The sequence below is a fragment of the Lolium rigidum genome, chromosome 7, assembly GCF_022539505.1.
Source record: "Lolium rigidum isolate FL_2022 chromosome 7, APGP_CSIRO_Lrig_0.1, whole genome shotgun sequence".
NCBI classification, from domain to species: domain Eukaryota; kingdom Viridiplantae; phylum Streptophyta; class Magnoliopsida; order Poales; family Poaceae; genus Lolium; species Lolium rigidum.
The window spans coordinates 307,075,773-307,128,633 of record NC_061514.1 but is presented as its reverse complement, the minus strand read 5'-3'; the positions used below and the strand labels follow the sequence as shown (position 1 = coordinate 307,128,633).

General features: G+C 45.6%; 2 protein-coding genes and 1 pseudogene across 2 annotated transcripts; all 3 read left to right on the top strand.

Annotated features, from left to right (window-relative positions):
• The first annotated feature begins 16,393 nt into the window (after positions 1–16,393).
• LOC124670381 (RING-H2 finger protein ATL66-like) lies at positions 16,394–16,972 on the top strand. The gene has a single exon (XM_047206893.1). The coding sequence runs from the start codon at positions 16,394–16,396 to the stop codon at positions 16,739–16,741; it is 348 nt and encodes a 115-aa protein (XP_047062849.1). The 3' UTR covers positions 16,742–16,972.
• Positions 16,973–19,755: 2,783 nt separating this feature from the next.
• Positions 19,756–21,582, top strand: LOC124670164 (2-oxoglutarate-dependent dioxygenase 11-like). Its single transcript, XM_047206674.1, has 4 exons — positions 19,756–20,046; positions 20,171–20,418; positions 20,585–20,906; positions 21,337–21,582. The coding sequence occupies exons 1-4, from the start codon at positions 19,756–19,758 to the stop codon at positions 21,580–21,582; spliced, it is 1,107 nt and encodes a 368-aa protein (XP_047062630.1).
• Positions 21,583–22,823: 1,241 nt separating this feature from the next.
• LOC124673129 lies at positions 22,824–46,985 on the top strand (annotated as a pseudogene).
• The last annotated feature ends 5,876 nt before the right edge of the window (positions 46,986–52,861 follow it).

Genomic DNA, 52,861 nt, shown 5'->3' with positions numbered 1-52,861 from the left:
AAGGGAGGTTCAAGTCTCCGCGCTGTTGAGGGGCTTGCTTGTTGTCCGGGCTTCACAGCAGCGGTATGAAACTGGGGGCGACAATACATGTGAAGCGCAGAGTCCTACCTTTCAGGGTGAAAACCCAAGGTCTGGCCTTAACTGGTTGTGCCCGGCGATGACCTTAGTGGAGGCATTGTTTTGAGAGTGGGGACTATCTTCAGGGTGAAAACCTAAGATCTTTGATCGGGCGACGACGGTGTTGGAGCACTGTTCCCTTCTTGGAGGCGTCGTTTTTTGGAGAGTCTGCAATTCAGGTGTTGTCATGGTGGTGGTTGTATTGCTGTTGTTAGGTCGGTGATACTGTAGCGGGACTTTTGTTTCTTAGTTTTCTTTTTCTTTTTTTGGCTGTGTGCATCCGTAGTGCCATTAGGGTGGTGCGTTGTTGCAGAGGCTGGGTGTAATTGGTATCTCTCGATATTAATATATTCCCTTTATCGAAAAAAAAGCAAAAAGATACTACTAGCGAACTACAGGTCTACATTTTCACGAAAGTTATGAAAATAATTCACACTACAACTGGCGATTTCAAGGGTCTGTGCCCCCACTTCATGTGTCCTACCATCCATTGCTTAATTTAAAAAATATGTTGCTTGATTTTTGTCTTTTGGTCCTAGCCTTCTTTGTGTTTCATGAGTTTTTCTTTCACCACTTTGGGTGGTCTCCCTCTTGGACGCTTCATAGTCTTAGAGGAGCTTGATTGTCCCCTTTTGGTCTCCATGATTTTTTTCTTGATGTTTTGGTGTTCATTCGGTGAATCTGAGCTTGCAGAGGTGTCGCTGTCGGTGTCCTCATCTATACCTACAAAAAATATCATTTATTATGACGGTCATGCATACATGCATGTTCTAACATCCTCTACACCTATCACAGTCTTGTGCACTTCATAATTGTCCAAATTAATCTCGTTTATCCATATTTCTTTCTCTCTTTGCGAAAAAAGGGCAAGCTATGTGCACTAGTATTAGGTAGTTCGATAGAAGGGTAAATTAGATTTATGTTAATGCGGTCTTGAAAGATTTAAAGATTCAACTAATAGTCTTTTCAAGAGAAGACATCCCACAGCTTTCTACTGCTCAAAACTAGACACATGGATGCTTGCAAATGGATTCATATGGATGAAAATATCAACATTTTTTCAGAACTTGATTGTATGTACAAGTTGTCCACTTGACATGAACATAGTATCTTTGCCTCAAATATTTGTTTTTTTTGCATTGGTTAATTCAAATACCACGTATTTGATTACATATTCAAGTGGGAAATGGATGTATAGTAGACTAATATACTAATGAATACCACGAGACAGATTAAGAAACAAAAAACTGAATTTTTTAGCCAACACAATAACACATAAAGCAGATGATTCAATATAATAAGTATAGTAGTGCGCTTGAGGTACTTATTTGTTGATGGCAATATTTATGTAGCAACATATGTTCTGATGTCATGGGGTTAATTTATGTATATCCTCAGTAATACGAGAACGTATTAATAGAGCTAGCCCAGATGGAAGAACCCAAAGAAGAGAATATTCGCAACATATGTACAGATAGAAAATGTTACCATAGCTCCGATAATCGAGAAACTTACTGCTATATGATGTTCTCCCATTGCAGTTTATTTTCTCCCTTGGTGCTGATCCTCTAGGTTTTTTTAAAAATGTAGGTGTTTTAGCATCCTTCCAATTGTTTGTTAGTCTCTTGTGCAAATACTCATGCTGCAAAATAATTAGGTGAATATATGCAATATATATAGTATCAAATATCTGTACGCAAAATAATTTCATTGAGAAAAAATGGAAACCTTATTAATGTTAAAGAAATCCGTTTGTTTGTAATTGTGTAAGAAACATAGGCAGTAAAACTGTGTTGTTGTTATAAACCAACACAAGTTTAATATGTATGGTTGAAAATAAGCAATACACGCTTAGTATCCTCTGGGCTTGTTTCAAGTTCAGCAAGCTCTTCAAAGTTATTGTGAAAGAATAGGCACACTAGCAATGCAAACAAACAATGTTCCATGCCCAGTTAGTCTAATACATATACATGTCAGTCCTTATAAGGAAAACGTAACTATAGGAAGAAGCACCATGGTAAGCAAAATTACTAGTATAATATAGAATGGAATGTCAATTACCAGATCAGCAGATTTTTCAAAAGAGTACAAGTCATGAACACTTGTATTTTGAATAAACTGGCGTTTTGTGACTTTTCCGGTTTCAAGATAGCGAAGTGCCGACCTCCGAGTACGAAAGACATATTGGCTAACAGGATCCGTGTAGTACTGCGCACAATTTTTAGTAATGATTAGAATGTCAAACAAAATTCAACCAAAACACAATGATTTTTGTTTTCACTTTGTGTTTACCATATCTGTCCTTATTCCGTACTTTGTTTTTCTGTATGCTATTTCTTTGACCCATCCTTGGGGCAACAGAGATGGGTTGAATTCCAGCAAGGCTAGAAGCTACAATATAAGGATACAAATTAGTCTCAGAATGTCAAATCATTAGCAGAGATAATGAAAAGTAAGAAATACATTATCTTGAGAGTTCATGTCGCATTGTCCATCTGTATTGCACTCAGTGATCTTCATTTCCTTAACATAGAGTAGTACATCTTCTTTAGAGAATAAACGTACTCCCATTGCAGGGTGAACATAAAACTGCGAAAAATATGCACACAATATTATATACTGATCAAAATTGATGTATGGTGCCAGTAAATTTTATTGTTGACTTTTGGCCTTAGCCTTTTCCATGGCATGCATGTATATATGTTGTCTTTCTCATATAGCCCATGATTGTTAGCCTAATAAACATGTAACGCTTACTTAATTTCACATAAATTCATCTACACTTATAATGTTATCTCACATGGAGAAAGCTCCAAGAACCAGGGAAAAGTCCGGTTTGAACATGGGTGCATGTGAACCCTAGTTGGAAATGTATTTTCTAAATGTTAAAAAAATTTGAAATAAAAATATCCGGGTACGTACGCATGTTTCATGTATGCGTAGAAAGTTTTCGCGGAGAAACCACTTTTTTATTTCAGAATCTAAAAAAGACAAAATACGTCACATATATACTGCTATATAGCCCTGCAAAATTTCACTTTTTTGCCGAGACAAAATAAAAAGTTTTTTCGTCACGAAACTCATGTCCAGGGCACATATTTGAGATCATCTGGGAAATCATTTTGTGTTTCGATTTTTAAAACATGTTTTGATATCACAAACGGAACTTTTTAAAATATGGGTTCACATGCCCCCATGTTCTATATATGCACACTCAGTGAACGGATGAACCAGTGGCAATCATCCATCGCCTTAGTAGGCAATTATAGATAATAAGTATGACTTGAGTTAGGAGTCTACCAGAGAGATGATTCGGTTTGATTGCAAACTTTTCCCGGAGTTTCACTCTGTACACTAATTAAACCATGCTTACCATCAAAGATGAGTTTAATATTTTTTGCTATGAGATGATAAAAATCCAATAAATGGATTAGATACTCACGCAAACAAATAAGTAGTTATGAAGATATGTATATTACAAAAAAATACTTATGATGAATACTCTAATGATACTATACATTGGCACCTTATGAAACAAACTTTTTGGACCCTAAGAGCATCACTAGCAGTACCCTTAAAAACGCCGAACACTTATAATAACCCTTTTTACGGTTTTGAGCCTATAAATGGCGCAGACCAGTACCCTCAAATCTTCAAACCTGTAAACTTTTCTTAGGGTTTGGCTCAGATCTGAGGCTCAACCTGTACTAGTGGGGGTTGGGAGGCCAAACTATAGGCCACCCGTACTTTCCCTTTGCTTTGTGCGCGTCTGAAATTTCACCTCCTCCTTCTTCGACACACAGCCGCTGCTCCGCCGACTGCCACAGCTCCGCCGATGCGCTCCATGGAGCATCCCCCGCCTCCGCCGACCCGCGTAGCCGCCGCTGCTCCGCCGATCGCCGCGGACCCTACCATGGGAGCTACCCCGACCAACGCCGATGTCGTGGCGATGGTCTCCACGACCCAAGTTAGGCAGAAGAGGCGGAGGGCGGGCACCCACCCGGTAGCCACGACGGCGACTGCTGCGCCGGCGGTGCCCCCTGTCCCTGTGCTGAAGCCGTCCCGTCACCGCCCCAAACCATCGTTGGTGCCAAAATGGAGTCTGCGCCTCCGGATCCCAATGTTGCGGGCGCGAATGACGTGTTTGACGATATGTCAGTCCCCACGTCTTCGTACTTGGGCTTGCTCATCGAGCGGAGGTGAACATTGGGGCTCCTCCCCTTGATTCATTCGGCTTCCACGGTGACGAGGAGGAGGCGGACGATGATGAGGAGGCACACAATGAAGATGTTACCAAGATCGAGGAGGGAGTGTTCGAAGTGATTCAAGAGGATACGGGTTCTCAAAGGCCCACAGTCCACTCGTTGAACTACACCGAGCTAGAAGATGTCCTTTTGGTTCGTGCTTAGTCGCAAGTGGGGTTGGATGCGGTAACCGACATGAATCAAACCGGGAAACTCTATTGGCAAAGCATTGAGGACAAGTATTGCAAGTTGAAACCCAAGACTGACATATTGATCGCTTCCATTCCGGTGGGCGTTGATGAAACCTGCTTGTGCTCGTTGGTGTGCGGATATGGACAAAGTGAGGTCGCAACCACCTAGTGGCTGCGTTGAGAGTGATTATGTGAGTACATTTAACATCTCATTTTTAGATCATGCTTAGTTGTTGATTGTGCTATGGTTTTGATTATGATATGCTTCCGATTATGCTATGTTAAGAAACATTTGCCGACATGCGGTACAAGGACATGGCCGGTTCCGAGGGTAAATCCTTCCCATTTAAGCATTGTTGGGCATTGCTTCGAAATCTTAACATGTGGAAACTGAGGGATCAAGAAACCGCACCGAAGAAATCAGATATGTTAAAATGGATGATAGTGACGAAGAAGGAAGGAACCATGCCAAGCCGGAGGGAAATAAGAAGGCAAATGAAAGGATGAAGATGGAAGCGGAGGCAACAAGCTTGAGGGATAAGATTAAACAAATGACCAAGGCAAACGAGACATTGACAATAAAAACATTGGAGACAAAGCTCATTATCACTGAGAAGAAAGAGGTGAAACTTGCACAGTTGGAACCTCGGCGAGAAGATGCTGAGCGCAAGGCTGACTTGGAGGAGAGGATGATCATGATCAAAGATGCCAAAGCATGGAAGGAGCTCATATCCGAGGAGAAGGAGCACATGATGATGTCAAGTAAGGACATGGATGAAGACCAAGTGACGTGGGGGGAATGAGACCAAGGCGGACATCATGGAGAGAAAGTGGCTACTGCATGTTGGTGGTGCGTCATCTACTCTCCAAGGTGAGTATCCTATGAGTGGTGGTGGCGATGGAGGTGTGGACAACTCCACCGATGCTTGATGTTTGCATGCGTTCTTGGTGGTGGTCGTGGTGCCGAGGTTCAACATTTTGGTGGTGGTGCCGAGGAGAAGGAGCATGTTATGATTATGCGATGTAAAACTATAAATCATGCACCATTTATACTCATTGCAAGTTTGTTTCACGGTTTATGGTGTTTTGCTAGTGATGCTCATTGTGTGTTGCTGTCATTTTGAGGGATGAAAACAGCGGGGCAGATCAGTGCCCTCAAACCCAACCCGTATAACAGAATATTTGTGCTTGATATGTGCCTGCTGTTTTCGGCCCTCGATATGCATTTTTCTCAACCTGTAAACAGGTTTTAAGGGTTCATGTTTTATGGGTACTGCTAGTGATGCTCTAATTACACGCCACATTCCAGGGCATGCATGTCCCACTGGAAATCACATGCTTGTCTTAAAAATTGCAAAGTTTTTAGTATGTGCATGTATATTAGGGCATGTCCAACCAATCGCGACGCTTTTCCAGACACTTACAAGAAAAATATCACAAAATGAAAAAAAGCATAGAAGTGCACATCCTCCCATCACTTGACGGTACACCACATGAGAAACTTCCCGGTTGGTGGCACCTTTTGGCTTCATCGATTCACGTCGCATGGAGAAAATAGACCAATGGCATGTCCAACTTGGTTACAATAAGCTGGGACCACTCTTAATGCCATGGTGACCTTAAACTGACACAATGCATAAGATTATTTGGTCCTCAAGGTGGAGCCCACTAGCTAGAGTGCTCTTTTTCCCAACCGCCCTCACGTACGACCGTGCTCTAGAAAATCACAATTCATCTGATTTCTCTTCTTCTTAGAAAAAAAATCCCAATTCATTCAACTCCTCTTCTTCTTCCCTGCACCGTCTCCCTCTCGTCGTCTTTCTTGCAATTCCTCTTCTTATCTCCCCCTCTAGAAGAACTAGCTATGAAGATCGTGTCGCCATCAGCTGCAGTAGAGCTAAGTTCAGATCTGTGCGTGCCTGGTCATGGTCAGCTCGGTGCTAGGCGTGTGGCCATGTAAGGTGACCCCCCCCCCCCGGTCGTGGTTTGGGTATTCTATTCCTAATGACTACAATGACTAGGGTGCCACCAAATCAGGCATGCAGCCATGCATGGACCTCTCTCCATTGAGCATTTCTTTCTCATCACGCATACTTGCTTAGCGTCGGGTGTGGTGCTTTCTCGACATCAACCTTGGGGTCATGGAAGACCCTTGATCCGGGATCCCTCTGTTTTGTTTCGTGTCTTCATCCCTTGAAATCAGTCTACGGCACTTCCATGAGGTTGCTATAGAGAAATGACTCCTGTCACAAATCCGCATGCCAAGGAGAAAGGATAGAGAAATTGCCAATTTCTATTGCTTGTGTCCGGGTCGGGACCTTAAGAGTTTTTTTCCTTTGAACTCGCTCAATGTTTATGGATGACCTTGCGGCTACTTTTCACCCCATGTCCGACCGTTAGTTCCATATTGGACCGCCCAAAGTGCCAAACTTAATGGTCCATTGACTTGGATTAGACATTGGCGTCCAAGCTAAGTCTCCCACTCCCTCCTGATGCGCACATGATGTACATGGCCTTACTAGTTAACTTTATAAGGTTAGTTCGGGACATGATACGGTGAAGGTAAAAAATAATTACCTTGAACATCTTGTCCATATTCTCTCCCCCTGCTCTAATCTCAACAAACCATCCCTTTGGAAGCCATTCATGCGCCTTCTGCATATTATCACAGTAGCACAACCCATATATTGGTTATAGATATTGGTATAATACCAAAATACTTAATGACTTAACCCCACACTAAGAAAAACGTACAGGAAGCATGCTGCTACATGCAGCTTTCTCCTTAGATTGTATCCAGTGTTCATCCATCTCGGAGAAAAGGTAGTTCAGAACCTCCACCTTCATCCTGAATTCGGACCTTGATATGGGAGAAACGAAATACTACAGAGAAAAATTAATCACATATCTCAAAATAAAATATAAAAACATAAAAGAAATCAATAGAGATGTTCAAGTGCTAAATCTTGTACTAGTATGCATCTAAGCATCTTCTTGTACATGATTGGTGTAGAACATACCTGGTAGAGGGCGCCGTCCTCACCATGTTTGACTTTCATGACCCAGCCATCGGGGAGCCAATCTGGTGTCTGCTCCATGTCTTCTTTCACGTTCTACTTGACATCCTCCGGTACTTTTTCTTCCATTCCTTCGTCTCTGATCGACAAGTTCCTCATTTGTACATAAATATCTGAAACTCTCGCCTTTCTTCTCTATATGAAAACCCGTCCTTCTATACTTTCAGATCTAAAATAGGCACGGGAAAAAGAAGTTTGTCAATGGTAGGTGGGTAGCTAGTGACAGCTAGTACAACAGATAATCTCATTTAATGTGGTTATTTCTATTTGGGAGTGTCTCAAAATTGGAAGGGTGTGAACGATATATGGTTGTGGGATGCGGAAAATACTAGTTGTAGCATGTTAAAAGATTTTATTTGTGCTTCTTTCCAAAAATAAATATAGGAGTCTATGATTTGTATTCATCGGTTTAATAATGTGATCAAATAGAATTGTGCTAACTATTTATTCCCAACGTCATCATCACTAGACCGCACAAGGAAATGAATCGAACAAGGGAAAAAACTGAAATCGGCACCTATAGTGGTCTGTTAGGTGGTCAAACCGCCGGTTTTCACCCAAACCAAATGAAACTAGAGGCTGGTCCAACCGGTCAGAAGATTTCTATGCCCGCGAGGGGAAATGGAATGAGCGGGCGCTTTGACTTCCATGACCCAGCCATCGTGGAACCAATTTGGTGTCTGCTCCACATGCTCTTTCACGTTCTCCTTGAAACCCTTCGGTACTTTTGCTTCCATTACTTCGTCTGTGATTGACGATTCCTTCATTCCTACATAAATCTTTGCAAACTCTCGCCTTTCTTCTCTCTGTGAAAACCCATCCTTCTATATTTTCAGATCTGAAATGGATACAGGAAATTAAAGGAAGTTTGTGAATGGTAGGTGGGTAGCTATTGACAACTAGTACAACAGATAATCTCATTTAATGTATTTATTTCTGTTTGGGATTGTCCAAAAATTGGAATGGTGTGAACGATATATGGTTGTGGGATGTGGAAAATACGAATTGTAGCACGTCAACAGATTTTATGTGTTTCTTTCCCAAAAATATATATAGGAGTCTATGATGTGTATTCATCGGTTTAATAATGTGATAAAATAGAATTGTGCTCATTATTTATTCTCTATGTGTACACATCATTATTAGACCGGACAAGGAAATGAACCGAACAAAGAAAGAACTGGAATCGGCAGCCCCACCGATCTGTTAGGCGGTCGAACCGGCTACTTGAAGCGGGTCCAACCGGTTAGAAGATATTTATATGCTCGCGAGCGGCAAAAAAATGAGCTGGCGCGAGGAGCCTAGGAATCGAACCTAGGTATGGAGGTTGAGTGCATGTGCTTCTCTTCTATGTGGCAACCACCTATTCCATTCTAAATTTGTGATTATTAAATGAAAGTTTACCTATTTTACATGATATTTATTTATTATATAAAAATAATAATTAAATTTTAATTACCAGCCAACTATTGAAATGAGTGAACCATCGGTTAGTGAACCATGAATCGAGAGCCTCGCCAGTTCGGTCATCGATCCGATTTTTTAAACTATGGTTGTACCTGCAGAATTATGATAGTAGCAGATGTATGCCTAACTTACATCATTCATGCAAATACAATACTATATCTCAATTATATTGCACATATGAATATATGATACATCGTATGTATACATACATTTGCGACAAATACACAAATGAAGTTAAACATACACAAAAGAAGAAAATTTATAGTATCTCTTGGTTACATCTTTGTCTCCATGAGGAAAGGAAGGCAAACATTTATTTCTAGTTGACGAGGGAATACCGGGGTGCAATCTAGTCGCTACCTCGAGGAGCCTCCTAGCCAAGGCCCAACACAACGCAGAAGACCTGTCGATCCAGCAAGATCATCGTGGAGAACAAGCAAAGGAATCAATGGCGTGGTGGTCGATTAGGCTTTCAATGACCCGCTCGAATAATTTAAAACCCTAGACCAAGTCATCTGTATAAGGTTTGGTCAGGATCACGCAGACCAGACATTCATTAATCCTTTTAGCCTCCATAGCTTCCATCTACACCTCCAACAATACTGTAATTATATAAGCAACAATAGAATCAAGTAAGAGTAGGTCTTTACTCCACCGAGAGGGGCGAAACCTGGGTAGCCGAGCAATATATATCAGGCTATTTTTAAGAGAAATGAACACGTCACCTAGTGTTTGTTCATTCTACATATACGAAAATGCTATTCTGATCACGAGCACAAATGGTCTCGTTTTCTAGACCACTCGTTCCTCTCAGATAGGTGGTACTTGAGTTGTATTCATCATTGCATATTGATTTTAAAAGATGGGGTCTGCAGCACCGGGGCCCACCTCTACTCCTATATTTATTGTTCTGCTATAGTCGGTACAGAAGGGAGAAAACACGGTGCTGCTGGCCTTTTTCTTTCAACGGCGTACACCTCCGATAGGTAGTGCAGCTGTAGCTGCTGCGAATGTGCTCCTCGGTCAGTCCGTGAGCGTCGGCAGCCCACGCCTTGAAGCAGCAGGGCCTCCCTCCACCGTCACAAGGCCCGGGCCACCACTGCATCAATCACCGTGTTGAGGATCTCCGGCTCCATCAACAGCCGCTCCACGCTGCTGGCGGCACCATGTCCTACAAGGCATCGAACGCCGCTGAATAGAAGTCGAAGTCCAAGGCCGCCGAAGCCAGCAGGTCGTCAAACGAACCCACCTCAAGGTCAAGGACCCGAGATCTCGCCGTGTTGTAAGAGCTCGTGGAGGAACAGCACACTGTTGACAGCCAGCATCTCGACCAAGCCCAACTCAAGGCTAGTGGCTGGGTCGGCTGCGAGCTGGGCATGCAAAGAAGTAGCAGCTGGAGGTTGAGGGAGCTGGCTAGGCGCAGAGATGGTCGCTGGTGCGGAGGAGCATGTCATGGTTAGGGCCGGCGTCGATGATTCTGGCGTCGGTCGGGCCAAGGTTGCTCTTGGCGCTGTCGCGCGCAGATGTCTCGGAGTGGAAGCTTGGAAATTCTTCGTCCGGGCTAGTACAAGGCGAGACTGAAAGTGAGCTTGCTTGAGTAGCTCGTGCCCCAGGCAAAGTTAGCTTATAGAATGAGCTAGCGTAGCTAGCAACTGCATGGGCATCGCATCCATCAAGAGCGATTCTATAGACAAAAGCTTGGCGAGGCGGCCATCGGTGCGTACGGTGGCAGGGCAGGGACATCGTCGGGCTCGGGGTGGGTCGGTCATGGCATGAGCAACAACAGTAGGTCGTGGGCGCAACACATGGCCATCTGTACCATAGGTCCAGCTGCACTTACACCGTCACAAAGGTCCCTCGCACTAACCGTCAAATCTGCCCACCGTACTCCCACTAGTGGAAAACAGGCCTTTTGATCCGGGTGGTTAGGGCCTTTTGTCGCGGGCGGCCAGCCGCGACAAGCAAGGCGCGATAAAAGGGTGGCCTTTTATCCCGGGTCACTTACGACCCGCGACATAAGGTCCACCACGTGGCAGCCGCGGGGCGCGCAGGGCACAGGCCCTTTTGTCGCGGGCGGTATTACCACCCGCGACAAAAGGCCTTCTACGTGGCGCGCGCACAACGCTTCTGCTTTAGGGTTTGAGGGGTGCAGCACCCCTCCCCCCCGCCACCGACCGCCTCGTTATTTCATTTTTTTCGTTCGAAAATAAAAGTTGCATATATTTGTACGCTACTAGAAGTTGTACACATTCATTCATTATATATATATATAGATCGATCAAACAAATATTGGAAGCAGAAGTCGATTCCCCTTACACATATTCGTAGGTTCCCTACATATATACATGGAGCTCACGATCGACAAACGGTACTAACGACCGTCTATTTGGAGGTAGAACAACTATCTGGACTAAACAAGCCTTTGTTGTTTATTACTTCTCTAACCAAAAGTCCCGCCACTTCCTCCGCGATTCCTAGTGCGTGTTCCTTTGGTTGGAGTCTGTCCCGCATGAAGTCGACCTATATACGAAAATGAGATGAGTATGACTATATCAGTCTTGATAACGAAATATTGATGATAATAAATAAAGTTGTGAATGTTATTGCTTACGTCGAATTTATTTCTGTTCTGCTTCTCAGTGGTTAACATGCGAATGGACTCGCAAACGTAGTATCCACATAGATTCGTCCCTTGTGGCTGCTGGGGGCACGCTACGGGAGTAAATGTTAGCTTCTTTGCAAAGGTAATGTCCTTATGAACATTCTTCAAAGCTTGCCAAGCCCTGCCAGGCAAAAGAATGATTGAATGAGTGGATAATTAATTGATATCTCACGAAAGATAAAGCGCGGCGATGAAGGAAATTACACTTGGAGCAACTTCTGCAAGTCCTGGAACCCGTCCAGGCCTCTACTCGATGGGTCTCTTACTTCAACTATTCCCTTATCAGGTTGAATGTCTAGTAGAATCCAGAGTGGAAGCTGCACATGTTATGCATATATACGTCAGGAATTACACTTAACATCGAGTAAGAAAAATTGAATGTGCATAAAAGATCATTAAGACTCTCACTCGTAGTTGTAAGGAAACAATATTGAATCACAGAAATATTGCTGCCCCAAAAACCTTAGTAGGTTTCCCCCCGTTTCTTCGCGTTTATGCTTCACCGTTTCAACATGTATTTTATCTGGGTCAACAAACCCAAGCGACCGGCCGGAAACCCAAGCGACCACGGAACACTAGGGCCGAAGCCTCTTGTTCGTCCTCCCTTCTCAGGATTACCGAGGACAAGCGTCAGCAAGTCTTTCTCTCTATCGGGAGCAAACTTTAGTTTTCCCGCCTTTATATCCGTCGTCACTTCAATCCATTTTTGCCTCGGGTACCCTAACCCTGGTGTCACTTTCAACAATGTTCCCTGTCTTCATGTCATACTCACAGCCATGCGCGAGGAACCAATTTCGAGCCCTTATGTCCCATCCTTCTCGCGTGGGTTCTGGAGTGATCCCGTTCAGCTCCATCTCAGCCTCTTGTGCATCCCACTTAGGCATGGCTCTTCCGTAGCCCCCTCGCCCCGTATGATGGTGATATTTCTTCTCGCTTGCATTCTTCTTGTTTTTCGCTGACAGGTTCACAGCCTCCTCTGATTCTTTGTACCTCACAAATTCTTCCCAGTTATGCTCCTGCTTCGCTAGGTAGTTCTCGAATACTGGAGGCTTCTTGTCTTTCTTATAATTTTTCCATAACCGGTTCTTATACGCCCGGAAAAGTTCGCCCATCTTCTTAAGAGCCCATTTCTTCACTAGCTCTCGCTGCTTAGCATTCTCAGACTCCGATCCCAAATCTGGCAAAGTGAAATGTGCCATGAGGTCTCTGAAAAGTGTGTCCTTGTACCTATCGGCAACCTGATTTTCGGACACATTCTTCGTCTTGTTCCATTCTCTGACAGTGATCGGGACACGATCTCTAACCACAACTCCGCACTGATTTTTGAACTTCACTCCGACATTCTCGGGTGCCACCGGTTGGCCTTCCGGTGATATAACTTCAATTGTGAAGTGGTCTTTCTTGGTCAACTTCTTTGCCGGGCCTCGTTTCTCTATCTTATCTTCGGAGGCCTAAGAGAATACATATAGAATTGCATTAATGCCTCTATACTAATGCCTCAATACATATGTACATATAGAATTCCATTAATACCTCGTCACGGAGCCGTCGTCGGCTTCTCCGTCACCGGAGCCGTCGGCTTCTCCGTCACCGGAGCCGTCGGCTTCTCCATGACCGGAGCCGTCGGGTTCTCCATGACCGGAGCCGTCGGCTTCTCCATCACCGGAGCCGGCTCGGTCGGCTTCGTACCATCGCGGATCATGTCCTCGAATATGTCTTCCTGTTCCAAGTCCCGTTCGAATTGATCCATTGTTTCGCAAAAGAATTAAATCGATAAGTAAATGTTCAAACACAAACCAAACCCTAACCCTAATCAAACACAAACCAAACCCTAACCCTAATCGGCGACACGTGTTTGCGAGAGGGAGAGGGGTGTCGGCGACGCGTGTTTGCGAGAGGGAGAGGGTCTCGGCGGCGCGTGTTTGCGAGAGGGAGAGGGGTGTCGGCGCGTGTTTGCGAGATGGAGAGTGCGCGTGTTTGCGAGAGGGAGAGGGGTGTCGGCGCGTGTTTGCGAGCGGGAGAGGGCGCGTGTTTGCGAGAGGGGAGGGTGTCGGCGACGGGTTTTGCGAGGGGGAGGGAGTCGACGTCAGTTGTTTGCGAGAGGGGTCTCGGCGGGTGTTTGCGAGAGGGGTGTGTTTGCGAGAGGGGTGTGTCGGCGGGTGTTTGCGAGAGGGGTGTGTCGGCGGCCGATCCGAATTTGAACTAACTAATCAAATTTAAACTACAAATTTGAACTAACTAATTACATTTAACAAAAATAAACTAACTAATTACAACAAAATACTTACAAAATTTAAACTACAAATTTGAACTAACTAATTACAACAAAAATAAACTAACTAATTACAACAAAATACTTACAAAAATGAACTAACTAATTACATACTAAAATGTCTATATACAAAAATGAACTAACTAATTACATACTAATTATCTAACTAATAACTAATTACTAAAATGTCTATATACAAAAATGAACTAACTAATTACATACTAATTATCTAACTAATAACTAATTACTAAAATGTCTATATACAAAAATAAACTAACTAATAACTAATTACAAAAATGAACTAACTAATTATACAAATTATCTAACTAAGAAAAAAAAATTAAAAAAAAGAGGGCCGGCCGGGGGCGCCGCGCCGGCGCCTGCGCACATGGCCGGCGGCTTGTACCTGCGGAGGGCGCGGCGGCGCGGCGGCGGGGCCGGCACGGGCACAGGGCGGCGGCGGCGGGCGCGCGGCACGGCGGCAATCGACGGCGCGGGCGGCACGCGCGGCGGCAATCGACGGCGGCGAGAGGCGCGGGCGGCGAGGGCACGCGCGGCGAGGGAGCTCGAGGAGGCCTACGGCGGCGACGGCGCGGCGGAGGAGATCGACGGCGGCGACGGCGCGGCGGATCGACGGCGGCACGGCAAAATCCGGCAGCTCGGCGGCGTGAATTTCGCTAAGTGTTGGCCTCCGTGTGTCGCGGGTGGGGCTCCGCCCGCGGGGTTAGGTATTTATACCTAACCCCTTTTGTCGCGGGTGGTGGCACGACCCGTGATAAAGGCCCCCTTTTATCACGGGTCGTGCCACCACCCGCGACTAAGGGGGTCCTTTATCGCGGGCCGTGGCTCGACCCGCGACAAAAGGGGGTGGGAGGGGAGGCGGCCGATCCGCGTGAAGCGCATCCAACGGCTCCAGGCCGTTGGATTCAAACGGCCCTGGAGCCGTTGGATGCGCTTCACGCGGATCAGGCCTGCAACAGTTTTTGTTTTTCGTTTTTTTCTCGTTTTTTGTTTTTCTGTTTTTTTTTAATAAAAACTATTATTTCAATAACTTTTAAATGGTAACTCAAAAAGAAAAGTTTTATATATGAAAATTGATCAGAAAAATCCAATGAACATGAATATGATATCCATATAACTATTTGCATCTCGCATCATATCCACTCGTGTCGCGTCCCCGTGCCACGTGTCGCCACCTCTTCCACGTGCCTCGCCCCGCCGACGCCGGCGTGCGACGTGTAGCCACCGCTGCCACGTGCCTCACCCCGCCGACGCCGGCGTGCGACGTGTAGCCACCGCTAACACGTGCCATGCCCCGCGTGCGCTATATAGAGCGACGAGTGCGGGCGCAACCACACGTCGCCACCGCCTCCGCTCATTCATCTCCGGGATGCCTCCATGTCGTCGAGGGGCGTCCGGTTTCCGTGGCGTTCGAGTGCATCCGAGCGGTAGGTTCACCGCCGAGATACGCGCCGGTGGCTTCCGCCTCACCCTCGGCACGTACAACACGCCGGAGGAGGCGGCGCGCGCTACGACGCGGCGGCGTGGCGCTTTCGGCGGCCGGGCACGACATCAACTTTCCGGATGTTGAATCGCTAGAGGAGGCGGAGTTCCTCGCGCCACCGCCGTGCCTCGTCACCGACGAGGACCGTCGCCGGCATCGCCGGGTGCAGCGCAGGATCGCCATCGCCGAGCGCGACGAGCAGTTGATGCGCCAGTGGAGGGCGCGGTCCCCCGACGCGTTCTTTGCTAACCTTAGGGCACAACGCAGGTCCAACAGGCGCAACCGTCGGGCCGTCGCCGCCTTCGAGCTCGAGAACTCGAATACAACTTGGACCGAAAACGACCCTCGGTGGGATGACCTTTGGACAAAAGGCTCCCACGGAAGCCCTGTTTTCCACTAGTGTCCGCTGGCAGAGACTACTCCCATACGGTTTTGCAATCCATATTTCAAATAAAGAATTGCATGGGTCCACAGCTCTAGACAAAATGAATGGTCCACAAAACGAGCTCATGTGTGCCCGTGAGCAGAAATGCCTCCCCCCTACATATACTGTTTTCTTCGGTGAGAACGACATGTTCCCCGCCGTGCGTACGTTCATGTTTTGTGCGCAGAAATCAGCTGCTTCGTCCAGGGTTTGGTGTGCTAAATAAAGCTGAAATGTAGGTGTACCTTCCAACGGAGATCTCCCAACACACTCCGATTATATAGTGGCAACCACCCTCACCAACAAAGCCAAAGCGCTTGCACCTCCTGACGCCTGACCACCTAAGACTGCAACGGCGGCACATTACATATCCTCATCATCTACCCAACACCAACTCTTACTCGATCCTGGAAGCTGCCGTTCACGAACCACACCATGAGTTATCTCCTCTCATACATCTCCAAGATGATGTGCATCAAGATACCATCGTCCTCGTCGGAGGCGAAGCGGCTCGAGGACAGCGGCGGCGGCGAGTGCTGCGTGTGCCTGTCGAGGATCCGGGCCGGCGAGGCCACGCGGCGGCTGCAGCCCTGCCGGCACGCGTTCCACCGCGACTGCGTGGACCGGTGGCTCGCGCTGTGCAAGCGCACCTGCCCGCTCTGCCGGGTGCAAGTACTCCCCGATGCTAACAGGCCAGCTGCGGCGGCAAAGCACGCCGGCGGCGACCAGCTCGCCGACGACCTCGTCATCTGGTTCTCCACCATGCTCGTCCCAGGATTCTGATACGTGAAATTAAACTGTCTCTTCTGCCTTCCTCGCGCGCGTTTTCTTCTTTCGTCACGATCGATCGATGACATAGAGGTCTTACTGTGTCTTAATTAGATAGCGAATGCTTGTACGTACGTACTTCCGCCTCCTTTTGCCAATGGATTATTGCGGGTAGTTTTGTACTCAAAATTTAAGAAATGTGGGTGTAAATAACAAGCTTGATCTTCTATTATTATTTTCAATACATGTGCAGTGCATGCTATATTCAACACTGTAAAGTTGGACATCCCGCGGTACGCGCGTTATATATATCTTGTACAGGGAAAAAAAATTCCACGTTCTTCAATTTTCGGTGTTATTATTATATGTCTGTAAAGTTGGACACCACTCCTAAATTTTAGGTGGTGCGCCAACAATCTGGAGCATGAAAAAGAGTAGTTAGCACTGCACCGACCTTGCGGCTGGACAAGTCAATCAATTTTGAAATTTCTTACTACTTAATTTGTTTGAAATACCTCAGAAACCTGAATACTCATATTTTTATTTTTTTCATGAAGAATATATATCGTATATATTGAATTTTCCACTAACACTTAGAGAAATAACCTAGCATTTTGGAAATACATTACTGTGTTTGAAAGAAAGATAAAAATTCTTTTGGCTGATAACATATACATTTTTGTTGATGTTTTTTGATTAAAAATAACACTGTTTTTTAGGGATCCATATCATTTTTTTATAAAATACATAAATAAGTCAATAGGGTTCTTGATTGCTCTTTTCGTACAATTATTATTATATCAAGTTTTGTGATTTTCTAATAAATAGATGAAAACATACGATGACCAAAATTCTCCATACAAAAGGTTTATGTGCTCAGTATTGTCTAAAATTGGCGTGAGCAATTTATTGTTGAAAATCTTAAAGTTTAGTGATGTTTTTGCTTGAAATGCATGGCATTTCATTTGTACGTATTCATAAGATGAATCATCAAAGGCTTTTCTCGTACTTGTCATTTTTGTGTTTAAGCAATTTATTAAAATGGCTGAACATTTCATGTGGTAAACTCAAATATCTGTGTAGACATAATTTTGTTGACACGTTAGATGAATATGATTTAAAAATAATGTAATATATGAAGTGAGCCTACCTCACTTCCATGCAGAAGTGGACGCACAACTAGCTACCGAGGTTCAAGTTTTCACAAAAGCAGGTTAGCATTCCTTAAAAACATGCTCTCCCTTTGATCCATAATGCCTGTCACTGTTTCGAATTTATCTAGACACATTTTAGTTTTTCAGTTCACTCGTTTCAGTGGTAAGTAATATTGTCGGAGGGTGTAATATTTTTTTTTCAGGAACCATATTATTTGTTTTGGTACCATTTTTTTTTTGAAAAGGAAGTACTGAACTCATAGAAACATCTTTAGTGAGATATTTGAATATTTTTAATAAAGACATGAGCACATCGCAATTGCAAAAATTCTTCACACAAAGAAATTTAGAATTCTTCATTTTGTTGAACATTAGCGATGACATATTTCTATATGTTGAAATTTGATAAAATTCAGTGCATACTTCAATACATGGACCCTTTTTTACAAACATAAATACTTATTAATAAGGTGAAACAAAATAAAAGGCTTTGCTTACACTTAATCTTTTTTAAATTGAAGCAATTTCGTAAAACCCTGAACATTTTATTTGACACACAAAATTTTTGCGGAGAAACATGAATATTTTATTATAGGCTGAAATCTTACTTGTTTTGCTAGAAATTCTATCATATTAGTTTAATATGGCTTAATTTTTCTCTTTATAATTATGAATACATCTCCTCTTGTATTTCTGATCTCTCGTTCTGATCTCTCCTCTTGTTCGGACTTTGGTTGGTTTGGCGAGTGCATGAATTTTGAAAAGGGTAGTACTAAGCCGGCCGTTAGCCACTACTCTCTCTGCTTCATACTACTTTGCATATAAGGATTGGTCAAAGTCAAACTTTTCAGAGTTTGACCAATTAGATGTAAAAATGTATTATTATTCAGAAAATCAAAATAATATCATTATTACCGTAATGAATGTACTATCATATCATTTACACTTGATTTTATATATCTTGATACTTGATCATGATTAGTTGGTCAGAGATTAAAAAGGTTGACTTTGACCAAAGCTTATATGCAGACTTATATGGAACTGAGGGAGTATTCCGAAGTTCAAATTCTGTCTTTGAAACATCTTTGTAGTCTAAACCCATCAGCCTAGACAATTTTTGCTACTGCTCACTCAAAAAGATGTCTACTGCCAAATCAGCTATCTTCATGTTCCGTAAATACAATAGGGAGGAAGCAGAATAGATTCCATTAGCTGTGTACTGCCAAATCAAGCAATCTTCAGGCTGTATAAACACAAGGCTATTGTTCTAGCCATAACTTCTAATTCATGCCACGGATCCATCATGAGAGGGAAAAGGTCCTTTTAAAAGGTGATTTTCAGTTGCTCCCCATTCCATATACACTCTATTGGGCCGAGTTAGGTTACACACTAGAAATGAAGAGCCCAAATCAAGCTACATTAGAAATGAAGTATTGAAGTGCGGTTGGCGCGAGAAACTGAAACAACCTGCAGGTGGACTGCACGTCTGTATCTACAGCTAGATGGGGAAATGCAGCTGGTGTCGTATTTGCAGTACTAATTCAAAGTGTGCCAGTTCCAATGTATCCTATCGCTTTACAATTCGGCCGTTAGCCGCCGGCCATTTTTAGGATCTGTCCAAAACAAATGGATGAGAGAACCTTCCGGACGGGCCGATCGAGGAGCAATTGGCATCTTTTCTTGCAACAAGGCAGTTTAGTTTAACACTTGTGTTCGGTTGGATCCAATCCAACAAACAATAAGATTAGCAAGTTCCAGCACTAGCAGCCTTATATAATACCCCCACCACTGGCAAGCTCGATCAACATACGAGCAAGGAAGGCAAGGCAATGCAAGCAAGTTTAGAAGCAGAGCAGAAGTAGCTAGTGACTACATATGGAGGTGGAGGCGCCGTGCAGTGGCGGCGCAGGTGAGAGCAGGTGGTCGCAGCTTGGATCGTCGCTCGCAGTCCGCAACGTGCAGGCCTTAGCGGCGTCCGGCCCCGACGAGCTCAGCGCCGAGGCGATTCAACGGTACATCCAGCCGGACATCGATGCGCACGCCGTTCTCGCCGAGCATTCCGGCCAGGTTCCGGTGATCGATCTACGCAAGCTCCTGGACGCCGAGACCCTGGAAGCGGAGGCCGCCAAGCTTAAGTTTGCGTGCGAGGAGTGGGGCTTCTTTCAGGTAACTTCAGTGACCGCCGACAGATTTGATGACACAAAACAACAGCATTTTCCTGACAAAAAGAAGCAACAACAGCATTTCCTGAACACTACCGTTTCGTCCAATTTTTGCGATCGATTTGCAGGTCGTGAATCATGGAGTGCCAGACGAGGTCATCGCCAATATAAAGAACAACATTCACAGGTTCTTCGAGCTTCCCCTGGACGTGAAGAACGCCTACGCGCAGCGCCCAGGAGATATCCAAGGCTATGGCCAAGCCTTTATCCTCTCCCACGATCAGAAGCTTGACTGGGCTGACATGTTTGGGATCTTCACCCAGCCATCTCAGGCCCGTGATATGAGTTACTGGCCGAGTCAGCCTGGCACATTCAGGTTTGCTAGCTAGAGTGCCTGTGTGTATTCTTTGCACTACGAAAGCTTACTCGTCTTATACTTTATACCAACACATAGGTTTGGGAATTGGAAGGGTACCTAGCTAGTATTTCATCGTGCACCTACATCTGACATTGACCAAATTTTTTTATTTCTATGATGCCAGGAATTCCATCGAAGAATACTCTTCCCAATTAATGAAACTATCTCATTCTATTGTCACATTCATTGCCAAAACACTAGATTTTGGTCCTGAATTGATGGCGGACAAAAATGTTGGCCAATTTCTAAGGATGAACTACTACCCTCCATGCACGTCAACACCAGAAAAGGTTTTAGGTTTCTCACCACATTCAGATGGATCTTTTATAACTATACTACTAGAAGTTAATTCGGTTCAAGGGCTACAAATTAGAAGACAGGGAGCATGGGTCCCAGTGAAACCACATCGTGATGCGTTATTGGTGAATGTCGGTGACTTTCTTGAGGTAGGTCTCTATTTTGTTTGTAGAGCCAAGTTAAGTTTCTAGTGCAAATATATATTCATAAATTATATTTGTTTCGAGCATTATCTTGCGTGGTTACAGAAATAAGCTGAATTGGGGTGAGATAATATTGAATAGGGGACACTACTTTTGTAAATTACTTTATGTACTGCTTTTATCAGAGATATGACACAGCAACAAACATCCCACTCAGATGCCTTATGGGGATGCCTATACATATTATGATAGTCTTGGGTTCAACAGATCCAAATATTTCAGCAGGCTCCACCCCGAGCAATAGTTGAGGGGTGTTGAAGGAGGTGTTTCCTAAACAATACGATTAGAAAACAATACTGCTCAAAACATTTTGATCTTTAGATCAATGCTGAATTTGATATTTTGTTTTCTAATTTTTACTACTTGTTGTTCATAGATTATGTCGAATGGGAGGTACAAGAGCATTGAGCATAGGGTCACTATAAATGCCAATAAGGAGAGGCTATCCATATCAGCATTTCACGTCCCAAAGTATGATGGGATAGTTTCACCGGTTCCGGGAAGTATACAAGAGGAGGTGTTATACAAGACAATGACAGTAGAAGAGTATGCAAGACTTTATATGTCAAATAAACCTGATGGAAAGAGCAACCTGGATTATGCAAAGTTGTCTTTAATATAAGGATTCTTTACTATAGATTGTTCGTTCAAGATAAACATTCGTAAAGTAAAATTTTATGTTTGAGTGCAATTTATCTGTATCTATCATTGAGAATTTTCAAGGATAATTGTACTGGAAGTTTAATTTTTTACTTCAAGTGTTTGAGGCCCTGCAAATATAATGTTCCATTTGGTTTATTTGGTCTGTAGAAAAATAATTGCATCTTGTACTATATGAGGCCAAGATTCTCCTGTTCTAGGAAGGTTTCCTCGCTGTAACTTCTCATGATTTCTGCGTAGGGCCAACAGAAAATTACGCTAGGTTTCCATCATGGATTGAAAACTTCTTGTGTCATGTATATATTCTCTGTGTATGCTCTAATTTTCCTATAAATGTGATGTAGAAACTGTCGGTTCGTAGCATAGAAAATAAAATAATTCTACCGTAAGAACGAATAAAACCAAGATCCGATCTATGGAAAAGCCAATATCTAATCTATGAGATCGGAGCAACGAGATAGATAAGAAACTAACCCTCGAAGATCCAAAGTGTTAATGAGATCAGATCTCGTGGTTGATGAAGAAGTTCCTTCTGGTGCTACGATCGGGCAGGACTTCCGTACTTGGTCACACGTAGATGTAGACGATCATCTTCCCGTTCTAGCGAGCAGCGGATGTAGTAGATCCCCTCGGAATCCCAGCGGGCATTTTTGCCACACGATCTCTTCCAATATGGCATCCAAAACTTCCAAAGTTTGGTAAAGGACAATAATTTTTTAAAAACATAAAGGAACCAAAAAAACATAAAATCCATAGCCTTAAGATCCATAGGAAAAACAAAGGAACCAACTACACCTCACAAAAATGCCTAGAAGCACCCGGAAATAAATAACACTCCCCACTATGAAGGGAACTTTCATTTCATTGATAGGGACATACATTAAGTCGCCAAACATGTTTGGAATTGATTCAAGGTTTATAGTTAAAGATTATGTCATGATTACACTGCCAAAAACCCAATAATGCTTTGACGGCGTCCTCTTCCTCACCAGTGCCGGATCTGTCGTCTTCTACGCCTTCTACGCCTACGACCCCGACGACTCCCTGTGTGTCGCTTTCGCAGCGACATAGGGGGCGTTTGATCAGCCGCCGCCCACTCCTGTACCGTCGAGTGACTGCCATGGTGGGTACATCACTCCGGTTAGGCGGAGTGGGAGGTTTGGTGTGGATGCGGACGGTGGAACGGTGACGGACGAGGATACCATGCAGAAGGCGATGCACCGAAAGGCGGCGAAAAATCTCGACTTTGATGGTATGATTTCTTCTCATAAATCTAAATCATTTTTATCGTTTTCATCACCTGTTATTTCTTCTAAACTTAATGGTTTAGGAGTTAGTCTTGGTAGTTCTGAAAAAAAGATTTCTGTTTCAACTAGAGTCTTGAAGCATATGGAATTTGATCGTTTTACGGTTACTCCAAAAGTTTCGACTAGGTTGGACTCCACTTATTTAGATGAGGAGGAAGCGATTGCCACATCAGATGATCAGCTTCTTTCTCATCTAGTTGGTGAGGTGTCAGAGGTGGGATTGGATGAGGATGACATGTACTCTTTATATGAATTAAAGGCATCTCATCAAAAATCCAAATCTCCCTCTCATAAAAAACCTCGGAAACGGTCAAAAATTCCAAGATATCCAATTGTTTCCCAATGAATGGCATGTTTGCGAATAGCAGAGGTCTTGGTGACTTGGCTAAACACTTACATTTTTCCGATTGTATTAGGGATCATAGTTAGGATTTTTTGGCTATTTCTGAGACGGGGCGACGGGATTTCTTGCAAAGTCTTCTGAACCGTATTTCCGGTGGTATAGACTTTACTTGGTTATCCTGTCCTCCCCGTGGGCGTTCGGGTGGTATCTTACTCGGTGTCAAAACAGACTCTATGGAAGTGTTAGCACATTCGGTTGGGGAATATCATATCAAATTCTATATTCGTAATAGAGCTGACAATTTCATATGGAGTCTTGTAGCCGTGTATGGTGCTGCTCAGGAAGCTCATAAGGCCACCTTTCTTCGTGAGTTGGTGAATCTAGCAAAGGAAAATCCTCATCCAATTCTTATTGGGGGATTTTAATTTGCTGAGATTTCCATGCGAGAAGAGTAGTGGCAGTTTCGACAATCGTTGGCCTTTCCTGTTCAACGTGGTCATTGACAGCTTGGACTTGAGGGAGGTGTCAATGATTGGCAGACAATTTACTTGGGCTAGCAGTCTTCCAGAGCCAACATATGAAAAACTAGATCGCGTACTAATGGATACCGACTGGGAATTGAAATTTCCAATGGTGACAGTACGCACACTAGAACGTATTGTTGGGTTCTCGGATCATGCTCCCATCTTATTATCCACAGGTTTACCTAGGCCTCCGATTAAACGCCGTTTCAAATTTGAACTCAGTTGGTTGAATCGAGAAGGTTTTCAAACCATGGTTAAAAAGATATGGGAAAGGCCGGTTGTGGGTTTGTCTTCGATACAGAGGTGGAATAACAAAATGTGTGCGGTACGCAAACACCTTTGTGGATGGGCACGACATACAACTGGTATTCTTAAAAAAAAAGCAGCGACTATCATCTATTATAGATGACCTCGAAGCCAAAGCAGAAGTTAGACCGTTATCCGCACAAGAGATTGAACAAAAAAGCCAATCAAATGCGGAAATCACAAAACTTCTGCGGGAGGAGGAGCTGAAATGGTACCAACGGTCTAAGGCCCAATTTATTCTGGAAGGAGATTCGAATACAAGGTACTTTCATTGTGTTGCCAATGGCAGACACAAGAAGAAACTTATTCGTACTCTTGTTCAGGATGAGGGCACGATTGAGGGTCATGAGCAACTAAAGTCGTTTATTACAAGTTATTAAAAAGGGCTTTTTGGTGCTCCTGAGGAAAGCAAGTTTTCGCTAGATGAGACAAAACGGAGGATATACCCCAAGTCTCGCAAGCGGAGAATAACTTTCTCACTTCGCCTTACTCTGAGGAGGAAGTAAGAAAAGCGGTCTTCCTAATGGAGCATAATAAAGCCCCTGGTCCTGATGGTTTCCCAGCTGAATTTTATCAATCTTTCTGGGATGTCATCAAGGTTGACCTGCTAGCTCTTTTTACGGATTTGCATGCTGGCCAATTGGAGCTTTTTAGGCTCAACTTTGGTGAGATTATTTTATTGCCCAAGGTTAATGAAGAAGAAAGGATTCAACAATTTCGTCCTATTTGTCTTCTTAACGTGAGCTTTAAAATATTCACTAAGGTTACCATGATCCGATTAAATTTGGTGGCGGATCATGTGATTAGACCATCTCAAACTGCTTTCATGCAAGGACGGAATATTTTGGATGGGGTTGTAGTCCTCCATGAAACTGTTCATGAATTGCATAGAAAGAAGTTGAATGGTGTCATTTTAAAGATTGACTTTGAGAAGGCTTATGATAAGGTTAAGTGGTCTTTTTTGCAACAAACTCTCAGAATGAAAGGCTTCTCTGATGAGTGGCGTGCGTTAATCAATAGTTTTATCTCGGGTGGAAGTGTTGCCATTAAAGTCAATGATGATGTGGGCAAATACTTCCAGACTAAGAAAGGACTAAGACAGGGAGATCCATTATCGCCAGTACTATTTAATATAGTGGCTGATATGCTTGCTGTCTTGATTGAACGTGCTAAGTCTGAGGGCCAAATTGAATGGGTTATTCCTCATCTGGTTGATGGAGGGTTATCTATTCTTCAATATGCCGACGATACAATACTTTTTATGGATCATGACATAGACAAGGCTCGGAACCTAAAGTTAATTCTTTCTGCGTTTGAGCTTTTGTCGGGTCTGAAAATATATTTCCATAAAAGTGAATTGTTTTGTTTTGGCAAGGCACAAGATCATGTTGCAGAATATGCTGAACTTTTCGGCTGTGACCAAGGCCAATTTCCAATTAGGTACTTGGGAATTCCGATTCATTATCGGAGACTTACCAATGCTGAGTGGAAATTGGTTGAGGAACGGCTTCAGATTAGATTGAGTAGTTGGAAAGGTAAATTGCTATCCTTGGGAGGAAGATTAGTTCTCATAAATGCGGTACTGTGTAATATGGTACTCTATATGATATCTTTCTTCCAACTTCCTAGAGGAGTCTTAAAACGGTTGGATTATTTCCGATCAAGATTCTTCTGGCAAGGGGATTGCGAGAAGCGTAAATATCGGCTGGCTAAATGGAATGTGTTGTGTCGGCCCAAAAATCATGGAGGACTTGGCATTCAAGACCTCCAGGTCAAGAATAGGGCACTTCTCGGTAAATGGTTGTATAAGCTACTTACCGAAGAGGGCATGTGGCAAACACTCCTTAAGAGGAAGTATATTGGTTCAAAAGCTTTATCTCCGATTATTTGGAGACCAGGAGATTCACATTTTTGGGCTGGTCTTATGGAAACAAAGAAATTTTTTTTCCATGTGGTTCTTTCTCTATAAAGGATGGATCGGAAATTCGTTTCTGGGAGGAAAAGTGGTTGGGTAATACCACACTCCGGGAACAATATCCGGCATTGTACAATATTGTGCGCCAGAAAGGCGATACTATCGCTAAGGTGTTGGAAAATTTCCCACCAAATGTGAAGTTTAGAAGAAGTCTCATCGGTCCCAGACAAGCCTCTTGGCAGGATTTGTTACAGCGTCTTGAGTTAGTTCAATTGACTCAGGGACCGGATGTATTTCGATGGAATCTTACCATGAATGGTGCATTCTCAGTGGCTTCCATGTACAATGCTTTAATTCAACCTGAAATTCCGATCGATAATAATTCAAAAATTTGGAAGATGAAGATACCACTGAGAACAAAAATATTTGCCTGGTATCTTCGTCGGGGGGTAATTCTTACTAAAGATAATCTTGCAAAACGCAACTGGCATGGAAGTAAAAATTGTGTCTTCTGTCATCAGGGCGAGACTATTAAACACTTATTTTTCCAATGTAAGTTTGCTAGGTCTATATGGTCAGCCGTCCAAATTGGGTCTACCTTATACCCACCACATAGTGTTGTCAATTTATTTGGCAACTGGCTCAATGTGTGGATGTTAGGTTTAAACGTCTTATTAGGATGGGAGCGATTGCAATTATTTGGTCGCTGTGGCTATGTAGAAATGACAAGATTTTCAATAATATTTCTTCTTCTTTTTTGCAGGTCATCTACCGATGTACAGCTTTACTTCGTTCATGGATACCGTTGCAGCGTGTGGAGCATCGGGACCTCTTTACGGAGCTGTCTTCACGGTTGGAGGATACGGCGAGGGATATTTTCTCCCAACATGGGTGGCAGCGTGACCTTCGGCTAGACCCTCCTAGCTAGTATTTGCTACTGTTATTTGGACAATGTTTTTTTTATCTTTGAACCTTTTGTGGTTTTGTAACGAATTTGTGTGCGGCTGTGTGCATCTTAGTTATGCAGAGGCCGGGTCTATTGCGCAAGTAATAAAGTGCCCATTTTCGAAAAAAAAATAATGTTGTGAAGTGTATAAGTTGATTGTACTAGTCCTTTTCATAAATTTTGACCTTTGGTTGTGTTGCCTAGTGCATGAATCTTGACATGATCAGAGCTCAAGCCAATTTATCCTAAAATTATTGTTGCATCCCTCTTTATCCATGTATTGGCCGTTTTATTCATATGTGTGTTTATTCTTCATCCATTCACGTGTTGAACTTCACTATCCCGTCTCACGCGAGAGAGGGTGTTGTGAAATTTATAAGTGGATTGTAATAGCAATTCAGACTTTTACTATGCAAAAGTAAATCAGCCGAGGAGGAGAAACACCATGGCCAATGTAAAAGTTCGCCTTCCAATGAAACTTATAGCTTATTAAGAAACACTGGAGTGTCAAATACACTCCCGAAACTGATAAACTTTTACTTCGAAGTTGGCGTTGATACACTGTAAACCAAACCGACCTGCATCTGGCCTCCCGGGCATTCTTGATTACAAAAGCGGCACTATAGAAAATATTACATCCCTGAAAAAATAGAGTCTGCTGATTAACGACCGGCCGGCACTAGTGGAGAAAAGGCCTTTGGTCCCAAGCAAATGTCCCAGTGCTGAACCAAACCGGGTCCAATGGGGGCATTGGTCCCGGTTCGTTTCTGCCCAGGACGACCCCACCCACTGGCGTCTGTCCTGTAGTGGCCTTTGGACCCGGTTTGTATTACAAACCGGGACTAAAGGGTCCACCGCAGGGCGCCGCAGGCCGTGTCAGTCGTGGGGAACCCTTTAGTCCCGGTTTGTAATACAAACCGGGTCCAAAGGCCCCGCCTCTGGCTATATAAGCTTGCCCCTGCCCAAGTGTGAGCCACACTTGGCCATTTTTTCACTATCTTCACAAGAGGGGTGTATTGCTTTCCTCTCTTCTTCACATGCACAAGAGGTGTTTGATGAAATGCTTAAGAGGATTTGCCACTTGAGTTTACACAAATCAAGCCACACTTAACTTGCTTTTTTCTTCTTCATCGAGGTTAACAACTTTATCCTTTTCATCTGCAATTGATAAAATGCATGTGTATATATACATCGTGATGTTCCGTAATGGTTTTGATCAGCTTAATTATATCATGCGGATGAATCGGCAATGGATGTACATTGACCGACGGTTTGACGAGTTCACTCGCGGGCCCGGATAATTTTATGGCCGTGGCGGAGGCAAACAAACATGGTGGCTTCATGTATTGTCCATGTGTGGACCGCAAGAATACCGTAAATTACGCTCACTCGAGTCTCATTCACAGCCACCTTCGCGATCCGGTTTCATGCTCGAGCTACTATTGTTGGACCAAGCACGGAGAAAGAGGGGTTATGATGGAAGACAATGACGAAGAGGAAGAGGATGATGACGGTTATCCCAATTTCCCCGAATACGATGATACCGCAGAAGGCAATGAAGACAATGAAGTAGAAGATCAAGAGGCACCGAATGAGCCCGCCGATGATGATCTTGGCCGGGCCATTGCTGATGCAAGGAGAGAATGTGAAACTGAAAAGGAAAGGTTGGCCTTCGACAAGATGATAGAAGATCACAACAAATTGTTATACCCAACTTGCGAAGATGGCCATAAAAAGCTAGGCAAGACACCGGAATTGTTGCAATGGAAGGCGGAGAACGGTGTCACCGACTCAGGATTTGGAAAGTTGTCGACAATAATTAAGAGGAAGCTTCCAAGGGGTAACGAATTGCCCGCCGATACGTACGAAGCGAAGAAGATTGTCCGCCCTCTAGGATTAGATGTGCAAAAGATACATGCATGCATTAATGACCGCATCCTCTACCGCGATGAGTACGAGAATTTGGATGCATGTCCGGTGTGCACCGCATTGCGGTATAAGATCGGACGAGATGACCCCGGTGATGTTGAGGGCGAGCGCCCCAGAAGAGGGTTCCTCGCCAAGGTTATGTGGTATGCTCCTATAATACCACGGCTGAAACGCTTGTTCAGAAATAAAGAGCATGCTAGGTTGTTGCGATGGCACAAAGAAGACCGTAAGAAAGACGTGATGTTGAGGCACCTCGCTGATGGCTCCCAATGGAGAAAAATCGATAGAGAGTTCCCAAACTTTGCACAGGATGCAAGGAACTTACGGTTTGGTCTAAGTACGGATGGCATGAATCCTTTTGGAGAGCAGAGCTGCAGCCATAGCACCTGGCCTCGTGACTCTTTGTATATATAACATTCCTCCTTGGTTGTGCATGAAGCGGAAGTTCATTATGATGCCGAGTGCTCATACAAGGCCCGAAGCAACCCGGGAACGACATTGATGTGTACCTCGAAGCCATTAGTTGAAGAACTTCTACAGCTGTGGTCTCTAGCAGGTGTACGTGTGTGGGACGAGCACAAGCGGGAGGAATTGAACCTAAGAGCGCTGCTTTTCGTAACCATCAATGACCGGCCTGCTCTTGGTAACATTTCGGGACAGCCAAACAAGGGATACAATGCATGCACGCACTGTTTACATGAGTTCGAAGGTGATTATTTGGAAAAATGTAAGAAGGTCGTGTACCTGGGGCATCGTCGATTTCTTAGGCTTACCCATCCCGTAAGAAAGAAAGGCAAGCATTACAACGGTGAGGCTGATCACCGGAGGAAGCCTCTCCATCGTGATGATGTTGATATATTTGGTATGGTCAAGGATCTAGATGTAATATTTGGAAAGGGTCCTGGCGGACGGTCTGTTCCGAATGACGATGCCGGACACGCGCCCATGTGGAAGAAGAAATCTATATTTTGGGATCTACCCTATTGGGAAGTCTTAGAGGTCCGCTCTTCAATCGATGTGATGCACGTGACGAATAATCTTTGCGTGAACCTGCTAGGCTTTCTGGCGTGTACGGGAAGACAAAAGATACACCGAAGCACAGGAGGACCAAGCAACGTAGGAAAGACCCCAAAAAACTGCATGAGAGAGTTAAAGGACGTCATTACTCCAGCTACGCTCTTACAAAAGCAGAGAAGGAAATATTTTTTAAATGTCTGAGCAGTATCAAGGTCCCGTCTGGCTTCTCCTCCAATATAAAGGGAATAATAAATATGGAGAAGAAAACATTCCAGAACCTGAAGTCTCATGACTGTCACGTGATAATGACACAGATGCTTCCGATTGCATTGAGAGGGCTTCTACCGGAAAATGTTCGACTGCCCATTGTGAAGCTATGTGCATTCCTCAATGCAATTTCTCAGAAGGTAATAAATCCAGAAATTCTACCGAGGTTGCGGAATGATGTGGTCCAATGTCTCGTTAGTTTTGAGCTGGTGTTCCCACCATCCTTCTTCAATATTATGACACATCTCCTCGTTCACCCGGTCGATGAGATTTGCATTCTCGGTCCCGTGTTTCTACACAATATGTTCCCCTTCGAGAGGTTCATGGGAGTCTTAAAGAAATATGTTCATAACCGTGCTAGGCCGAAGGAAGCATCTCCAAGGGCTATGGAACGAGAGGAGGTCATTGAATTCTCGTGTTGACTTTATTCCCGACCTTAAGCCGATTGGTATTCCCGAATCGCGGCATGAAGGGAGACTAAGTGGAAAAGGCACGCTAGGAAGGAAATCAATGATATGTAGGGACGGGATTTCTTTGACTCAAGCACACTACACAGTTCTACAAAGTTCCACCTTGGTGGCTCCGTATATCGGTGACCACAAGAACTTTCTACGCTCCCAGAACCCGGGGCAGTCGAACGATTGGATTAGACGTGAACACATGTTGACTTTCGGCGGTTGGTTGCAAAAACATCTCCTGAATAACAAAGATATTGAAGATCAGTTGTACTTGCTGGCCCAGACACCATCTTCGACTGTAGTGACTTTCCAAGGGTACGAGATAAATGGGAATACATTTTACACGATCGCCCAAGATAAAAAGAGCACCAACCAAAACAAGTGGTGTCCGGTTTGATGCAATAATGAATGAAGGCCCAAATGACACATATTATGGTTACATAGAGGATATATGGGAACTTGACTATGGACCTTCTTTTAAGGTCCCTTTGTTTAGGTGCAAATGGGTCAACAAAACAGGAGGCGGGGTTCAGGTAGACAAGTTATATGGAATGACAACAGTGGATCTCAACAATCTTGGGTATAGAGACGAACCATTCGTCCTAGCCAAGGATGTGGCCCAGGTTTTCTATGTCAAGGATATGTCTACCAAACCAAGAAAAAGGAAACATAAGGAAACAAATACATCAAACGATGAGCCAAAGCGCCACATAGTTCTTTACGGAAAAAGAAACATCATGGGAGTGGAGGACAAGACAGACATGTCGGAAGATTATAATCAGTTTGATGAAATTCCACCCTTCGAGTGAACATTGATCCAAGCATCAAGTTAAATGATGAAGATGCTCCATGGTTACGGCCGAAGAAGATTAATTAAATGATGAAGATGCTCCATCATCAAGTTAATTGAAGAATGTTCATGGCACAAATGAGTATCTCAACATGGCAATCAATTTCCCATTTATTTTTGTGTAATCATGTAACCGTATGTAAGATATTAAAAGTGGAGATGCGCCACGGGAGATTTCCCAACCCTTTCCCCAACACCGTTAGATGAGATGTAGTCGTTCGGGGGCTTGCAGGGAAAAATTCCAAGGCGCGGTTTCGAAGATGCCGTAGGGCGTGTGCACCAACGACATCTTCGAGAAACCGCGCCACGGGAGATTTCCCAACCCTTTCCCCAACACTGTTAGATGATATGTAGTCGTTTAGGGGCTTGCAGGGAAAAATTCCGAGGAGCAGCTTCCGAAGATGTCGTAGGGCGTGTGCACCAATGACATCTTCGAGAAGCTGCGCCACGGGAGATTTCCCAACCCTTCCCTTCATCCATGGGAATGAAACTCTGCTTGGCTTGTTGATCTGCTTGGCAAGGCGTATCGATGCTCCTTTTATGGGCACGGCACCTCTTCTACTTTGTCTTGTTCCTTCGACGGGCGTCGTGCGCTACATGCTTTATCTCATCGAGCAGTGCGTCCACCCATGCGTTCTTATCCTGCCGACATCTTTAGTCCCGGTTGTACCCACCAGCCGGGACTAAAGGTTACCCACACGTCCTTATCCCACCGACAGTTTTGTTAGATGACACAAAAGGATCTTCTGTCCCGGTTGTACCCACCAGCCGGGACTAAAGGTTACCCACACGTCCTTATCCCACCGACGCGTTTTGGCGCCACCTGCGTTCCCGCCTATTTTTCTTCCCGCGCTTTCCACCGCTTCCCGCCTCCGTCCTCCCGCCATTTTTTCACTATATATATGTTGGCTTGGCCTCCATTTACATATCACATCTAGACTCATATCTCGCAAACCTCATCACCAGGTCACATGGCTTCCATCGTATCTCTAACCCTCCGGGAGGCGGAGGCGCTTTGCGCGTCGAACTACCCCTGCCCGCCGGGCTACCGCGTCCCTACCGGCTGGTTGCTCGAGCGTCGGAGGGGTACCGGTCCCTCCTGTCCCTCTAGGTGTGGCGCGCGAGATGGCCATCACGAACCACTACTACTTCGAGCTCACGCCGGAGCGGCGGAGGAATCCCCGGTGGCATCCCGACTACGGCCCGACTTGGGAAAGCTTCTTCATCAATCGGCGTGAGAGGGCGCTCGCCGAGCACGAGGAGGGCGGCCCGCCTCCTTCGAACTTCAACGAGGCCGGCCGTCGGGCTGTGGTGGCGCGACCGGACTCTCCGGGCGTCATGGCCCACCGTGGCCCCCGCCTGCGCTACCCTCGGTCCCGGCCCACGCGTGCTCTCCCGCCGAGGTTTGACTACCGCGACCCCGATGCCGGCGACGATGATGACGGCGACTACGACGACTACGGTGGCGAGTACTATAGGGCTAGGCACGAGTATGACCGAATGACTCGAACGGTCGAATCTGGCCATGTATCTTAATTAATTTTCAGTTGAGCTAGGCACGAGTACTATAGGGCTAGGCACGAGTACTATCCGGCCATGTATCTTAATTAATTTTCAGTTGAGTTCGTACTTTAATTCCACATGTAATCCGGCGGGAAACTTTTCTCATCATCGGCGTCTGCCACAACGACTTTATTGAAAATACAATTAAAATAGATAAACAACTAGTCTAGTCGATCTACTCGTCGTCGGAGGTTGTCTCGGTCCAAATGTCGTCCCACCGAGGGTCGTTGTCGGCCCAAGTTGTATTCGGGTTATCGAGCTCGAACACGGCGACGGCCCGACGGTGGCGCTCGTTGGACCTGCGTTGTGCCCGGAGGTCGGCGAAGAACGCGGCGGTGTTGTCGATGTCGTTGGGGAACTGCGCCCTCCACCGGCGCATCAACTCCTCGTCGTGCTCGGCGATTGCGATCCGGCGCTGCACCCGGCGGTGGCGGCGACGGTCCTCGTCGTCGACGAGGCACGGCGTCGGCGCGAGGAACTCCGCCTCCTCTAGCGATTCGACGTCTGGGAAGTTCATGTCGCACCGTGGCCGCCGAAATCGCCATGCGGCCGCATCGTAAGCGCGCGCCGCCAGCTCCGGGGTGTTGTACGTGCCGAGGGTGAGCCGGAAGCCACCGGCGCATCTCGGCGTAGAACCTACCGTTCGGACATGGCGGTGGCGGTGGCGACGGTGGCCTGTACATGGCGGTGGCGGTGGTGGGCAGTACACGGCGGTGGCCCGTACATGGCGGTGACGGTGGTGGCCAGGCGGTGGCGGTGGCGACGGTGGCCTGTACATGGCGGTGGCGGTGGTGGGCAGTACACGGCGGTGGCCCGTACATGGCGGTGACGGTGGTGGTCAGGCGGTGGCGGTGGCGACGGTGCCCAGTACACGGCGGTGGCGACGGTGGCCAGTACACGGCGGTGGCGACGGTGGCCAGTACAAGGTGGTGGCGACGGTGGCCTGTACATGGCGGTGGCGGTGGTGGGCAGTACACGGCGGTGGCCCGTACATGGCGGTGACGGTGGTGGCCAGGCGGTGGCGGTGGTGGGCAGTACACGGCGGTGGCCCGTACATGGCGGTGACGGTGGTGGCCAGGCGGTGGCGGTGGCGACGGTGGCCTGTACATGCATGGCGGTGGCGGCGGTGGACACGTGTGGCAGTGCGGTGGCTTTTTTTTCATTTGAAATAAGGCGGGAATGAAACTTTTTTAAAAAAGTGGCCTTTGGACCCGGTTTGTATTACAAACCGGGACTAAAGGCCTTTTTTGCTGAACGCAGCAAAAATGGCCTTTAGTCCCGGTTTCTATTACAAACCGGGACCAAAGGGGGGTCTTTGGTCCCGGTTTGTAAGACGAACCGGGACCAAAGGGGGGGGCACTATAACTGCAACTCCTTCGTCTCCGCGGAGATCAATCCCGCGGAGACGAACGAGCGCACGCCGCCAGGCTGCCCAAAACTCGCGCGCCGTCGCTGCCGCCGCCCCTGCCGCACGCAACCGCCGCCGCACGACGCCGCCGCCGCACGACGCCGCCTCCTCCTCAGCCGCGCGCACGCAACCGCCGCGCGCCGTCTCCGCCGCCTCCTCTCTCCGCCGGCAACCGCCGCCGTCTCCACCGCGCGCAACCGCCGCCGTCTCCGCCGCCTCCTCTCCGCCGGCAACCGCCGCCGTCGCCGCCTCCTCGTCGACCGCGCCTCCTCCTCCGCCGGCAAGAGGTGAGCCGGCCGGCCCCCTCTTTTTTTTATTGTTATTTATATTTGTAAAATTATTGTGTTGTTAGTATATTAATTGTTAGTATAGTACTTAATTAGAAAAAATGTTAGTATGTTAATTAGTATAGTTAGCTAGAAATAGTATAGTTGTTACTATTACTATAGTTAGAAAAATTAGTTATAAGTACTTGTTAGATAAAAAGTTATATGTTAGGAAAGTAGTGAAAATTATAGTTAGAAAAAAGTTATGAAAATAATATTTGTTAGAAATAAGATAGAAAATTATAGTTACAAAATTATAGTAGTGAAAATTATTAGTATAGTTAATCCGATATGTTAGAAAAAGTAGTGAAAATTATAGTTAGAAAATTGTTAGTATAGTTAATCCGATCGTGCGGGCGGCCTTGCCGGTGCCGAGTCGGTGGCGGTGCCCCTACAGGCGCCCGTGGCTGTGCCGAGCCCGTGGCGATGCCCCTACCGGCGCCCGTGCCGGTGCCGAGTCCGTGGCGGTGCCCCTACCGGCGCCCGTGGCTGTGCCGAGTCCGTGGCGCTGCCGCCGCGACATAGTGCCGACGCCCCTGCCGGCGCCCCCAAAATATATAGGGTATATATGTAGTGCCGGCGCCCCCCAAATGGTAGTGCCGGCGCCGACTAACATATAGTGAAGTTATTTTTTAATTTATGTTAACATTGGTACATATATATATGATTTGTTTTCGTAGCTACGATGCCGCGACAGCCGCCGCGCCGTGGTCTGACTCTTCTAGAGGAGATGGAGCAGATGGGGGAGGTCCGGGACTGGGCTCCGCCGGGGTGGCACCGGGAGGTCTTAGCTTCCGGGTCGCGCACCTTGGTGCGGAATCCGGGTCCCGTTGTCGACCCGGATATTCTTTGGTGGAGGTCTTATGGGCCACGGTCGTTTCCGAGGGAGCCGGCCCCGCCGGAGGAGGTAGCTCAGCGCATTGAAGCGGAGGACCAGCACGTTCGCCGTTACATGTACGCGTTAGACAACATGTATAGGACCGGATGGAGCGTTATGCGGGGATCTCATGTTAGCTATGCTCCCGTTGTTGTTCCGTGGCTTTGGGGGTACACCCAGCGCGTCTCAGGACCCGGTCGGCGCCCTCTAGGATCCGGTCTGCGCGGTTGAGTGGTTGTAGTAGTGATTGATATGTATTAGGGTTAAATAAACATGAACCCGATCTATGTATGCATGTAACTGCAGTATCTGCTTTCAGCACTATATTATCGATCCTTAGTTAAGAACTACATATGTAACTCCATTTTCAGTTTTCTGCATTATCCTTAATTTGATCATATGATGGTTCCTATGTATAGCTTGCGGGTCGTTGTAGAAAGCATGGACGGAGATGAAATTCAAGAAAATTTCATGGAGGAACTCATAGCAAACGGTACTCTGGATGATCGCGACGACGACGTTATTCCAGATGATGGCGGTGACGATGTCACCGCAACTTATTTGAATGACTCCGGTGAGGGAGCGGAGAATATTGAGGAAAAAGATCCTAGTGGCGCCGGTGAGGAACAAGATCATCATAATGGCTCCCGAACTGTAGTTATCACAGAGGTATATAAATTAATTAAGCCGCTGTTGATCGACTAGATGCATTAACTAATTAAATTGTATTGACTATGAATTATTTCTTTTTTAGCCCTCCGGATCGAGCACTTCTTCTGTAAAGTCGAGGAAGCGAGGCCCGGCTAAAAAGTTGGATGACGGTGTTAGGCACGACATCACCCACATCGAAAAGGATGGTAAACCGATTGCTCCAGAGAAAGGTGCAAAGGCATTTATAGCTCAATGCGGAGTGCTTGTTAGGGACCACGTCCCGATCACCGTTCGAGAATGGCACAAGCCGAAGGGACTAGTGCTTTGTCTGCGAGAGGAAGAAGCTCAAGGTCTTTATATCGATGATGTAGCCAAAAATAGCATTATGAACAAGCTCATGTCACATTTCAACATAGTACCCGAAGAGGGGGGTGACGCTGAAAAGGCCAAGATGGAGCAGGCCCTCCGCGAGTTTGGCAAGAAGAAGATGGCCGAACTATTCAAGCACCACAAGAAAAGATTGCGCCGCCTTATCAAGGTAAAGAAGACTCCGAACAGTGAGAAGGTAAAAAATCAACGGGACGAATTCGTGAAGTACGGCACGGAGTCGGAAGAATTTAAGAGAAGGTCGGAAATAAATAAGGCAAATGCTGCGTTGAAGCTATATCACCAAATTCCGGGTCCAGGTGGATACGGGGCTAACCGTCCTAAGTGGCGGGCAGGCTGAGGTGGAACCGACCGATAAAGGGATCAGATTAGGGACACACGGTTGGATCGAACGGTGCAAGGAGTGGTTCTACGGAATTGGGGGAACGTTGGATCCAGAAACAGGGAAGTGCATCTATAAGAAAGCTCATCTGAAGGTTCCCATTGATGCCTTGAAAAAAGCACATAGGGACGTGGAGGCGGGGTTGTTCCAGCCCGAAAGAGAGAACGATGAGCTGACACGCGCCCTTGGGAACAAAGAACACTCCGGACGAACACGAGGCACAGAAGGCTCCGTTCCGTGGAAGTATGGCTTTCTGCGGAAAGGAAGAGATTTCCTGATAAAAGCCATGAGAGGAGGAAGGCAAGGGAAACAGACCGCTCGGCTAACTTAGAGGAGGGTATGAGCACCATGAAAGCCCAATTAACGATGGTAACCCAAGTACTTACATCTCGGATGGCTCGGGGGCAGGCTGTAGATCCCGCATTGCTCAATGCCCTCGCCCCGCTGCAATCTCAACCACACCGGAAAAGCAGCGTGGCTTCCTCTCGGCGGGTGGATAATGATGATGATGACGACCAGGTGGTCGAGCCTCCTCGCTACCCCCACTGTGGATGATCTCACCGAGAGCCGTCCTTGTGAGCTGCATGTTAAAGTTTTCAACCTATCCTTCAAGGCGGCGGTCGGCATCCTCTTACCTACAAGGTCTTACCATTGCCGTCCGGTCCAAGACGACTTTGCTTGTTGTGATGGTGGATGAAGTGTTGAGAGATTATGAGGGGTTGGTGCTTGAGCACCCTGCAGGTGAAGATGGGGAAATCAAAGAACCGGGAGAAGCCCGTAGAACCACCGTGCAATGGCGGAAGGAGAACATTGTGTTTCCGGTGAGAAGCCAACAAGCGAGGCCACCTCCGCCTCCTCCGCCACCTGTGCGGTCTCCTCCGCGTGATGATTCTCCTCCGCGCGATGATGATTCCCCTATCCATGACCAGTCTCCTCCGCGTGAAAATACTCCGCCGCCTCCTCCTCCTCGTCGGGAGACTCCGCCGCCTCCACCTAAGCAAAAGAGGAAGCGGTCCGCGGCACCTCCTACAGCTCCGAAGAGATCATCAACTCCAATGAGGGCACGGACTCCGGAGTTGTTACCACATGAGCAGACCGAAGAGCAAAAGGCGTTTCTTGCGCCGAAGAAGATGTTTATTCCACCGCGGACGGTGAAGCACTTTGCCGAGACGAGAATGAAGAGACCTGAGCTGAGAGCTGATTATGACCGCTCTCTTGGACAGTCCTCTAGAGCGAGCAAAGAAGCAAAAAGTCGCCCAACTTGGACAGCGGGACATTCAGGCCGTACCCCACTTCATCGTGGAGCCCTATCATGATCCGGAGACGGCATCGATGATCGAACGGGCGGCTAGAGCTCGGGGAGCATCAGTTGAGTACGAAGATTACTATCCAACGGCTCAAGTGGTAAACAAGTATAGATACGGATCTGATCTCGTCAAACCTGGCGAGCTCGCGCGTCTAGGGACTCAGATGCGAAGGTTGCATGACTGGTACCTGAAAGCCTGTCGAAGAGGTGATGCCTACCTCACGGTGTATCTTAGAGATGAGCATTACTTCCGGGGGAAAGACAAGATAAACCTTGAGTTAGAAGAACTATTTCAGTTATTCAATCAAGACGCCCTCGACAAAGCTGTCATCAGTTGCTACTGCCTGTAAGTGATTTATTTGTGTAATTAAGTTTGTAGCTCATTCATTTGCACTAACAATTATCCTCATTATATTCTTTGTGTACGCTATACATTTAATTATGCAGAATGAAGAAGCTGGAATACAAAAGAGGCAAGCTCCTACCGCTGGGGTTCATAGACCCAAACACAGTTCATGAAGTTACGGTTCGAGACTTCGCCAAGGACACAGAGGACAACATCGTAATGTTTTTAGAGAAGCAAGCAGACAAAGAGGATATATTCTTTCCCTACAACTTCAAGTGAGTGTTATATATAACATACATTATGCTTGTGCACCTTCCACTTTATTCTCGTAATCATTGAGCTATGCTTGTGCGGTTTCCACTTTATTCTCCTAATCATTGATCTTCACCTTGGAGTCGTAAAAGTCATGGACTCGAAACGTAAAGAATATGCGGAATGGGCGGACATGGCTGCCATCCTCCAGAGGTAGTTTCAATCAATTTCGTATTGGCATCTTCATCTGCTCTAATTCGAAGATATCATCAACTAATCAATTACTCATTTACTCATTATTTTTTGCCGGGCAGGGCTTGGAAACGGTTCATCAATACTGTTCCGGATAAATGGAAACCGGAGCTTACATTTGAAGATTACCCTGTAAGTAGTACTATATATATAGCTATGTCCAGTGAAACTTTATATATGATATTTACTTTCAATACGATGCTTGATTATTAGTTTGATCGAACTATTTTTTCGTAAAGTGTATGAGGCAGGAACAAGGGAATAACTTATGTGGATACTACGTCTGCACCTTCATGTGTGACATGGCCTGTCCCAAGGGTGGGGATGCCCGTATACACCACACTCGTGTACGATAACAAAATTTCACAATTAATCTTAATTAGTACCATCTATTGTATTGAGTTCCATTCATATATTGATCTCCTTTTTAAATATAGATGACACGCCTGCGGGACACTCTCATAACAGCGGATCAAATAAAAGCAATTCAAGAGGAAATCGCGGGATTCTTTATTACCGAGGTCCTTACCCCAGGTGGAGAGCACTATCGGAAGATCGTAACGGCGGAGGATATTCGTCGAGGAGATGTTGTATTGTAAATATGCATGCATTACGTGTACTGTGTTGACTATGTCGTGTACTGTTAACGATGTCTATATATATTCATGACGATTTTTTGTGGTTTCTTGAATGATATATATGCATTGCTGAAACTCTGCCGCGGCAGAGAAACGCTGGTACAGCCTAAATCTGTGCCGCGGCAGCAGAGAAACCTAGGCCCGGTTCGTACCACGAACCGGGACCAAAGGCCTTCCACCGCGAGCTCCCTGGCCGCACCACGTGTCGAGGCCTTTAGACCCGGTTAATCTTTGAACCGGGACTAAAGGGTACCCCCTTTAGTCCCGCCTAATTGGTCCCGGTTCGGCAACCGGGACCGAAGGCCCAAATGGACCGGGCCTATTGCCCCTTTTTCTACTAGTGCGGCCATTTCTTAGCATAGGTATACGTCCAAACACAGGATCGGAGGGCATTGCAGGCGAGCCGGTAGAGGAATCACCACTTGGATCTTTCTTGTCACAGTTGAACATACACTTCTATTCATTTTTTTCCGTGTGGGGGAAACAAACACTTTCTATTCTGTTGGATCGAACCCAACAAAAAAATGATTAGGAAGCTGCGATGTTAATTAACAGTCTTGATCAATGGCTGGGGCGCCTGGATCCCTGTACAAATAAGCAAAGCAGAAGCAGCTTCAGCACTTCACCATCGAGGCCGGCCACAAATAGTTGCTGATACAGATGGAGGAGCCCAGCGGTGGCGCCGGCGAGAGCAGGTGGTCGAAGCTGGCAACGACGCTTCCCGTCAGCAACGTCCAGGCTCTGGCTGCGTCCGCCGCCGACGAGCTGACGCCAGACACCATCCAACGGTACATCCAGCCGGACATAGACGCACACGCCGTTTTCGCCGGGCATTCCGACGACGTTCCGTTGATCGACCTCGGCGTGGTGCGGATGACAAGAACAACTGTAACATTAACTGGCCTAGGGTGCGCCAGTTCAATGATGCTATTGCTTCGATGTCCTTACGGGAGATTAATAGGACTGGCTCCAGGTTTACCTGGACCAACAAGCAGCTCTCTCCAATTCGCTCCATCCTAGATAGGGTGTTTGTTTCACCCTCATGGGAGCAGAACTTCCCGCTTTGCTCTCTTTCTGCGGTCACAAGGGTGGGTTCGGATCACAACCCTCTCCTCCTTGATGATGGTGAGCAACGGAGGCCTGCGAGGTTTATCTTTCAGACTTGGTGGCTTAGGGTGGCCGGGTTTAAGCAAATGGTCAAGGACAAGCTTGACCACTGCATTCATGCGATGGGGCCGCATCGCAGCAGCGTCGACCTCTGGCAATGTATTGCTAGATGCCTTAGGCAGCACCTTCGAGGCTGGGGTGCTAATCTTGGCAAGCTGCGTCGCCAGGCGAGGGTTGACCTCATCTGCCAAATCCAGGAGCTGGACAGGACAGCGGATTCGGCGGGGCTTGACGAGGAGGGGTGGGCCCTTCGCTATTTCCTCGAGGACCAGGTGGTCCATTTAGACGGGCTGGAAGAGGAGTATTGGAGGCAGCGGAGTAGACCCCAATGGACCCTCAAAGGGGATTCCTGCACAGCCTACTTTCACGCCTTCGCCAATGGAAGGCGAAGGAAATGCATGATCCCCAGACTTATCACCGATGAGGGTGAGCTCACCGCCCAAGAAGACATGATGGGTCATGTCTACCAATTCTACCATGGTCTGCTGGGCACAGAGGGGGAGGAGAGGGCCTTCTCCCTCGCTCACAATCTTTGGCCTGATGACAAAAGGGTCGAGGAGGATGAGAATAGGGCTCTCGAACTTACCTTCACTGGGGACGAGCTGGATGGGGTCCTTGCTGGCATGAAGCAGGACTCGGCACCAGGCCCTGATGGCTTCCCTGTCCTCTTCTTTAAGATGTTCTAGGGAACTCTTAAGGCTCCTATCCTTCACTTGCTCAATGATTTTGTCCTAGGGAGGATCGACGTTGCCCGCCTTAACTGTGGGGTGATCTCCCTTATTCCTAAATCCCAAGGCGTCGACAACATCAAGCAGTTTAGGCCTATTGCGCTTATCAATGTTGTTTTTAAGTTCATTGCTAAAGCCTACGCCACTCGTCTAGCTCCGGTTGCGCTTAGAACTATTGATCGTAGCCAAACTGCGTTCATCAAGGGTAGAATCCTGCACGAGGGTGTGCTGGCTCTACATGAGATTGCTCATGAATTGAGAGTCAAAAATCTGCGAGGACTCATCCTTAAGCTTGATTTTGAGAAGGCCTTTGACCGTGTGAGTTGGGGCTTCCTGAGGGAGGTCCTTCTCCGCAAGGGTTTCTCTCCCATGATTGTACACCGTCTTCTGCAGTTGGTCTCGGGCAGCCAGACTGCAGTAACTGTCAACGGTGTCATTGGTGGATACTTCCGAAATGCTCGGGGAGTGCGACAAGGGGATCCTCTCTCCCCGATTCTTTTTGACTTTATGGTGGACTCTTTAGCGGCCATTATTGCTAGGGCCTGCGAGTCGGGGCACCTCCAGGGGGTCGTGCCACACCTCATTCCAGGTGGTGTTACCCACCTCCAATACGCAGACGACACCCTGATCCTCCTTGACCCCTCGGACGTCGGCGTGGCAAACCTTAAGATGCTGCTCCTTTGTTTCGAGAACATGTCAGGGCTCAAGATCAACTTTGCGAAGAGCGAAGTGGTTGTGACTGGGGTCACCGACTGGGAACGGCCGAGGGTAGCCGATGCCCTTAACTGCAAGCTAGGGAGCTTGCCGTTTACGTATCTTGGCCTCCCTGTTAGCGATCGACCCCTCTCTGTGGCGGACTGGAACTTCCTCACTGAGAAGGTGGGCCACAGGGTAGAACCTTGGCAAGGATTGTTCCTCGCCTCCGCTGGGAGGCTAGAACTTACCAATTCTTGCCTCTCTAGCCTGCCGTTGTTCGCAATGGGGCTCTACCTCTTGCACGATGCGACTCATGGGGTCATGAATCGGCATCGTTCCCGCTTCTTTTGGGAGGGAGTGGGCACCAAGCGCAAATACCACATGGTTGACTGGGCTACGGTGTGCAAGCCTAAGGCGTTTGGAGGATTGGGTATCCTGAACACGAAGTCCATGAATATAGCTCTCATGCTAAAATGGATTTGGAAGATCTATCAAAACAGCGAGGGGCTGTGGGCTGATCTGCTGAGAGCCAAATACCTGGGGGACAACGACCTGTTCTTCCCAGCGGTGCCCACCAAGGGCTCCCAGTTCTGGAATGCCATCCAGAAGATTAAATGGTACTTCAAGATGGGGGCTAGGCACAAGGTGCGCAATGGGAGGCGGACCTATTTCTGGCTAGACTGGTGGACGGGTTCGGGGCCCTTGCGTCTGTCCTTCCCGCGGCTCTTCGCTTGCTGTGACAACCACTTCGCTACGGTGGAAGGCGTCCGCAACAACGATGGCTGGCGGATCAGAATCAGACGCTCCTTCGGTCTCGCTGAGACGGTGGAATGGGAGAACCTTTGCAGGATTTTTGATCTTAACCCTGTTTTGGAGGGGGAGGATGAAGTCCGCTGGGCATTGGAGGCTTCCGGGGAGTACTCCACCAACTCAATGTACTACAAGCTGTCCCAGGGTGGGGCAGTTGCCCACTTCAAAGAGGTTTGGCGCACTAGGGTGCCGCCTAAGATCCGTGTCTTCCTTTGGCAACTCATCAAGGGTCGGCTCCCGGCAGGGGACCAGCTGGTGAAGCGAAGGGGCCCCTCCGACGGCAGCTGTGCTTTCTGTGGGGAATGGGAAACTTGCGACCACATCTTCTTCAAGTGCCATATCGCTAAATTCATGTGGGCAGGAATTAGGGAACTCCTGCACTGCTCCTGGAACCCGGCAGGGGCCGCGGATTTCATTGCCATTGTTAACGGCCTTTCGGGTCGTCTCCGTAGGTTAGTGTGGTATACCTTCGCGGCTCAGTGCTGGGCCCTTTGGAACATCCGCAACAAGCTAGCTATAGAGGGATCCCTGATCAACAATCCGGCTGACGCCATCTTCAAAATGTCTATTCACATGCAGAGCTGGAGGGTTCTGGTCAGACCGAGGGACTTACCGCTGCTAGACGCGGCGCTGGACGAGGTTAGGAGACTTCATCGGCGGCTTCGAGACGACGATGGTGGATGATGCGGACGGACGGGGGGGGGGGGGGAGGCCGCCACCTTCTGCTTTTCTTGTAGTTGCTTCATGCTCTCTCTCCATGATAGACTGACTGGTATCTGTGGTTTGTAATAACTAAGGCATCAGACTATTCGCTTGGGTGTGTGTGTTGTATCGCTACTTTGTCTTGTGAGCTTTATATATAAAGCTGGGCCAAGGGCCTTCCTTTAAAAAATCGACCTCGGCAAGCTCCTGAGGCCCGAATCCGTAGAAACGGAGGCCGCGAAGCTCAAGTTTGCCTGCGAGGAGTGGGGATTCTTTCAGGTAGTATCACAGAACATGGACTGGCCAGGTGTTTTCATCTTGTTTTCTGTTGCCATGATACTTTAATCTTGTTATATTCAGTGTCTCCGTAATTTGGAGTTAAACATGATTTATTTTCATGTTTTTCTTTTATCAAGAACACGGTTTAGTTACGAAAGCATCAAAAATATCGGGGTCAACTCTATTTTTCGAAATGGAGGCTTATCTGGTTCAACTCTCAGAATATCAACATGCAGTATATTTTCACTTTGAAGTTTTTTTTTCTTTCAAAGCATGTGATTATCTGTCCAACTTGTGATTGGCAGCTGGTAAATCATGGAGTGCCAGATGAGGTCATCGCGGGTGTAAAGCGTGACATAGAAAATTTCTTTCAGCTCCCCCTCAACGTGAAGAATGCTTACGCACAGCGCCCAGGAGATCTTCAAGGTTACGGCCAAGCCTTTGTTCAATCCAATGATCAAAAGCTTGACTGGTCTGACATGTTCGCGCTCTACACCCAGCCGCCTCAGGCCCGTGACATGAGTTACTGGCCAAGTCAACCTCATACATTCAGGTTATAGACTGTGTTTTTTTTTCTGAACAGTGCACATTATTTTTGGTAGAGTAAAACTGCACTTGAATCTACGGTTTCCAGTAATACTGCCTAGACAGAAGTTCCTCAAAAAAGGGCAGCTAGCTGTTTAAGTCGACCAAGAATTAACTACGGAGTAATTCTCCAAGAACTGAGAATTTTCCTCTTAGAGATCAAGAAGTATATATGTTCATTGTGATGTTATAATTTGTCCATCTACATCCTATATGGTGAACAACATGTACGAGAAACTCTATAAACATTTGCTTATACATGTTGTTGGCAATATTGCAATAATTTCTTCATGAGGCACAAAATTATTTGTAGAATGTGTTCTCTTATATAAACAGAAAAAAGAACACCAAAAGGAAATCATTGTCGGATCGATGTTTCTAGGCACTAACTAATTTTTAGGCTATCGAGATTATCACAACCACAATTATTATGTCATAAACAGAAGTGCTTCTCCACGAGCGGAGCTGCATAGGTTGTACCTGATCCACCTGCATGAGGGTTAAAGAAAAAATTAGCAATACTTATGACAAATAAACTACATTTTTTCATCACAACATATAAATGATTCATTGACTTCATTATATGCAAATCAATTATTGATGTTCCATTTTGTTTACATCAACTGCTTTTGGAGATCAAATTTATATACCCAGATTTTTTTTCCAATCCTACAAAACAAAAAGGAAGTGAATATTGATTTTTCATGATAATATCTACACAATAACAAATTAGCAATTGATTGATTTTTAAGATTGATGGTTTATGTTTAACTACATCTAACATTAATGCAAATATTATTACTTCTATGATCTCAGAAAATACATTGAAGAATACTCTTCGGAGCTGATGAAAATCGCTGATTCTGTTGCTACCTTCATTGCAAAAACACTAGACGCTAATGATAAATTGGTGGCAGACAAAAATGTGGTGCAGATTTTTAGGATGAACTACTACCCTCAATGCTCGTCAGCACCCGACAAGGTTTTAGGTTTCTCACCACATTCTGATGGATCTTTTCTAACTATCCTACTAGAAGTAAATTCAGTTCAAGGCCTACAAATTAGAAGACATGGTGCATGGATCCCAGTCAAACCACGTACTGATGCATATATTATTGGTTAATGTGGGTGACCTTCTTGAGGTATGATCTTCTTAAGTTTATCGTACCAATGTCTAAAACTAAATTTATGTGAACTAGGGTAACATATATTCATAATCTTCATCTGCAAAACTATACACCATGCACCGGCAATGTCCATATCTGTGACTTGTTGGTGTGCTTTCAAGTTTTTTTCTACTCGAGTTGGTAAAGTATGTTGTTTGATGTTTCATCACTTGACATGTTAGCAAATTTAACGCTTCATATGCAAGGATATAATGATGATTATTGGTCAGCAAGTTCCCAATCTATTGTTGGAACTCTCGGAGTAGTTAGGCATCTTTTGTTTCGTACTAAGAACCATTATTGGAAAAGATCATTCTTGGTAACAACAAAGACACATAGTTCCTCTTTAGGCGAAGTAGGTTGTTCTTGTTGTCCTCATTCTCCAATTCTGGCTAGCATCACGTGGTAGTAAATTGAATATACTTCACTTTTTGGCTATTATTATTTTCTTCCATTTTTTCAAGGAATCCCGACCAAACAAAATAGAACAAAGTAAAGGTTTTATAGCCACAGGAACATTCTAGAATTCTTACCAATGACAAAAAAAATGTGCATTCCCCCAAAGTCTTTCCACCTAAGCAATTTGATGTTTCTCTAATTTCAATAGTTGAACGCTATAGAGGGAAGTTTATCAGAAAAACAATCCCATATAAATTATGTACACATTTAATTATTTCCATGTCTACATCAATGAGGAATTACATATTTGAATAATTTCATTATTTATTATTTGTAGATAATGTAAAACGGGAAGTACAAGAGCATTGAGCACAGAGTTACTGTAAATGCCCATAAGGAACGGCTATCCATATCAGCATTTCACGTCCCAAAGTTAGATGGAATAGTTTCACCAATTTTGGGCATTATGGAAGAGAAGGTATTATACAAGACAACAAATGTAGAAGAGTATTCAAGACTTTATATGTCAAACAAACTTGATGGCAAGAGGGCCCTCGATCATGCAAAATTATCCATAATATAATGATTGTCTTCTCTACTTTGTTGTACCAGCTGAACATTCGGAAAATAAAATTTGATGTATGACCTATTATTGGTTTTTCTATTCAGCGTTCACCTGATAATTAATTATTTCTATGTCTCTGCTACGAACCATCCGATCTAGATGTACATGAGATTTGTGCAACTAACAAGAGAATACGTAAATATTGATTGGATGGTTGTTACTGTCGATTGAGAAATAATGCTTGTTACTTCATCCGAATCTCTACATCCTTTTTGTGATGTTACACACATATTTTAAAATTCTTTTCTCAGTGCGACATGTTTGATGGTTTTTATTTGGGTCCGTTTAGACCTGAGATTTTTAAAAGCACGAGCTATACTTTTTTAGTAAACTGAAATTGCACTAAAAAAACTAACTTGCACATAGGAACATCCATGTCAACTTAGAATTAGCAAAAACATTTTTTTTTGCAAGATGCGCTGCTGATTTTCCTCCATGCAAGTGTTGATTGCTAATTGCTCGAGTAATGTAGTATTCCTCAAGCCGCACACATTGTTCTTCAAGTATAGCTGAAGATCTGCACATTTCACTGAAAGAAAGTCCGTATACATTCAGTGTACTTGTATTTTCAAAACACTGTAAACCAGAACGACCTGTGCGGACGTGCGGTGCGTTGTGGTGCTTGTATTTGAAACACTTCAAACCGGAACGACCTGCGGTGCGTTTGGGGTGTTCTTGGCTCCAAAGTTTGTCAGTACGAAACTATTCCGCATCAGCCGCCGGCCATTTCATAGCGTAGGTTCAGCCAAAGGATCACATGACCTTCCGGCGAGCACTGTTCGGTTGGACCGAATCCAATAAGAAAAAGATCAGCAAGTTGCAGCATTAACGTTCTTATATGATAGTGCCTGATCAATGGCTGAATCACTCAACTTCACTAGCTACTGTGATGGAGGTGGCAGTGGTGGCAGCGTCAGCGAGAGCAACTGGTTGAAGGTGGAAACGACGATTTCCGTCAGGAACGTTCAGGTTTTGGAGTCAAGCGCAAGCCGTCCTGGGCTCCTCGCCGAGCACTCCGATGATTTCCGGTGATCAATCTCGGCAACATCTTGAACCCTGAGACCGGGGAAGCAGAGGTAACAAAGTTCAGGTTTAACTGCAAGGAGTGGGGATTCTTTGAGGTAATGTTACTGAACATGAACTGGCCACATGCTTTAATCTTAATTGTTCTCTTTTGGGACAGTGCTTTAATTGTTCAATGTCGTGTACGAAGTTAAGGATGACTTGACGTCTTCTTTCTGAACTAGATATTTGCTAAAGGATATGTATTATATAATTACCAGAGTTGGTAAAAGTGATAATGCAAGGTTTGACTATTTATCCAACTTCTGATTAGCAACTGGTAAATCATGGAGTGCCAGATGAGGTCATCACATGTATAAAACGTGACGCTGAGAAGTTCATTCAGCTCCCCCTCGCCGTGGAGAATGTTTACGCACAGCGTTAAGAAGATCTTCAAGGTCATGGCCAAGTGTTTGTTGAATCCAATGATCAAAATATTGTCTCATTCCTAACATGGTAACCACCACAGAACCAAAATCTAGATTATTAACAGTTAAATATTCTGCAAAAAGCCTACAGTCAGATTCAACTTGGTCAAGATGCCGGTGTTTCCAAAGTACGAGGAGATGATATACCCTCTCATGACATCATGAAGCTTATTTGTTCATGGGCATTCAACATTACGAGACCAAAAGTTGAGTAAAAAAACAGTGTTAAACAGAAACTCAATTCCACGAAACAATCACTCACTCGAAATACAGTTATAATTTCTTTAATACAGCACACATACGAGAGGACTGCAGAGAGTTTTGCCCCCAGATTAGAGAATGCAAGGTTTGTGAGCAGAGACCAGAGAGGGGTGCCAAAGGAAATGTCTACATCATCAGTGGATCGGTACACATAACTACTAAAATGAATTGCACATGGCTCAGCTCCATTTATTCTTTACTTTGGCGGAGGTGTTCCAATATAAGCCACACTATGGTCGTGAGCTCACCACCGCTGCTAAGCTTCCTGGCATGTGACTCCCTGCTGCACCGGTTGGCTGCATACTCTAGGAAATCGGTCCACAGGCGTAGCAGCAGACTCACCTCATCAACATTAGCATCAATTACTATTTCAGTAATCATACTCATGAAACCATGATTGCAAAGGATCTGCAATCATTGGAGATTCCTGGGGGATTTTCTGTGAATGCTCCTGCTGTAGCTAATGGTATGGGTCAGCCTTCACCATTTTTTACATCCGGTTATGCTGTTTGTCATGAATCTTCTATGTCAGATTCCGAGTATTTTCATGTCTCTAATGATGCAAACATTTGTGATATAGGGTTGCCTAAGAACAGCAAAGAGGGTAGGGTGGATTTTGCGATGACGAATGTAACAAGCAAGCAAGGGGTAGGTCTGCATGGATCGATGGGGATTGCCTCATCTACGAAGCCTAATGGTGAGTCATTTTTAGCTACATCTTCTTCATGCTCGCTGTCTTTAATTCCAAATGACAATGTGACACACTATCCTTCTACAGAGGAGGTTATTGCGTTTGGGGGTATTCCAAAGCCTTCTGCTGGGTTGAGGTGAAGTACTAGGTTGGGTGGCCAATCTAATGCGGATATGCCTCTAATGGAGAAGGCTATGAAGAATGCGGAGCTACAGGATGATTATCTTGCTACAAGTAAGTTTACAACCCCCAAATACTCCATTGCTAATATTCCGGATGTAGATATAGTTAAGAGAGCTGATAGGTTAGGCGTGTCATTAGGAGATTCTCAAGCAGAGATTAATCAGTCCATTAGAGGGATTAAAATGGTGGAAGAGGAGCGAATTTTAACTATTTTGAAGAAAAATGAGAATAATATTGAGAATAGAGAGGAAGGGTTGGAGACTCTTGTATTGTCAAAAGTATCAAACTTGTGTGAGGATTTATGTGAGGATGATGACATTCCATTGGATTTGGATGATCAATTGGAACATCTCAAATCAGTGGTCAAGGTAAAGAAAAATAGACAGAGGAAAGTTTATGATACTAGTAATATTCGTAGAAGTACTAGGAAAAGAGTTAAAAAACAATTTTCATGATGCAGAATATAAAGGGAATTAATTGGAATCCAGGGGATTTTGGTGATACTGCTAAGCATTTGTTTGTTAAAGATGCGATTAGAGAGCATAAATTATACTTCATAGCCTTATTAGAGACTGGAAGATCAAATTTCTCTATTCCTTTTTTGAACCAATTAGCTGCGGGGTATAATTTCTCCTGGTTTTGTTTGCCACCTGACATGGGCATACCCTTCGGGTACCCATTATTGGTATACCTGGATCGGCTCGGCCCAATATGGAGAGAAGGCCCAACAAGGCAACCCGAAGAAGTAGTCGACTAGGACTCTTGTAAAACCCTGGGCTGGTTGTGTAACATCCCAAAAATTTCAAAACAAAACAAATGAATTTCCCCTAGTTCCAAATTTTGGAACCAACAAAAAACTTTTATTAAATGAAGTATGATACATAGTGATCTTGTTTAATTCTTGTGCTATTGCGATGATTGATTGTTATAGTAGTTTGAAATAAACTTAAACCCTAAACCTCACCCCTCTTTTCATCATCCTAGTTAAAATGAAATAAAAAGAAATTAAATAAGAAAAAGGCATAGGTGCCTATGGCTAAAATTATAGATCTTTACCCTAGATTTTTCCACTTTATTTAGAGGATTGGAAATGCTTCATTAACCTTATATAGTACTTCTTAAATCATTTCCAAGATGAAACTAAAGAAAATAAAAAGAAACAAAACAATGCCATAGAGGCATATGAGATTAAAATAGCACATTTGTGAATTTAAGAAAATTGACCCTAGGACTTGTTGTGAATGATTGGATTACCTTCATATATCATTTCAACATTCAACAAAACCAATTGGGTCAAACCAAGTCAAATTAAAAATAAAATACCACATATGCATAAAAGCATATGTGACACATAGGCATTTCACCAAACATTGACCTAGGTCTCTAAACTTTGACCAAATGGTGTGAGATCCTCTCTAAACCTAATATAACACTAAAGGGACCCTAGCCCATGCCCAAGTGAAGCAAGATCAACCATTTACAAGTTTAGTAAAATTTGACACCTCATCTCCTATGTATTAAGGCCAAATTTGCAAATCTTTGAGCAAGACCAAATGAATTGGATTCAATGCTCTTAAAATGTTTCTCAACTCATAAGAACCACATTAGAGTCAACCAAAGTCAAATCCAATAGAGAGAATTCAAATGGTGAAGAATTTCCATTTTTACTCACACACACCATATGCCAAAAATGCAAATCCTTCACCAAAGCCATAATTGCTTGCTTCCTTGCTTCTAAAATACTTCAATATGATAAACTAACACAATTGCATCATTGGATCAAGAATCAAATCAAAGGAAATCAAAATATCAACATACATGTGATAATGGTCATTTTGTCACTTTATAAAATGTTCCCCACTTTACCACTTTGTATTTCTCAACTCTCAAACCAAACTTAGTCAACTATGACCATGTCATCCAAGACCATGTCAAGGTCAACAACTTCCATGTTGACCATCTCTGCTAATGTTGACTAGGTTGACCAGAAAGACAGGGACAAGTGGAGACTTTGAATCTATGTGAAGATAACCCACTTTTTGAAACTTTGCAAATCTTCACCAAAATGGACACCACCACCACCATTCAATCATTTTATTTATATAAGTGAGCTCCACCAAAAAGAATTACAAAAATCCAAATAAAATTTCATGCGGCCATTTTCACAAACACATGGCAGGCATTGTTCCGCATTTTCAATACATGCTATTAACCTCTCGGACTTTTGCCTAAATCACTTTCTATCCCCGATCATTGTGCTACTGGTACCCTCTCTGCATCATCCTATGCCCTGCAGCCCTGCAAAGGTGAAGCCAATGAGCAAAAACTCCACCATGCCGGCCATGATGGACATGCTCATGCTCAACCCTACCCCGGCCCTCTCCTCTCTACGAGAACCTTGCCAAACTAGCTCCCCTCTCTCCGCCGAGCACACTAGACATCGTCCCAGAGTTAAAGAGAACACGACAACGCCCGGACACGCGTGATCACCACGACCGGCCACGCCGCAGCGTGCACCGGCGAGCACTCGGGACGCGCCGAGGACGCCACCGTGCTCGGACGCGCTCGTCCATCCCTCCCTCTCTTCTCGTGCACCCGCGCCCTACACCGCACCCGAACCATGCTAGACAACCAACTAGGCTCGCGGGAACCATCTAGCCGTCGCCATGATCGCCGACCCGCCGCGCCGGTGCTGCGCGTACACCACCGTCGCCGGACGCCACAGGCCATCATTTGGCTCGCCATCAAGCGCGCTAGCATCGTCTAGCCGTCGCCTACACGACGCGCATCCTAGCCCGCCTCTTCGCACGCCGTAGACGCCGCGCCATGATCGACCCTTCACAGCACACCACGGCCACCATGCGACCCTATAAAAGGAGATGATCGGCGCCTTCTCCCTGCATCCCATCCACTCCTCTCTTCTCACTGATCATTTCCCCACCAATCAATTTCACTAGAACTCGCCGGAGTCGCCCCAATTCGAAGCTCGGAGCCGCCGGAGCCCGCAGATCCTCGCCATCGATCCCCGCCTCCCCAAGCTCCGCCACTGTACCAGAAGCCTCTACCACCTTGCCAACGTCGCCTCGACCCTCGCCATCGACCGCCGGCGGCCTACAGCTCCCTCCGACCCCCTAGGTACGCCGCCAGCACGCCGGCATCTCGTCGGAGACGACGAAGCCTCTCGGCCGTTCGATCGGGTTCGATCTAAC

Excerpts from the sequence above, each read along its gene's own strand:
- LOC124670381 (XM_047206893.1), top strand. The coding sequence starts at position 16,394 with ATGAGTTATCTCCTCTCATACATCTCCAAGATGATGTGCATCAAGATA.
- LOC124670164 (XM_047206674.1), top strand. The coding sequence starts at position 19,756 with ATGGAGGTGGAGGCGCCGTGCAGTGGCGGCGCAGGTGAGAGCAGGTGG. Across the intron at positions 20,419-20,584 it reads AGTCAGCCTGGCACATTCAG|GAATTCCATCGAAGAATACT; the intron begins GTTTGCTAGCTA and ends CTATGATGCCAG. Across the intron at positions 20,907-21,336 it reads ATGTCGGTGACTTTCTTGAG|ATTATGTCGAATGGGAGGTA; the intron begins GTAGGTCTCTAT and ends TGTTGTTCATAG.